Genomic DNA, 62,878 nt, shown 5'->3' with positions numbered 1-62,878 from the left:
TGGATTGCGATTTTAAATTCTAAAATAAAGAATTTCAGCGTGGTTACTCAGGGAGAAAGAGCACATTTAGTTTACAATAAGCAGAGTGTTATGGCTCGGGTCACATAAAAGGGAGTTCGAAAGAGAGCAGTTTATACTGGATGGGATTTTAAAAAGAATTAGTGATTTAATTTCAGTGGAAACAGAGCTAGGTTAACGCAGAAGAGCTGAAAATTGCCCTGCCGCTGGTGTCTATTTAAACCTAGGTTCCTCTAAGAAAAGTGTGAGTTTTTGCAATATCATCAAAAGGCTGGGTTTTTTAAATTCTGGAAGTTGGTGCCAGCTGTTAAAGCATTTGAACAACATTTTCCAATAAGACAGCTAACATACAGCTGGTCATGAGAAGCAAATGGAGCATTTGATTTAGTTTATTCTGTTAAAATACCTGTAGGATGGTGGGAAATCCTCACAGAGGAGTTCATGGCCTCCTCCCTTGCAGTTCCCAGAAGTAAAAGCCTGCCAGTCACACGCAGTTCCCATGGCATGCACTTTCAGATAAGGCCTGATCCCTTCTTTTCCAAAGGCTAGTCTTCCTCTTCAACCCATTCCCTCGCTACAATGGCCTTTTGCAAGTATGAACAAGCAGCCCACACTAAGGTCCAAGGCTGGGTGGAAGGGAAGAGCTACCGAACTGCAAATGGACTGTTACCTGCACAGATACTGAGGGGTCAGAGGACACTAAATTGCTGTTCATGGAAAAGACGTTATGTAGTGGAATGAAGGGGTGGAACCGAAAATAGGAAAACACGCTGTGTTCTCACAGGAGGAAGTGAGGAGGAAGTTGTTTCTTTGTACTTGTAACTTCTACAAAGGCAAAACACAGCATTGTTAACCCTGCAAGATTGATGGTTCTTAGCGTCGGGACACAAGAAGACCATGGGCTTAGACAAGCACATCGAGAAACACCTTAGTATAAACCAAAGATATCTATGGCAGGTTTCAGCAATAAAGAAAGCCACAGTTTAATACACATTTTGCAGTCAGCTGTTGAGGTATTTCCTCTGGAAATCCAAGCTCTTTTTAGCTCTAGATGACCTAGTTTGGATCAAGTTCAGAAAGCAGGAAAGGGCAGATTAGCAATCCTTCCCTTCAGAAAATTACTTTTCAAAGAGTTTTTCTCACCTCTTTTCTATTACTTATCATTCTTGTAAAACCATAGCTTCAAGACCCTTCACTGTTTTATCTTGGGACACACATTAAAGATTAATCTGTATTTCGAGCATCTGTTCTGTCTTGGTTTACTTTCCGTTGACTTGAAATATCTGAGTCAGAGGATGGTGACAGCTTTCATAAGTCTTCCAGGAAGGAGCCTCCTAGTTTTTAATAAGAAATAATTGCATTGTTACTATTTTTTAGAAACCCAAGCTCTCATTGAACATCCTAGCTTCAATTTATATTACTTTAAATGGGAGTGTTAGTCACTCTAGCCTGGTTTACAGCCCAGTGAGAACAAGTGACTACATCACACTGCTTACTCCAACCTGCCACCCTCACTTTTCTTCCCATCCTTCTATTTACAGCCAAAAATAGGTAACAGAGTTGCTGTTGCAGAGTTATTACACCTGAAAACAAACAGAAGGTTTGAATACATCCTCCACTGTGCCCTGCAGTGGGGAAGCTTTGAAGTGTTTACCTGTGCCATGTGAAGAAGTGGATCTGGGAAGTTACTGCCCTCCAATCAAAGAACATTGCAGGCCTCTCCCAGTGTCTGCTGGGGACAGATGTGTTTGTGCTCATCATCTCCATCTTTCAAGATAAACACAGACTTCAGACTGGCTGCAGTCATTAATAAGATACTTCTAAGTCCTTTAAATAAAGGATAAATATATTGTAGCTCAGATGCAAGCAAGCCACGATTTAAGCAGTTCTGAGTAGCACTTCTTAATCTTATCTTGTGTTTAAGAAGAGTGATTTAAAAGCCATCTCTCATGAGGGTTAGTTGCCAAATGATGGATGTTGTCTTAAGAAGATAGACCATGGTTACAAGCTAATTGTAATTTCTTGTAACTTCTTGTAATTTCTTGTAATTTCTCACAAACACTTAACATTAAATATAATTAAAATTGCAGTTATCTATATAAACCAGGGTGCTGTGAAGCTCACTGTTAACAAAATTACTATTTTTTGGATGTAAAATATACATGCAGCCAAATACGTAGGTGGTAAAAATTCCTTTACTTTGCCTGAAATAAGCTGATTTTCCCAACCATGGATCTAACCTATAGTTTGAAGGGCCAAGAAAATATATAGAATTGGCAGTTAAAATACTGGAAGTTTATATAAGATAGCAATTTTAATTTTATATGAATTTTTTTCCTTGCTCAGATTCCCCAGAGGTATTCTTTATAACGGCATGCAGCATGAATGTATTTTTAACATTTCAACCTTCCTCTGTGCAATTGTCTGTCTTCTAAAAATTAGCCTAAACCAGGACTTCAGCAGAAATATTTTGGTGTGCATTACGTATGCATTGCCAGACAACTTTTACAGGGATAGACTGGCCTGCATGAGCCAAGGTTTCTGTGCAAGCCGTGGGACTGGATGGATAGCTATGCAGAATATTGAAATTCAATGTGAACAAAGGCCATGCTTCAAAAATTCTGCACTTCATCTCCCTTGATAAATGCATTTGCTAGTAACACCCCCCGTGCACGGGACAGGGAAGCAAAACTTCATCACAATACAGAAATGAAGCCTAGGACACACAGAACCTCATCAAATGCAAAGAAAGCCAAAGAAAAGGATGCAATTTGCTTTTGTCTAACCTCACTTCAGGTACTGATGGACAAACCTTCATGGACCAACCAGGATGTAAGCTTCACCAAATTCAGCCCTTGAGATGTAAGTTGAAATCATTGACTCACAGAATATGCTGAGTTGGAAGGGACCCATCAGGATCATCGACTCCAACTCCTGTCCCTGTTTAGGACACCCCAAGAATCACACCATGTGCCTGAGAGTGTTGTCAAGATTCGCTATTTAGAACAAAGAAAACATTTGGAATCCTCTCTTTAAGATGCATCCATAAAAAAAAACTTCACAGAGTAGAAAATTTAATGATGTAGGTTGCCTAATTTGAAAAGAAACAGCACTGAATTAGGAGTAATTTTTGCTCCTTGGATGGATTTACAGATATGTTTTTTAAACAATGAGCTATGGTTTTTCAAAATGTACATAATGTTCACCTCCTGGTGGAACTAGACAATCGGTAATTAAAAGCACACGCTTCCAATTTGCAACTTCAGTTGTTCCCTAGGCATTATTACTTGATGCAACATTGACTATTATTAATCTATTTTACTTCAATTACACCGATCTTACATCAATTCGGATCATGTGTGTTACTGTGAATTAGAAATAGCTATTATACATATTTCTACCTTCTTAATGTTTATTAGAGCTTCCAACTGCTGGCTTTGCAAAGTTTTAAATGCAATCTCAATTAGATGAGGATATATGAAAAAATATACAAATGGAATTTATCAAGCGCCAGAAATACAAACAGCACATTTTTACACAGCTTGAAAATGACAGACACTGCCAGTCAAAGGATCTTTAAAAGATAACAAAATCCATGATTGGGATGCAAAATCACTTCTTCCCCCCATTTTTGCTAATGGTAATAACTGAATAACTCGTAGTATGTATACTCTGATTCAATTGTTATTTCTGAACAGTCCATCACCCTTCTGCTACTAATTAAGCTTATTTTCACAAGAAATTCTGTCAACAACTTTGGCACAACATGGTTAATTACCAAAATTTCCTTGTGGTCAGCCCAATACCACAACCACATCAATTGCAGTACTCTAGTTTCTTGAACTTTTTTTTTTTAAATAAAGATCAAAAATTGCCTGTTTAAGGTCCTTATTTGGTCACTCCTCAGGAAACTCAATGCGACTCTTGCCTGAATAAGGACTTCTACAACGGGCTTGTTACTACAAAAGCTTCAGCCTTTTACAAAGATAGCATATATTTGAGTAGCTCCATTAAGTCAGTGGACATGTGCACCTGGGACTTAGACTGCATATGCTGGCTGTAGATTTAAATGTAAATACAGTCAGTCCCTGATTAACAAAACTTCTTTAACCCACAGTTTTAGAGGTGCAGACAACAACATTTAGTGCAAATCTTAGTGGCAAAGGGATAAGTTTTAGGAAGTGATGATTTTCCTTCACTAGATAATGACACTGCAGAAGGGAAGGAAATGCACCATCAAGTGTTCAAAACCAGCCCGTGAACCAGAAGGAAAAAGAGGACGGAACTACTCTACAAGTTTATTGCCTGCTTCAGGGTCAGCATGACCAGAGGCCATGGAGGAAAGTATGCTGTCCCTCACCTCCCCTCTCAAAGGTTAGACTCAGAGCAAGCCATCCTCAGGCCCTGAAAGGTTTCATTTACTCAGCCTCACTGCAATACGCAGTCAGTGGAGAGCTGTGGCCTTCATACAAGCAAAGCTGTGCTTTTAGGCTCTCCAGCAGCTTCCCCCAGCTCACACTGTATCCATGAAACCTCCAGCATGGGGCTTGAAGAGTGCCTCAGTCCTTCCTTCTCCTGACAGCATCTCACACAATTGTAGAATGGGTCGGCTTGGGAGACTACTGGAAGTCATCTAGTCCAACCTCCCTTACTCAAGCAGGGTGTCCTAGAGCATGTCATTCAGGATTGTGTCCAGATGACTTCTGAATACCTCCAGAGAAGGACTCTGCAACCTCTCTGTGAAACCTGTGCCCACTTTTATGAGAAGGGAGGATACAGGCTCTTGTCCAGCTAAGCTACAGTGCCCTCAAAGAAAGAGTCACACTTTTTGTTGTGGTTGTCGGAACCACTTCCTCCTCTTTTCCCATCCTGGCCTCTACTGAGCTCGTGGATACTCTGCATTAGTGAGCTTTTCTGCATCCATGCTGTCATACAAGGACTTGCTTTCCAGGAGGCAAGAAACACCTCTTTTACAATTCCTTTTGCAGGAGTGGCCTTTTCCAGAGATAGGATTGAGACCAAGTTTTGCTTTTGTTCTCTTTATGTAGCTGGAGAAGCACCTTAAGAAAGTGAATATTAGAGATGTCTCTTCAAATCCTTAGTTCCCCCAGACATCAAGACAAATTCATACTGCAGATTGAAGGATGTCTATTCAAAACCAAATCTTTCCAGAGCTGCTTAGCCAGCCAAATTTCCACACTTAGAGACACTGCAGTCTCCTTTGTAAAGCCTAACTTGTTTTCCTCTCACTTGGTTTCTCAGTTTGGGGTTTTCTTTGCACTGTCCTTCTACATTAAAAAATTAGTCAGCTTTTGAGTTCTGCCAGCTGTTACATTTTGCCCTGTTGAAGTATCTTCACTTTCTAATATTTCCAGCACTTTTATCAAGGCAGCAAGTTTGACCTCCACATTCTTTAGCTGCTTGCAGGCATCCGGGGCTGGATCTAGGCTGTAGCCAGCTTGCTCTGCAGACACAATCCCCTTCTTGGCTTCAGGGTGGACCAGTTCCTGCTTCTACTCATTTTGTGTTAATCTGAAGAACAGGTATCTTTCTGTGTCTGTATCTATCTGTCTGTTAATTATCGCCCCAGCACCTGCAGCTAAAGGACAAAGTTGAGTTTAACCTTCCCTGATGCACCTTCATCCCTCCCATCCATTGCTGTGTTATCTCATTATGTAGCTGGAGACACTAATCCTGTTGCTGCCTTTAATCAGCCTCCAGTGTTGTTGCCAGAGTCTGTGCAGCCACTGGTCAAGATATCAGCAATCTCTCTGGGGATTCAATGGACTCACAATCTACCGTTGCACTTCCACAGAGGCTTCAGTACTTAAGCTATGCCCATATAATTTTTGGCCAGTTTCCCTCTTTATCCCCACATGACATGCCCAAGTGTGAAATACCGTCTCTTGCTTGTTCAGTTCACAGTTCACTTCAAAGTTCACTGACTTCAGTATCCAGATCCTTCCTCTCCTTTGGAAGAGGTTCTTTCTGTTTCCTTCCAGCTTAGAAGACCTTCTTCTCACTTGGGTGCTTCCACTTCAGCGTATTCCCACCTTGCCCCGGTTTGGAGAAGGACAATAAAACCAACCTCCATTTCTCTGTCCTCAAGTCTACACAGGCATTCTATCCTGCTGCACATGCTCCTGCACATGCTAGACAGTTCTTCCACAAAAATTAATAATTCTGGGCCTTCTTATTTCTCCTGTTAGCTGTTTCCTCAATTTCTTAAGCATCAGAGTATCGCACATAAATGTACAGGAATTAGCTGGCTTTACTGACTCTACTACCTTAAAAGGGAAAAAACACCGGTCATTTTTTTTCCCCAAGTCAGGATCCACCAGATCAGGCCTTTCCCAGGTAGCCATTAAAACATTTTCTTTTCCTTGAGGAAAGCATTGTCTTCAGCATTAGCCCCATCAGAATTACACGGCAATGAGATACTTATTTGATTTTCTTGATAGCTGTAAAAACTTGTCCACTTTTTTATTGCACATTCAGGAAAGAATTTTATTACAATTGCTGTATCCTGTGATCTCTGTCCAGGCTTCTTCCCTAAGCTGCTCATTAGTGTTGACTTTCATATCTTTCTAATGGAAGACATGATCAGGGACAACCTTTTTGACCACGATTTCCAGGACTTTGGTGATGGGGCGGCTACTGAATCACTGCAGCCCGCCAGGGAGAAATCTGCAGTGAAAATGATTCCTAGCAGTCAGCCCAAAACTGTTCTCAAAACAGATATATAAAAAAAGGGAAGGCACAAGAAAACTGGCTATATAATGTTAAGAGGAGGGGATGCAGGGGATACAGATAGATGCAAAACAAGTTTTATTTCTATGCTATCATATAAAGCTAAACATGCATTTTAGGTTTTGGCATATTTCACTTTCTTCGTTAAAATCAATGAAATATTACCTTGACAAATTCTTGGAGTCCAGGTGCCAGTAACAGTGTTACCTCATAAGAAGCTATGGTCAAGAAAACTATATAGGAAACCTGTAAATCTCATTTCTGTAAAAACATTTTTTTCCAATACTGCTTTCAGTGCTTCATACAGCATATGTTGTGCTAATCTTAGGGAGATAGGAGTTAATATAGTTAATATATTATAGTTAATATAACTATATATTAGTTATATATATTAATATATATATTAATAAATATATTAACTATATAGTTAATATATAGTTAATATAGCTTTTAATATAATTTCAGTGTTCACACACATTGTAACACATGTGGTTGTGATCGCTCTTACAAATAAATTAGTTGGACTTTGGGTCTCATCCATTCCTGCAGGATTTTATTCCTTCTAAACACATGTTGATCTGATTAAATGGGTGTTACTTCAGTAACTCAGCTTCAGATCTAGAGTTTCTTCATAGAGAATATTTCACGTTGAACCAGGCCCATGTGGTTAATGCATTTTTTTCCCCCCATTCCATTATGACATTTTCGTCTCAATAAGACAAGAAACTACATCAATTCCTGTAAACATGCAGAAGGGTTCTCGTTTACAATAAATGTTTATCATACATAAACATTTTCTGCTGGAGAAGTTCAGTCCTCTTCAGATTCAACCTGCCACTCATTGGGCTTAGTATGTTTCCCTCAGGACAGAAAGATTCTATGCAGGTCGTTTGCAAGTTCTGCAGTCCCTTTAGTGCATAAAGGTAAAGCAGTTCACTGACTCTGAAAATTAAATTAAGGCTGGATTTTAAATGCTGCCCAGTGATTTTAGCCCTCAGTTAAGCGCGAAGTGTTGGTCCCAATTTCTACCACTTCAAAAAATACACTCAGAGGTACAGGTTTAGAATTTCATTCTTGCTCTCCAAGACTGCTTTGGAAATGTTTAAGTTTGGACATTCGGGTTTTGTTTTCCTAGGTTGTTTTCATTTCCAATGAATGACTCTGTGAAGTTCTCACAGATGAGTATTTTTGAAGCTACTAACAATTGCTAGAATTTCTTTGGGACACTCTAGAGTGACAGCTCTGGAGCCACAACGTCTCAACTGCTTTCATCTTTTACTTCTGAACATTGTGCGCAATGATTAGAGTGCTCTTTAAAGACAATATTAATGATATTGATTGATATTGATATTAATTATATTGATTGATAATATTAATGATAAATGATTATACATGCTCCAGTATTCATGATAAATAAATCCCTGATAGCAGGAAGCTTATGCAATATTCCTCCCTGTGCAATTACAGTTTAGACATATAAGCACGTAAATAAGGTAATACTGTGCCCTGAACAGGTTCCTGTATATATGATCATATGTAGCAATGTGAGCTGTAGGATATTACAGCTGGGAACTCTCAGACTGCATGGATGGAGCTACTGGATTGTAGAACTAACTGGGAAATTCACTGAGGTTTTTCAGCCTTTAAAAACGGAAGATGGGTTTTCGAGCAAAGAATGAAAAAAATATCTGCTGTCTACAGAATAAAAAAAAAATTTTCTTACCCTAAACTCAAGTATAAAAAGGACTTTACCTTCTCCACCTTCTTTGTCCTTTCCTTCCATTGCCCTTGCTGCCAGTTTCAATGGGATTTAATAAAAAAAGAAAAGCTAAGAAGAGCTAGAAACAAATATGAGACAGCAAACAGGAAATGCATTAAGCAGCACAAACTTTTCTTTTTTTTTTTTTTTTTTGTGTCAACCACAAATCAGAGCTTTCAGAGAACAATTACCAATGTCTGTTATCAGTTCTGTCTGATTACCTTGTTCTTCATTAACTTGTTGCATGTGGACAAATAGAAACAGCAGTGATTGGTAGATGCAGTGTGACCCTGACTACACAAGAACAAATTACTTCCAGAGGAAAAAAAAGAAAAAGTTCTTTTTCTTACCAGAGTTTCCTTGGGTCATTTTTCAAAGAGAACTGAGCATCCTCTATGCATTAAGCATCTTAGCTACTTTTGCCTCAGTGCAGGTGTGTCCCTGAAGGCTACAGCTGGATTATAACCCTTCTTATATACTGAAAAATGGACTGCAACCTACCATAGAATGACAATAAGATGCAGGAATCCATCTTGATTTATGCTATTACGTTTTACATTGATGGATCTTTCATTCCCTCACTGTGTCAACCCACGGCAGTTTTTCACCCTGTACTCTCAGAAAATCTGGCCAGCTATTCTGTCAGGAAAAGTTCAAGTTTAGTTGATCCTAATTTGGGAAAACATGATGGGAAAAAAAATTACTTCTTAAGGGATCTTCCCACCCTGTTTTTCCATGTTAATATCCCTACAAAGGAAGAGAGCATAATATAAAATACACCTGCACACTGCCATATCACAAACACGCTGAGCTGCACAGACTGCCACAGAGGAGGTGGAGGAGGTGTCAAACCAACTACAGTGCCATGGCTGGACGCCCTGTTCTCACAGAAAAACATGTAGTAAAAAAAAAAAACAAACTACTATGCTGTAAGTGCTTGGAGGAGGACCAGCAGTCAGGAGTTTTGAGGTACCTCCTCCTTTCGCACAGTATTTGCCACCTTGGGAATGTCAAAGTAAATCTACTGCATGCTGTCACTGCTGCCAGAGCTTTATGCAAGCCTCTGCGTTTCAGGTCAAAATTTTCCAGCAGTACAGGAGTTACTGGCTCCCACAGCAACAGGAACTGATTCTGGAGGCTTGAATGACCCCATGCTGTACATAGATGCTCTTGCTGTTTTGATAGTTTACCTACCATGCACAAAAAGAGATGGAATTCACCTGTTTGGTATAGCAAGTAGTAGAAGTTAAACATACCTCTTTGCCACTTAGATTACAATTTTAGAGACCATCCTCACTGGCCAATTTCCTGGCATTGTGTCCAAGATTTCAGAACATGTGGTCTTGCATGCCTAAATCATTTGCTGAAGAAAACTGTGGTGAAGAATAAGTAAGGCTGGTTTTGTGAAAAACAGCAATAAAGCTCTAGTTTTAACCTGTGTCTTCAAATACCAATAGTAATATACGTTGCACTTAACTACGTGTTCCCTTACACACACCGAGTTCTCACAACTGCATGCAAATCTCACATACATTTATCTTACCTATGCTCTCCTGAGAATCTCAAAACCTGGTTCTTCCAGCCTTTTTTTTGTCCTGGGACTGATTTGCAGACAGCCAGTTTTTGCATTTGCATCTTTTTTTCCCCTGCGCTCCCTGGCACCTCTTGGGCGGATGGAATCTGCCGGCAGCCAAGCTTTGCCTTGCCGCTAGCATCCTGTAGGGTTTTGGCAGCAGCGGTGCAGAGCAGATGGCAGGCTTTTCTCCTTTCTTTAAGATGCACCAGCTGACTCGGATCTGTGGTATGGCCACGAAGCAGAGACTGAATGCAACACTGCATCCAGATAATGGTGCAGGAGAGAGAGAGGCTGTGGAGCAGCACACAATGCTACCCCACTTCTGGCACTACCACAAGTCACTGTCACTCACCTCTGAGTCAAGTTCCTCCCTGCTGTTCTGAATCAGAGGAGTGATTCTGTGATATCTGGGGAGACCAGCTACAGCCAAAGCAGAGTTGTGCTCAGTTGTACATAAACACAAAATAAAGGAGAAGCCCCACTCATGGATACGAAAAAATCAGCCCTTATCTTTCCTACAAAACCAGTTCGAGTTCATTTGGTAAACTGCTGGTAAACTTCATGTAGCCTTTCATACATTTATGGATCAAGAACTGTTCCTCTGCTGAGTAGCAGTTTCATCAGCTACAAGACTACAACTGATTTATACGGATCTGCGTTAGAAAACCTGGGCCTCACATACACATATTAAAGGGAAAATCTTTACAAACTTTTCTGTCAAACCAAACTAAGTGAAAAGCTTCCTTCTGCCATATAAAAATGGCATCCAAATCCTGCGTGTCTGTGGCTGCCTGACATCAATGATGGGTAAAACTGAGTCTCTTATAGCAAAGTTTGTGCTTTTTAAATTTTCACAAGCTTAATTAACTACTTACATCGTTAATGAGCTTTAAATAAATGGATGAATCCTCATCCATTGGTGTTATTGCAACTATTCAAATTATACATGGGTGAGAATATACTTGGAGCACACTGTTTTATCTGTTTTCTCGTCGACAAGACTGGTTTCTAAACCATCTAATCCATATTTATTCTGAGGAAAAATGTAGTACAAAAGCAAATATCAACAAGTGGACAGAGTGAATTATCTTTACAGAATAACTAATGTGATTTAGTGTCTATGCCAGTTCAGACCTCACCCTCCTGCCTTCTTCCCTACAAAATGAACTTCATTTGTCCCTGTCCCCAGCCTACACAAACATCCCTCACTAGTTAATTGCAGCACACAGAGCCGGACTCTGTGAAAGGATAAACAAGAGTGTACCTCCAGTGCCCTCAGCTCCATCACACCATTCCAGACCACTGCAAAAGCCTGGATTAGTTACACGGGAAGTTTGCTTTTTCAAGTCAGCAAATTGCTGAATTGCTGGGACATGCTGCAAATATGTCTTAATTACTGGCAGACATTCCTCCATCTTCACAGACCATTATATCGCTGGTTTAAACACAAACTGACTTAGAGCTTATCTACAAAAGGAAGCTACTTCTTAGTAACGAAGAAATTTAATTTACAGCTGAGGACTATTCTTCTGTGGACATATTCAGTACGTACAAAATAAACTACTGTTCATTCAAGCTTTAAGAGAATATATGCTTGGGATTTAATCCCGGAAGACTATACAGTTCCATGTAGATCAGACTTGTGAGACCTAGTCAAGACAAATAAGCTCAACATACTGAAATATGCCGTTTAAAAAAAAAAAAAAAGGTGATGAACAAAGCTAGAAGAAAACCATAACGTTCCTGCAAAGGTGTGTTTATTACCAATAGCAATCCATCCTTGATATGCCTCTGCAGCTTGCCAAACAGATGGCAGGTTAACTGCTTGAAAGTTAACTCTTAAGCAGCCTGGGCAAAGGCTCTTGCTAAATCACACACCGACAGGCACACCTGATGTGGATTCTGCTGTTAGTCAGACAGTTCTTAACAGAACTATTACCTTTTCAAAAGAAGCTTTCCTGATGCTTCATTTCCTCTTCCATGCTGTGCTGCAAAATCCTCTGTCCTTCTATCTTTCTCTTTCCTAAAACTCCTATCAGGAGTTCTTTGTCAACCAAACACTTCTTACCTGTCTGGCTCTTCTATTTTCAGCTTAACTGTTCCCATTAGCTCTCCTCTCTCTCTTCCTCCCCTCTCCTCCCCTACTCTCTCCCTCTGTCCAATTTGACATCCTCTCCTTTCTGCCTAAACACTGACTAAGGTAGGCAGTTAAATCTTCCTGAAGCAACACTGCAGAATAAGAGCTGTACTCAGTGGGAAGGGGATAATTTCAAGACATGGCAGCATGGTCTGAACATATCCCTCTTCTGGTTGTATCGGTTACAGGGAAGATTCTTACCCAGAGAAACACATACATTACTAAGACGTGGATATGTCAAATTAGCATGAACTTTGACTTCACTTTTTTGGTCACAGTGTAGACACCACAAGTGAAGAGGCTCGTTCCAATCCTAGCTAAGCTGCTGAGGTGGTCAACTTGAAATAGATAAAAAACACTTTAGTTACATTAATCCTATTTTTATATATATAAGGGCCTCAATTATTGCTTTTTAAAATAGAGATTTGGAATCATGAGGACAATGGTCTGACGGCTTCAAGTGTGTAGACTCAGATTTCATAAACATGTTGCGCACGGGGCTGCCTTTCTGAATGATCTGTATGCAATAAAGGATACAGCTTGAGCACCCCTGTCAACACTAGACTGTGACTAATACAAATTCTTAAAGAGTCTCATGCAGAGCCCCTGTGATTCTGGGATTTGCATGTGCACTTAGATGCAAGAAGACAGAGGAATTTGCCTGGCATAAATTAGAATGAACATAATCTGATTTCTTCTTCCAGGAAAGCTATGTACAGGTTGAGCCCCATGCATAGTGCAGATCCCTCAGCACTGTGTAAGAGAAGATGGGTTTTAGGTCTATCCTTTACAAAGACCCTCACTCCCCTACACCCTTACTACTCACAAACCCCTACACACTTTGCCCGGGCTAAACAAGGGAAATTATTAAAAATAATGTGAAGAGAAACTTGCAAATAACTTACATAAAGAAATGAAAGGACATTATCTCCCTTTTACTGGATCTGCACATAAAATTTTCAACCTTGCAAAAGGCCATTGCTTTTGAAGGTGGAGGAGGTGCCATTGAGAGTTTGTAGTTGTAGGTCCTTTTTTCCTTCTCCCAGGGATTTCATGTGTGCACTACAGTACTCAGAGCGCAGCAAAGGCTCCACCAGAGCAGACAAAGCTGAAGATGCTGCTGTTCTTGTGTGGGATGTTTTGCTTATTTTTGGCAGCCTTTTTTGTTGTTTTTCTGACAGTGCCCGAGCAGAAGTGTGTTGAGTGCTTCCTACAATAGGCAAAGACATGCAAAGCAAAGCAAATTAATTGCTTTTCTTTGGTGTATGTAGGGAGCAAAAAATGTCATGGAAAACATAACTGCCACCAAAAGTTTGGGCATCACTTAATTCAAGTGTCCCTAGGACATAAAACTGGACAGAATTTCTCTTTTAAAGTGTGTATGGCTACTACTGAAACAGAAATAAATCCTTCTGGCAGTGAAGAATCATCCAGATAACCACTATTACCCACATCCCCAGCCAGAAGTCAATATCCCTCTTTAGGTGGAGGAATTGGCAGGGAAAGCATCAGGCATGTTCAGTTGAGACAAGTTATACTGGTACCAAAACATCTCCACAACACTCTTCCCTTTTTTTCTTTTCAGGAAAAGGATTTTGCCCTACATTCTGCAGAGCTCCCGGTGACTCCAAGGGGGACACAGCTGTGAAGGCTGCTCCTGTACTTTACTGCAACACTTCTTAACATGTTAGAGGCCAATTCAGACAAGAATGCCAAAAATCACTCATGAAGAGAGAACCCCTGCATTGTTTATCAAATAGGATCACAAGTGTGTGTGCAGTTCAGCAGCCAAACACTGACTCCTTGCATCCATTTTCACGGGGTTCATATCTTAGTTATCATTAATATCAGGCCTGGAAAAATTTATATATTGCACCTTTCTTTTAATGGCACTAACATCAGCACATAAGACAATTCTCCTGGGCAAGTTCCACATCCTGCATTTGAATTATATCAAGCACCACATTTAAGATTTATATGTCATACAATGAAGTAAGGTAAAGGCAGAAAAAAATGTGTAGCCCCCTTCCTTGACAACTGAATAGAAAAAGGAGGAGGACACATTAAACCCACACATCTGAAAAATCCAAATGGTGCTTCTGTGGGACGAGCACTCTGCCTTCATTTCATCTATCCACTATTTCCTTTAGGAACAGCTGAACTAATACAATTCCTGGTAAGATATGACAAGCAGTGATGAGCACTGGTGTCAAGACGACTGAAATCAGGGAAACAAAGAGAAGGCTCAAGACTGCTTGATGAAGTTTATATTGTATTGCAGGCTCTGGGATGAATTCGAAGAGCAGCCAAATGATTCAGAGTTTTATTCAGTTCAACACTAAAATGTCCAATTTATACTTTTTAATGGCAATCAGAAGAAAGAAAATTACTAGGCATATCCCAAGCATTTCTAAGTCCTAGATAGCTTCATTTATTGTCTGTTTAATAATTAGTCTTCTCAATCTGCCAGGGTTGTAAAGCTAGGTCTCAGACCCAGGCAAAGGCTTGAAGTTATCACTAGCAGGTAACTACATATAAAAAGAGAACAGCACTTCTTTTCCACAGAAAGAGTTGTTATTTACATAGTGCCCAGTGCATGTTACAGGCTCTGAAGGAAAAGTTAAATAGCGAGTATATGATGTAAAGCAATAATCTTGCTTTTACTGTAATAAAAATGAATGTGTTTGCTTCCCTAAGTACAGGGCTCATCTCCACCATTTCTTTTGATACTGAACTACGTGTTTTTAAATTGCTATGCTGCAGAGATTTGTTTCGTTTTGTTTTCTTTCAGTATTAAACCTCTCAATTCCTCAGCCATAGAACAGGAAGAGATTATTGAGTTCAACACAGTTTTTGAAGTCAAAGGGAGTTACTTCTCCAATAGGAGGGCTTTTGTTCAAAGCACAAGGCTGTTTAGACAGCGTAGATCTGTAAGCTCTAAGGAACAGTTCGTGCCAGAGAATTTAGCTTGTTCATTGTGCTCATCAGTGTTTGTTACCATTTTGGCATGAAAAAAGAAAAGCTGCACAGTATTAATAGAATAATTATTTAAAAGGTACAACACTTTCATACCCAAGCTTCCGCGGTTCACTGTTATTTCAGACCTGTGCAGCTGACAAACCTCGAACAGTAGCTGGGCATGACTAAAAGACATTGTTTGAAAGCTCTGCTCTTTCAATCAAATGCCAATGCATGTATGTTTGCAGGCTCTCAGTCTGCAGCATCTGGGTGTACACTGTGAGACACAGTGAGCATTTAAACAAAATTTAAAGGGAGCTCAGCTGACGAAAAATATTCAGATTTCTTGCACATATAGAGAAATGTTCACCACTTAGTTTAATCATATGTTGGACGCCCATTTGAAAACAAAGAAACAGAGAACTCCATTTTTCTGAGGAGAGCTTATGTTACAACATAATTAACTACCACTTATGCTCTTTTTGATTTTTCATTATATTTTGCTTTATCATTTTACCTCCAGCCTGATGCAAAGGCATTTATCATTTCATTTATCACACATGATAATTCTCACAACACGTTTTATTGTTTGTACTCTCGTAATGGATAAGACTTCCATCTAGCACTGTATGAACACCAAATATGAAGACAGTTATTGCAGCATATTAGCATTTTTCACATACCTGAAGCACTGCATTTGCAATCTGTGAACCCCTCATAAAAAATTGTCTCTTTATTTCCATACCCAGCCTCATATATTTCATTAAATAATTTCAGAAATTTATGAATTTATTTATGAAATCACAATTACATGGCTGAAGTCTTAACCTAGGCCTAAAGAGGCTAATCAGGGTATTCCTGCTAATGGGGAAAAAACTCTGACCAAACAATTCCCACATTTAAGATAGAAGTGTGTCATCCTAGTTCCTAATGCTAAATTCCTAATTCCAAGAGGGAAGGTGAAAATGAACACTTAAGGATCCTCACTGCTGTGATTACTGTGCAGGACTTCAACATGAGATATAATTGGAGTTCTTGCCTTTGTAGGCCAGATAATGAATATTCCATTAAAAAGGGTTCCAATTACACTTGCAAGGAAACTGAATTGGAAGTCTGTGCTATTTTTAAAGACAATACAGTTTACAATAGAATTCCAGCTCAACTGGCTGAGTTTCCAAGCTGAGGAGACACGTCCAGTCTTGTCAGAAATATCGTAGGTGCATGAGCTTTCTACCCTGGGGTAGAAAGTATCCTTTCCAAGAACAGCTCTCTTACAGTTTAAGCTGTCCAAATTAGAAATGTAAAACCATCATAAAATACAGTAGGACAGGAATGCTGTTTGAAAATGCTGTGTGTCTATCTGCTTCTTAAAAATGATCACTGTGAGACAGATTAGGAGTTGCCCTTGCCTGAAGCACAACATTTTCCACTGCTGAGATTTCTGGCTGCAACTCTGAGTCACTGTTGAAATGACACAAGGAGGGACAAAGGTTTCTACAGTGAGGACAGATGACAAGGAAGAATGGAAAAGAAGCACAAAAAATGTAAGCACTCACAAGAACAGATCCAGAAGACAGTCCATGGAAAAGGCAGGATCTTTTGGAAGGGACTGCAATACCAGCTCTGCTATGCTACTCTTCAAAAGATTGTTTTATCTACACCAATTTAAGCTCATAATTCTGTCCTGCCAAGTATGCTAACACTTCTTTTAAAGTATAAAAACTGTTTGTTCACTGGTGTGCAGGGAAGTCCACAGCTAATACAAAATTCATGAGACAATAAAATCGTGTGAATAATTGTAAATAAGATACACTCATCATCCCACTAGGGAATGTTAAATGAAAAAAAGTTACTTTGGTAAACTTTGTATTCATGAGGAAGTCTGAAGATTCACTTTTATGCTGAATGGGCCCCCAGACGGTTCAGCAGTTAGTAAACAGCAATTGTGCAGTTTCTCTTAAATATCCCTGAAGAGAAGGAAAACAAATGCAGGTGGAAAATCTACATCAACAGCTGTGGGCAATGCAATGGGAGGGGGAAGGGAAAATAACTTCAAAGGCTGTAAAAGTGATAATATGGTTAGTTTCCTACCACCTCCCTCCATTTCCTACAGCAAATCTAAATATTTCCCCCTCAAATTATTTGTGCCTTTTTGCAGCATTGGGATGACCAGTAAACAACTTTATTTAGCAGCCTGGTATCAACAGAGTACTAGGAGGGAGAGACAGAGAGAGAAGCCTATCAATGCTTTAGAAGTGGAGAGAAGAAAACCTGTAAGGGGACAATGGGTGGGATTCCAGTGAAAAACATTAAAAAAAAAAACCAAAAACACAAGGGGGAGGGAAAACAATGGAAGCATTTAATTCCATAACAAATCACAAAGCTGCTTCTAAAAGTAAGGAGACATTCTTCCTAAATTTTTTATTGCCTAGTTTTACATTGCTGTCGTGGTTTGTTGTGAGTGTATGCCACAGCTTAAGTATCTAAATAGGAGCAATCTGTGCTCATGAAAGAATAAAAACATTTGTTCATCTCTTTTGCATCTGTTTAATGAGTGTTCAACTGTACTTACATTCCTCTCATGGAGCCATATACAAAAACTGTGGACATGTATCATATTACAAATTTTTAGTGTGTTAAATTTCTTTCAGTTTTGGCCTCTTCTAAACCAAAGGAGGACTTTTGTGTAGTGCTTTGAGAGCTTACCCTTTTGTTAAGACAGCTAAAAAGAAAAAAGTGATTACAGTGTCAGAAATATCTACGCTCATTCCTGAAACTGAGCTAGAAGTCCCCAGGGATAATCCAAGTCTTCAGTTCAGAGGCCACTTAGGGTCATCTTTACTACTCTTTACAGCACTGTCCTTGAAATGTAGGAACAGTGGCATTGTAACTACACACAACACTGAGGAACAAACTCCTCACCTGATTTTCCTGATGACCACAGAGTAAATTTATGGAATTAATACAAGAGACCAAATTGAGACTGGGTAAATTTTACATAGAGGGAGTATGTATTTAAGCCTCTCCAAGCACAGAATTCAACCCAGCTGCAGGATTCACATGTCACATCTACAACATACTTATTTTAGCTCTTTTAAAAATTGCTGTGCATGCCTGACCACTGTGGTTTTAACACTGTAGAGATACCCAGCTCTTACAGAGCGAGCAAAGATTTCAGTTTGCTGCTAGAAAAGACCTCAGAATTTTTTTTTTCCCCCACTGTTTTCTCCATTTAAGACTTCCAGCTCAGAAAGAATGGTTTCGTGTTGGCCTGGGCTTTTTGTAAGTCTCTTTTGAGCACTTACGGTTGATCCAAGATCAAAATTCTCAGCAGAAGTAAGCCTTTCATGCTAAAATCCATACAGTACTGGTCTAATCTTTGTGCCCAACAGAAGACTCATTCAGAGGCAGCGTCACCGCTGGGACCACTGAAAATTACCTCGCGCGGTAATTGTGGCGCAGGACCGGCTCGCGTTACAATTTTGCCAGCGGCGTTTAAAGGCAAGGCAGAAGTACGGTTTACACGTTCGGAGGCACAACACAAACACACCCACTTCCCTCCCCCCTTCCCCCGTTCCCCGCGGAGGGCTGTGACCGGCAGTAACCCCGCGCTCCGCCACCCTGGGCGAGCGCCGAAAACACGCGCGGCCCTCGCCAGCGCTCGGGATGAGCAAGCTCTGGAGCATCCACAGTGCGAGAGCCCTGCAAAGCACACATAACCCTTCGGCTGCGAAACAGGAGGGGGCGGCGGCGGCGGTGGTGGGAGGAGGGGAGGGGGAGCTGACAAACACAGCACGCAGCGGCTCCCGCTGCCCTCCCGGCACTGACACTTCCCGGAGGGGGGAAAAAGGCCGAGGTCCCGGGAGCGCTGTGCCTGAGGGAGCGGGCAGCGGGAGCGGGGCGGGATGACCGGCAGTAACCCCGCCGGCAGCGCCGCCGCCAAGTAGGTGAGGAGTAACTGGGAGTCATCGCCCTCGGGAAGGGCCGCGCGCAGCCGCGGGAAGCGCTTCCCCCGCCCCGCCCGGGCCGCGGGCACGGGGGGGCTGCCCGGGATGGGGGCAGGAAACGCGGGGAGGGGGGGAGAGTATAGACAGAACCGGGGGAGAGTATAGGCAGACAAGGGCGTGGGGGTGCCGGTAACGTGGCAGAAAGGAGCGAGTGCCCCCTGCATCTGTCCGTTTTTGCTCAGTCCGTATTGCTCAGAATGACATCCTGATGGTATCATTTAGCTCATCATGACATTCCATCAATCAAAATCCAGTTTTAATTACACACCATTCTGCTTTTTTTCTCTCAGAGCAAACGCAGAGGACATGCAACGACCTATTTAAATTAAAATGCATACTTTATAGAATTAAAAATAGGTTGGAAATCACTTTTAAATCAGCTTCGTCCACCGGGAAAAAAAGTTGGTACGTGCGTGTGCTGGCGAGAAGGAAGGGGGGGCCGCCCCCCTCTCCCCCGTTCCCTTTCCTGCCCCCAGCCACCCCCGAGCTCCTGGCGGGGGGGGTGCGGGGGGGTGAGGGGTACAGAGGGAAGCGCTGCTCTGCTTCCACCCACTGCCTACCAACGCCCCGCTCCCCGGGAGAGCCGCTCTCTGGTCCGGGCTGCACGATTGTTGGGTGCTGCCACGTCCCACACAGACACAAGTCGAGCTTTGGTCGCATGTGCTGCTGCCGTTCAAAACAAACCCAAACCCAGCCCCAGCCCCAGCCCCCGGGCTGCCGCGCACCGCACCGAGCCTGGCACCAGCTGCCGCCGCCTTACTTGCCAACAGCAAGGCTGTGTTCAGTAGCTTTAACAAATTATCGGTGTGGTAACAGATTTTCGTCTCGAAGGTGACGAAGACAAGAACAGAAATGGCTTCACTTTAGACTTACTTTTTAGGTGTTTATGATCTCCTTTAAGGAGGTTTGGGTAATTCACGCTGCTGCTGAGCCAGACAGGCTCTGACCGCAGTGTTAGTTTCCAGCGTGTGAAGAGTCATCAACCCTCATATACATGCATAGTGTGTCTACATATGATTATGTAGACAGCATAGATCAGCAGCATCTACAGGTGCTAGACTTTATGGTCCTAAGCAGCTTCCGGGTGGACTGTGGTTAAGGACCGAAAACCATCCTGGGCCGAGGGTTGCCCCGGGCCAGCTGCTGTGCCGCCGCAGGGCCAGCCAGCAGAGGTGTGACCGGTGCGACGCTCCATCTGCCCGCGGCAGGACCGGCGCGCTCCAGCTGGGAAGCTGCCTGTTTTATAAACAGCCGCACGAGGAACCTGGAGTCCCACGGGGAAGCCAATAAATCCCCAGCTTTCTTGCTTTCTTCTTTCGCGCAGCGCTGTAGGGGGGAATTTGTTCTGGAAAACGTTAGAAGGAGGGTGTTTAATGTCAAGAATGGCACGGCACAGATGCTGTAATAGAGAGGCTTGCAGCACTGCACAGTCTGTGTCACAGTCTGTGTTCATCTCCTCTGCCTCCTCTGGAATTTAATTCCTACAAACTGTGAATAACGTGCTGCAGCTATTGCAAGCTTCAAATTGTACTACAGTTTACAGAGCACAAAGAGCACTGCTGTTTAGTATTTCTCGAGGTTGAGTATATTGAGAGATAGGCGATGGTGATTATTACAACCAAAAAACCCTGCCAGAAAGTCTGCAGGTGCTTTACAGCTGTACATAAAGCTATATGAGTGAAAACCTTGGTGGGTTCTTCCTAGATCACCTCTTCCGCCTTTTGTAAACATAATGTAGAAGAGCTCCTATGGCAGATTTCACCTCAAAATGTGCATTTCTCTGAAAGTGAGACTATTGCCTGATTTAACTGTCTTAAACTGAGTAGGTGTGGTGACCGTAGGAAACATCATACCATTGCTCAATACAATGGGTTGCTAAACCTGTGTTTCAGTTACATCGATGCGAATTTCTTCTGTTTTCTCTTTTAAGTGTAGAGAGATTGTCTACATTTTTTTCCAAGACTGAAATGGCCATGTTTCTTCTAAAATGAAAGCTCCCTGTACACTTGGCTTTACTCTTTCCTAGGTCTACTGGTATTCTCCACAAATGCTTCACAAACAATTGTTCCAGATACTGCGTGGCCCAGTCCTAAGGAACATAAATAATATTAAAATAGTATTAAAAGTATTTAACCTCAGAGAACAAACTGCTCTCCCACGACCTGAACATGCTGAAACAAAACACAACTGCCCCAGAGAACAGCACAGAGAGGCCGCAAGTATATTTCAATAGAGAAGGAAAGATAAAGTTGGTATGAACCTTCAAAGTGTGCAGAGAAGAATGTATTATTTCAAAACCCCTCATGTTTGTCCAGGCAGTCGGACAATGGCATTCCTAAAACCTTACCATTTCTGTTTTACAGCACCTTCAGAAATACTAGATTTCTCACAGTACAATTTGAAAATAATTTCTGGCTTCAAGTGTTTACAATGCATTTTCCTAACACTGGAACAGGCCATGTTAAATTCAGTCCGAAGTGGTAAATGGCAGACATTTTAGCATTTCATTTCAGGATGCTGATTCAGTGTTGGTTTTACAAAAAAAGTTGGGCAGCCACTTCTCCAAGTGTCCACCTTGCTTTGCTTCCTAAATGCATGGTTAAATGTTTACTGAGGCCAGTGAGAGACAAGTTGATCTGGCCCAAGTTGCTGTTGAAAATCTCAGTTATTAGGAATTGAACTTCACCAGCTGGATATCAATAAAGTTGCTGCCTGACTTTACTGTTAGGATCTGTTATCCCTGACACACACAGAAAGCCTGGCCTGATCTCTCCCATTAAAATCAGACCCTCCATTAAGTACGTTTAGTTAAAGCAGAGCTTTGTTTTCAGGACCTTGAGATGGATCACACCTCACTGCAGCTGCTTAAGTGTTGTGCTGCTGATTTTGCCTTCTGTCAAACTTACCTCTTCCTGCTATGACTCCTCTCGCTCTTTTGGCTCTTAAAAGGCCCCTTGACTGTAAGGGTGATCTACACTCACATGCCTGTCCTCTGTGTTGACAACCGAGCCAGGAAGCCACAGAAGAATATTTGAAAAAGCACGAGAAAGGAAGGTAAGTGTGCAAGAGACTCACAAAATGGAAATGAAATTCAGGCTTCAGTTCACATCTGACAGCTTAAAAGTGCTAGATTTTAGGCCTAGATCCTCATCCCCTGTTGAACTCTGCTCACTGCATCATGGGAAGCGAGGGTACAGCTTTTCCACATCCCTCCAACTGTGCAGCTGTCTGTTGCTCAGTGGGGATTGAACTGCAATGGGAAATCTGTCAATTTCATTTCTCTGGAGCTTCTTAGTGCTGAGCTGTTAAACAAATCTGCCCTACATAATGTAAATGTATTCTGCAACACAGCACATTATTATTGATGAAGTCATATTGATGCTAGGCTGAAAATTTGCCTCTAATTTGCTCTGTGCATACAGGCTGCTTTCAAACATAAGGTGAATGACTTACTGTAACCCCAGATTGGTTTCAACAGCAAGTGATTAAGCCGTGACATCGAGACAAAGTAAATGAAGGAAGTGGTTTCACAGAACAGGCTGACACATGACAGGCACAGAACTAATTCTGTAGCAAAAGAGGGGTGAGTCATGGGTCTGCTACATGTGCTTTGGTTAAGTTCTCGCGGATCAGTATCTCTTGTACATATAAAAACATGAGAGAAGGAGCTAAGTTCTCACACTTTGTATGTAACAATACTACTATAGCAGCATCCACCTTCAAACATTTCTCCTCATTAAACTACCAGATGAAATTGAGCAACACTCTTACCTTAGGAGAGCTATACCCTTCCCCTCTACCGCTGTTTTCTCACTCCAGCTCTCTTTTGTTTAGGGAGCTGTATCTCCAAAGTCCTGACAAGTTTGCGGTGGCTCAGCAGGCCAACAATTTTCTTTAGCAGTCATCTGTCATATCCCAAAACTTACATGGATTCCTTGTCTTTTATGGTTTCAAAAAATGAGAGCCAGATTTCAAAACCACACCCTGGTCACCTCAGCAGAGCAGATTCACCATCGTTAGTTTTCAGATTTAACACACATCCCTTGAAACAAGAAAGATAGGTAATTCCATTCTGGAGAGATGCAAAACTGTCATCCTATTGTTTTGTTGTGAATAGATGGAGTCTGACTGATATAAATAGGTGAAGTCTGGTAATCACCTGCGCTTATGCTTCAGTCCACCCCTGGTCCATGCTTGCTGAGACAATCATCATGTTACAAGTGAATTCAATGTAGAAAGGGATTATGATACCTATTGACTAAATATCTCTCAAAGGTATCTGCTTGGCATCTGCTTTTTATTTTTTTTTTATTTTTTTAATGTACAATGTTCCTAGCACTGCAACTGTGTGGACACCTACCACGACACTTTAGGTGGGGAAGAGACTGGAATGCAAGTGACCAAACTGAAGTATGGGCAGTGTTAAGAAAAATTTCTCTATTACTCTGACTTTGTTTCTTCCAGATGCCTGCTCACTTGAGCATTACTCAGGAAACAAGGCAGAGAAGCAAGTCTCTACCTTTTCCCTGAAGTATTTGTGTGTTAATTGCAGCTGCTCTGTTAGATTATCTTCAGCTCTTACCAGAAAGTCCTGTCAGACAGTCACAAAGTGGGTTGTATTAAGGATCACTGCACACTAAGAATTCTCCAGTTCCCTGTCCTTCACATGCCTGCTGCACTAGAAGTAGCTGTACTTTAATGCTTCTCATTGACCTAATGTGCAAGTGTCTGCTCTGCTGGAACCACTCCTTGCGTTTTACATCTCTGATCTTTCCAAGTTCTTCCCAGAAGACTGGGAGCTCTCATTTGGACTGAGAGTGCTTGCTTTTACTGAATGGGCTTAGCCTTTCCTGATCCTTCCCTAGCAAAACCTCCAAATGCTAGCTGCTTTTAAAGAGATTGCCATTGAGCTTTTATTAGTTCTGGCTATAGCTACTGCTGGCTTGCTGTTGTTGCACAAGGCATACGCTACCCTTGTGCATATTTAGGCTATTTCTCTTTCTTAACACAGCTATCTTCTGTTCTCAGGTATCCTCTGTGCTCTGCTGTTAAAAAACTTCCTCCATTTCAGCCTAGAAGCAGCTGCACTTTGCTGGCTGATAAAGCAGCACGCTGCATTTGTGTCATGTCTCTGAACTCAAGTAACCCCGATGGAGAGCTCTTTCATTATTACCAGTGCTAGAAGAGGCCACACCGCAGAACCAGATCTTCCTCCCTTGAGTCACAGAGTTAGGGAAGTGCAGAATTCTGTTTTCAGCATTAAACAGCCACAAAAGGCAGCTGAATTGCAAGGTAATGTATGCTAGAGGGGGCAAGGGACAGCTGGGTTCTGAAACACACTGGCATCGTTTTGGAACTACAATCTAGCTGCTAGGTGCAAATGTAAGGAATTTTCCAGGGATGGAAGAGCCAAATTTTAAAAGCTGTTTCAGTGTTATGGAAAATCTCCCTAAGAGTCTGTAAGCCTTTTCTGTCTCCTGAACACTCTGGGCTTCCACTCAGAGGCACATGTGGTCCTCCAGCCTGCATATGGAGCTACGCTGGAGAATGTGTTCCAGTAGTTCTCCCTAGTGTATTAACAGTATTATCTCATGGTGCCCATCTTGAGAGCCCTTTCAGCACATTGTGATAGGACCATTCAAGGAGTTCTGCAGTGGGTGAACCAACAGGACTTTACTGGCACAACAGCTTCTAGATTTTCATTTGCTTGTAAAGGCTGTCAGCATCTTAGAGGGTCCACCTACAATGAAATCCAAAACTGGTTTAGCATCCCAGGGTTTTTGAAGTGCCTCCTCTGCAGTAGCAACACACCGGGTAGAAACAGGGGGGCTTTTAAATATGTCTGTTAACCTGATCTTACCTCAGGCAAAATTTTAGCCCTAGTTACTGACTGCATTTTCTAATAGCAATCCTGATAAAGTCAGAGACCTACCAAATCAAGGTAGCAGCTGTTTCCTCTAAAGTTTTTTTTCTCACTGTGTGATTTTCCAAACAAACCAGAAAGATAGCCTTTTGGAATCTAAACAGGATTTGTGGAGAGAACTGTTTAGAGAAAGCTGAGTTGCTTTGCTGGGCAGAGTGATTCTGAAGACTGAAGGCACCCTGCAGTCAGCTGCCTGATCCTCCTTTACGAAATAAAAGCTGTTTTCTCCAAGAAGTTCAAGAGTGCAACAGTCACAGGCACTGTGCCTTAAGTATTTTGAGGCTGAGGCTAAACTTTAGTTCAAAGACTCTGAACTCACAGTGGAAAGAGGAGTTGAATTCAAACAACCATGGCACACTGTCTCCAGAGGAGGAGGAGGCTGGTTTTACCTGCTAGACTCATATGTGGCATCCCACAGTCACTTGACCTATATCCTTGCCTTCACCTCAACCAAAAACTGTCCTTCAGGATTCCAAACCCCCTTTGCCTTATATGGTGCAAAGACAATACCCAGTTGTCCAAACAGCTGACTGCTTCCCCAAGCGCCTTTCCGAACTGGTGAATGGTGGAAGGTGAAGAGTCATAAAGCTTTGAATGTCAACCAAGGGTGGGCAGTGGTGGCATGTTGTTGCAACATGGCTATGAAGGACTCCTCCGTGCCCTTCATCTTGAGCTGCATTGGTACATCTGGTCATTGGTGCTGTTTTTTAAAATTAAATAAGCAGTTGAATCAGTGGTAGAGAATCAGGAGGCTGGAACAGGAGTAATGGTGCAGACATCTCTTATGCTGATGATCTCTTATCCCTGATGCTGAGTGGTTAGTATCTTTTTATTCCAAACACAAAGCAAATTTATTCCAAACTCAAAAAGCTGCTAGTAAAGATAAGGGAAGATTTGGCCCTTGCTGCAGTCCCTTACTACTTTTCTATTTCCCATATATGCATTCTGGGATTACTGCACACGATATAACCTTCCTTTCTCCAGTATAATCCTTTGCAGCTGCCAGCACAGAAGCATGCCAAAACAGGGGCAGGACTTCTAGCTACATATCAAGGTGGGCAGAAGAAGAGCCACTTAACCATAAACTCCAGAGTTCCCATGAGCAACGGGTTCCTGTGGATCTTTGTTTTTCTTCTGTTCTGCCCCATCATGTGCTTGGCTTATTTCACAAGTCTCAAGCATCTGAATAGGTTTGCCCAACACACACGTATAATTCTTGGAATGTCTGTGAATACTGAATAAAAAGAATAGATTATAATCATTTCCTTCTCCTGAATAAATGAGTCAGTCCCCTAAAGCAAATTCCAATCACTCTTCATGTCCAGTTGCATTTATCTAAATGTAATATCTGCAGCACTTACCATGGGCATAACATTGTTCAGGGAGTTCTGCTAAAAAAATCTTCCTCTATTAGTGTCAGCACCACTGACATGATGTATGTCTATCATGGCTCATTAATCATACATTAAAGACATGTGGGTGTGGTCAAGTTTAGTCCTGGTGCAGGTTCTGCTTCAGTGGGTTTGAATGTCACCTCCCGTTGGGATCGTTAATTCCAAAGGAAAGTAACACCTTAGGCTCTTCTGGAAGTTTCATTATCTTTCACATTTTGCCCTTCACTTCATGTAAGTTTCAATCATTCTCCCTCTTCCAGTTACAAACGTGTTTTCCCTGAAGTCACAGTTCCCGACATCGACCAGAGGGAGCACCAGAGAACAACTCGTGATGCTTTTGGCAGTCCAGATGTGTTGCTTCTGTAATAATAGGCTTGTGAACTCAGCTTCTCCACGTTTTCTGTCATTAATCCTCAGAAGTCATTTGCATCTCTCAGAGTTTTATTCACAGTCTCCTGAGTACTTGGGGGGCAGGTAGCATGAATGCCAAAGTTTAATTGCACAAATGGGTTATATTTACATGTTTGTTGGAGTCACATTTTCTGTTCTCTAACAGCAAACTTCTGTAATTAAGCAAGAAGAACACGTGTCTCAGATCTTACGTCTGAGTGGAAATAATGTTTTTTGGCAAGCACAGATTTCTGTTTATGGTATTATAACAGATTTCTAATTTTCTAAATGTATAGAGCATTGAAGTAAGTACATCCATGTCTGTCAGAAGTAACCCCACTAATATTCTGTGAGAACTGTTTGGACTACTTGTATCATCAAGCTTTTAATTTTCCATTGTGGTAAATAGGGGAATCATAGATTTTGCAAGTACTCACACTGTGAAAATCTAACTGTGAGAATGTTTCTGGGAAGTGATGAAAAAAAAACACCCCGTGAATGTGTTGAAAGTTACTTTTTCTTAGACCCTGAAGATACATTCCTGGAGTTCTCCTTTGCTCTTGCTATTCATCCACCTCCAGTATTTCAGGAGAAAAGATTTAGGGCTCTCTAGGGTAAGTCAATATGCAGAGCACGGAACTGCATGTCTTGGGAACCTGAAGGCTCCATGGATCCATCACTCAGGCTCCCGAAGGCTCCATCTCTTCAGTACCTTACCTTTCCTCACACATGTGTTTGCTGTCCAACCCATCCCCTCTTAGCAGGATTGGGGTTATGTTGTTACTCTGTGCAGCAGCTAGCACCATGAGGGTTTGTTTTAACAGGCCTCTCTGTATAAGCCCTCTTTAATGGGCTTATATACAAAGAATATATATAATTGTGCAGGCAGTTATTTCCCAAATTCCGTAGAAATGGTTTTGTTGTTGTTTTTGATCAGTGTCAGACTGGAAACACCATAAAGACTAACTTTATTTAGATGTTCCACAGAAACAGATGCCATTAAGACAGACCACAAGTATTAAAAGCCTCTCTGTACTACTTGCAACCCATAAAAGAAACAGTGACCCTCAGTCTTTTTCTAGCTGTGTATAAATACATTTTATAAAAATTAATAAATGGAATATTTAGGATCACAGACATATTTTCATTTTGGGGGGTATTTCTCATGCAGTGATTTAGCCACAAATCAACCACTAATTTTAATGGAAATCAAAGCACTAAATCTCTGCACAGTGCTTCAAAAATTCATGCACTAACATGTAGTACCTGGAAAACAGAATCCAGAATTTACTGGCAACTCCATGGACAACTGAGGAAACTCTGGTAGACAGAGCCAGTACCAAAAAGAAGTATACAGATATGTATTTACAGGCTTCCCAGGGCAGTGGCCGCAGCACCAAGCCTGGCAGAGTTCAAGAAGCATTTGGATGATACCCTCAGGCACATGGTGTGACTCTTGGGGTTGTCTGGTGCAGGGCTAAGGGCTGGACTCGATGATCCATGTGGGTCCCTTCCAACTCTGCATATTCTGTGATTCTGTGATTCTGATTTGTACCTTATGTGTTCCAGGAAGTCTTCCTTCCTAAGGCTTTATAGGAAAAAAGCTGTAATAGTGGAAATCAGGCTTCTGCCTCATGTGAGGGGTTATTGCTATAATTTTGAGCCAGTGTAAAATTTCCTCCTGAGTTGTCACAGCAGGCAATTCAGAGTTGCATTTGTCAGCCATCAACAGACTGAAGATCTGCTCCCTGTATCTAAGAAGTTTTTTTTGGATTTCCAGGGAGTGCACAGGGAGTCTCAGCATAGCTTTTCCTTGCCACATAGTTGAGGTCACCAACAGATGACTCCAGGCAGAATGTGTTAAATTCTGTTAGGCAGCCACACCTAAGCCATACTATGCTCAAAATCTTATGTGAAAAAAGTAAATGCACCTTGCATGTAAAGATAAGGATTTATGAATAGTATAAATGAAATCTTAATAAGCTAATTAAAAAAATCATTATCAGTCCAGGCACAATTATTACTATACAAAAACAAAAATAAGAATGCTATAAGGAGAGAATTCTCCAGAATAATAAAGCTTAAAATGTTGAACACACAGTTCTTAGCTTCCTTCCTTTTTCCTGGTGTTACACTTGTTCTCTGCTGCTCTTCTGGGTCCTAGTGCTGATGGTTTCCACTTAGCTGGAGGGGAATTGACAGAGTAAATCATCAGCATTCAAATTCCTTTACCGTGCTGATTTCTCTCTCCTAATCTCCCTCCTTCTCCCCCTGCATGTTTTCTCTAATGCCTTCACACCTTGCTCTTTCCTCACTGGTCTGCAACTCCATACTAAATCTGAGTTTACTTGTTTCATGTATATGGAATACTTGTCCTCTTTTCACTTGGCTACTCCTGCAAAGAGTTTTGCCTACGTCCAGGTCTGTGTTTCTTTAACAGGTCATTGGTGGGCTGGGACCTTCAGAACGAGCCTTTGTCTCTGAGCTCTTATCATTCCATGCCCATACCCCTCCACACTGTATCCTGTTTACTCCTTTCTCAAGGCCTCCTCTCTCACACCAGGCAGGCATGTTGTTGCTGTACACATCACTGTGTAAATTTTGTATCTTTCTTTGCACAGAACGAGTATTTCATAGTGCTACCAGTAGTGAAACCCAGAGAAAGAAAGCTTCAGGGTGATAATGATGAGCTGTGACAAGAAAATGGCTAGAAATCCATACTGACACTAGGAAAGTCTACAGTAATTTTGGTACAGGATTCCACGCTCACCGCTGAGGAGGGATTGGCACATGTAATCTAGAATCTCCTGGGCTGGAGTACAAGGATCATCGAGTCCAGCTTCTGACCCTGCATACGACAACCCCAAGAGTCACACCTTGTGCCTGAGAGCATTGTCCAAACGCTTCTTGAACTCTGTCAGGCTTGGTGCTGTGACTGCTTCCCTGGGGAGCCTGTTCCAGTGCCCAACCACCCTCTGGGTGAAGAACCTTTCCCTAACATCCAGCATAAACCAACCCTGGCACAGCTTCATGCCATGCTCGACCCCAGACTTCAAATCTGTAAACACTCAGCACATGAGCACTTTGTCATACTGCTCTGCAGAACGTCTGAAGCAACAATGTAGGTTGATGAGATTTTTGCACCTTCTTAGGAAAAAAATACCACAACCATCACAAAATTCAGCATCTTCCATAAAGGTGGTTTAGAATTAATATTCCTGCGTGAATTACTTTGCATATTTGTGAAGTTCTGATTTGGAGTGGTTCTTTTGATTTGCAGAGTGAATTCATATGAGGAAAACATGCTACAAATAGAGATAAAGTTTAGTTAGGAACATTTTTTTCCTTTTAAGCTTTACCTTTTACCTATTAGTCATTAATATTCTCCTTATTCTTTAACTTACGGCCTATGGAGATTTTGGTCTGTCTCTGAAAAGCAAACACACAGTCTGAATGCATGCCAAAATCTTAACAGCTGTCTTCTGTTTGACACAGATCAATACAAACACTGCCTCATTCTTTGCCTTTTCGGTTTTAGAAGTACTGCATATTCAAACTGCTTTTCTATCTCTAACTTAAAAATTGATATTGAATACAGCTATATGGCTTTATAAAAGTAATATTATCTGGAGACAATAAAGAATTTATCCACAAATAACTGGAGATTTTTAATAATGAAATACAGTAGAGAAGCTGATATATTCTGACAGAAATTTTTTGTTTTAATTCTTTCACCATAGTATTCCATTAAATTATTTGACCAGCTCTATTAAGAGACAATTATATAATGTCAGAAACAAGCAATTATTTTTAATCACTCTATTTATTGATATTACTGAGAACAGTAAGATTAGATCAATATTCTTTTTTTGTCAGAGATAGATCATTCTGCAAGGGATCCATGAGAGAATGATGGTTACTGAATTGAAAAATGAAATACATTCCCTCTGAAGACATACTATAATTGGGTCTCTTTACTCTTTTACAACTAAATCCAAGTTTTTAGCCTGTCTCGAACTCTTCACAGGCATGAGTCTGACTTGAGAGGGTCATTTTGGTAAAATGTGCAATTTTAATAATTTCTATACATGCCATTTTAAAAGTTGATTTGGTTTTACTCTGTGGTTTTGTTTTTTTTGTTTTTTTTTTTTAATTAGAAGGAGAAATCCTGGGTCCCCTCTAAGTCTTTAAGCAAGGTGTGACCTACCTAACTCCTTGAACAGTCTGCACATTCTAGGTGCAGTTCTTGCACCACAGATAGTAATATATTGCACAGATGGGGGCTGCTGGGTGTCCAGACCTGCACATGAAGGATGAAATGAGCCAAGAAGTGTCTCAGTGGGTCTTGAGTTGCCTTGAGATCCACAGGCTAAGCCGTCCTAACGCCATCTATAATCAGATGCTAGTGATCAGTATTATCTTCTGCCTGTGAACAACCCCGGAAAACCCTGTTTCCTTGATCTTCTGTGGTGTGTGGTGTGGTCCTTCTGCTTCTCCACCACATGGAGATGGGGGTGTCTCATATTGCCAGCAGGCTGGGTTCCCCTTGCTTTCAGCTTATATTAGTGTGAATGATTGCAATATTTTTCTGTCTACAAGTCATTCCCTGGAAAACTCTGTTCATTCAGTAACTGTTCCCTTGTTTCCTCTTTCCATACATATATCTGGAATAACTCTCTGCTGGTACAAATGCACACTGAATTACGCAGCTCTCTAGCCCACTGCTTGTCCTGATTCCTTGATATCTCTATTAAATAAGCATTACTTTATGTAATGCACTGAGATTTAGGGTTTGTTTTGTTTTGGTCTGGTGGTTTTTTTCTTTCTGTGATTGGTTGGCTTTGCTACTGGGTTTTTATTTTTGTTGTTTTTTTCCCCTTGAGATAGAAAACTAATTCTCTCTTATATAAGACTTTAGTGTAGTTTTGGAGGTAGTTCTCTCTGGTCAAAAGCCAGTCTGGATAAGGCAGCATCAGGTCTGCCATATATAATCCTTTAGTCATACCCCAGAAGGTTTTGCACCCTCAAAACACCTCTACATGCACTTATGCAAGAGCCTAAGGCATGCAACATAACCATTTCAGTTTCATGCTAGAAAAACATTATGCTGCCAGGCTGGAAAAGTGCTGACCACCATAGAAAACAGTATCTGCCTTACGCCCACAGGGCATTACAGCAATGTGATGTGGATATGATCCCACTGATCTGGAGTCCTCAGCAGCTGTGGACATAACTCCACATCGCACGAGCCGCAGGCCGGGAGGTGGACACAGCGAGCAAGGATGTACAGCCAATAACTCTTCCCATTATCAACTGACTCGACACTTCATCAGGCTTATCTGAGTGCTGAACTTGAGCAGTAACCTCAAATACTTTTGTAATAAAGTCAGTAGAACACTGAGCTATGTATTGTGCTGTAGAATCTGCTTGAAGAGGAAATGAAAGTCTCAGAGCACTTAAACTGTATCCTGGATGAGGCAATGTCAGGTCTTACCTCAATCCTATGGGGGAAAAAAGGGAACTTGGTCTCCAGTTTCACTCTGGGACTTGTTTGCTGAAACAAAGTTGAAACAAAGTTAAAACAGTAAGGCTCAAACTATATTTCTTCTATAGCAATTTTCTTTTGATATTGTATTTCTGTGCTTACCAAGTTGTTACACACTGAGATGAAGACTGCAGCTGCTGCTATCAAGGTTTTGATGTCTGTAATCTCCTAGTTCTGTTTGCTTTAAGTGAGTGTGGAATGACTTAGTGTATTGATCTGGTCAGAATATAGTTTATTCCAGTGACAAGTAAATAAAATGTAACTGGTCATTTGCCATTGTGCCAGTCTGTTCACATCAGAACTTTGAAGATCTCCAAGTCTGCATGTTAACAGAAGAACATAAGTGTGGTTGCACCAGTCAGGTAAGAGCTCTGTCTCCCTCAACATCTGGAGGGCAGTAGCAGGCACCTAAGTTTGAATATAAAAAGAGGGCAAGCATACAGTGTTATTTCCCTGGGATAAACTCTTCGACTCCAGTGGCCTAAAACTCACAGATGTCAGGGTCTCTTTACGTTTAGGGGAAAAAATAAAGGAGGATAAGCTGGTGCTGGAGTGGAGTTTAGTAGTTATAGAGGGTGTTAAAAAAAAGCATATTTACATGAAAGTGAAAGAGTATGTCAGGTCTGGTTTGAACTAAAGACCTGAGCTGTATAAAAGGTCTTTATCAGCTCCCTGATAACTTATTTGCAGAGCGGGAGGATGGTTTATTTATGGCTGCCTTCCAGGACTCTGGTTTGTGTGTCAGTGTACAGTAAGGTGTGTGAAGTATGTCTGAATGAAAGAGACAGTCTAGAGAAGCAGACCCTGCTCTGAGGTACAGGGTGACAGGATGAGACGTAACAGGCAAAAGCTGTTGAGAAACTCTGACATGGTGTTAAGAAAAATTTTCCCTATGAAGAACGGTGAACGGTCCCTGGAACGGGTCCAGAGACGTCTGCTGGGGATCTCAATTCTTCAAAACTTACCTGGGTAAGACCCTGAGCAACCTGATGTAGTTGACCAGCTTTGAGAGAGCAATGAGACCAGAGTTATCCAGAGATTCCTTTTAACCTCAGTTATTCTAGGAATCAATATTAGTGCAAGTCTGCAAAAACTTCATTGAGAAAATGTGGTTTCCTAGGAAAAGAAAAACACATTATTCACTCTATATCAGATCAGTTTCAATGAAAGCACCAAGAAGAAATATAATTGCAATCTCTCTGTGATTTATTTTTACTTCTTCAAAGGATAATTGGTGAAGTGGCGATTAACAATAGCATCAAAGACACACCCAGCAGGACTGTAGCTAATGATGTGCACTTTACTAGTGTTTTCGTTTTTTGTGATTTTCAATCATATTTGGTTCATGGGCTCTAAAGCCTTCTCTATCAGAAGAGTTGTAAATATTTACAGAAAACAAGTAAGAGTCACGTGAATCCTATTCTCTTTTTGACTACATATAATCTAGACCTCCTACAGTGTTCTTCATCCACATATCTCAAAGTATTTTATGAAGGAGACTGTAAACATTGTCTTTATTTTGTAAAAAGAAGCTCGAATACAGAAGGAAATGTTCAAGGTCACACTGAAAGTACTGGTAAAGGTAGGAGCTGGACTTTTCTAAGTCAGGGAGATCAAGTAGTAAGCTTTTTGTTTGATGATCACGCCAAAACCTGGGGAAATAATCACAGTGTTTCAATCCAAACCAGAAGATGTGATGGTAAGTTAGCAAATCAGTGCTGAAATGCAAAGTACAAGTTACAATATTTGCTGTTGTTTTTCTAAACAAAACATTTACTTGAACTCAACCCAGATTTTGAGCTGTTTTCCATTTTCTGTTTGGTGCCCATAATTATTTTTGCCAGGTGAGAGCAGCTCCAGTTCATAGTGTTACCTGGCCACAAATATCCCCAACATAGTACAAGTGAAACATCAGAGAGACAGATGCTAAAAGAGAAACCTGAACTTCTGTCTCTTTCAAAGGACAACCAGTAAAAATTGCTAGATATTAAAATGAGCTGATTAACAGCAGTATTTTCTTCTACCTAGAATAGTTACTGAGGAACAAAGAGAAAGTGGACTAGGTCTTGCATCTGTGCAACTTTTCTGGAAAGGCAGAAGAAAAGCAATGGGCCAGAAAAACACAGTGCACACAAAGAAGTTGTCTAAAGAAACCATAATGAAAACTGCACCTCTACAATAGATGTGAGATGTCAACAACCATCCAACTGTGTCATATATTAACTTTTAGGTACAGCTACAACTATGAGAGGTATCAGACAATGTCCATTGATTCAGTGTCTTGTCTCAGAGACTAGCCAAAGACAAGGGTTTAGAAGAAAATACAAGAATAGGACAATCACATAGAAATATTTTTGCTGATATACTGCCATCTTTCAGTGGTTTGATGTTTAAGGATAAACTGTATCCTCACCTTTGTGTTTATTAGTCCATAAAGGATTTCCATTAATTAATCTAATAGAATTTAAAATAATTGCTGTCAGTACTTGGGAGTGATGCAGCGTGACCATCATGTTTCATGTGCAAATACACACTGCACTGGCAAACAGTCATATTGTTGTCCCAAATATGGGTTCTTTCACACTGTGTGCTAGGAGCTGGTCCACACCAGAGTCTGGATATCTGTTTCATCTCTGTGCAGAGATGGGTGCCGGGTGGTAAATCCACAAAGCTGGCACACCTTCAGTATGCCAGGAGCTCAGTTTTATACACTTTGGACAATAAAAGATTGGCATTTTCCATATACATAACAACTTGAAGTTATAGTCATTGGCTTTTCATTCTCTTGTCTCATTTTACTGCACATGTTCTGTAAGGAAGTGGCTTATGTGAGTGAGAGGCAATCATAGCCTGTGGTGGGTATTTCACTGTGTTAGTGACTAAGGCTAACACAAAGTTCACTTCTTTGGCTTTGTGATTTGATTTATAGTGTCCTCTTGTTCTTACTTCTCAGGTCATGGCTCTTGGTTCCTGAAGGTCTGGTAATTCCCTCGGTTTTCATAAGCTTTTTTATTTATCCTGTAATGTGTTTTAGTCAGTTTTTAACCTTTTCGTGGTGCTTTAGTTTGACAAAATGGAGGAGGGCTAACACTACTCCATTTTCAAACAAATTGCTCATGTTTTTAACTGAGCAACTTTGGACAATGTTTTATTGGCAGGGAGAAGCAGGAAGGAGGGAAGACTTCAACCAGACACACCATTAAGTTTAAAGGCTACTGACCCAAGTACTGTATTTAAAGACACTGAAGGTTGCATAAACATATCTGATTTGTGTGTTTAAGTCTCAATACATAAACATAGCGAAAATACAAAGTCCTTTTCAAAAACTTTGTGTGTAGGAGAGGTTTCCAGAGCTGATGATCCCATGTAGCCTCTCATGCCACTAGCCTCTTTGGGAAATGTACATAATCAAATGGACATCAGATTTTTGCTTTTTGTTCTTTATATATATGAAGGATACAGAATGGTAAAGCTAAGAAACTGAAAAAAAAAAAAAAAAAGAAAAACTTAAGCTCTCACTGCAGGACTTTTTTTAAAACTGGAATAATTTCTAGCCAATCATGAAATTAATTTTCTCTTCTTCAGCGTTAGTAATGTTGTCAACTCTTCATTTTCCAGGAAAACACAAAAAACTATGTGTTCAGTGAAATATACCCCAGTGAGTTTGCCTTTTGTTCTCAGGAAGAACTTTAAGCAAGAGAACTGATATTTTGAACAACATATTCATTATAATGAAAGGACTCGGGATCCTGAAAGAGTAGGACAACAACAGAACCAGGCTTTCAGTCAATTGTTTTGTTGTAAACAGTATGACTCAGGGCATGAGCCACAACAGAAGCCGACAATCCTACATCCCTCTTGGCTACTGGGCTGAACTTTCAGTGCTTAGTAAAGGATGGAGCTTTACCAATGTGGTATTTGGAGAATGACTTAGCACTGTCTGTAACTGTTTCAGGTCTTGCAAAAATCCCATCTCGCAAATAAAATGACCAGCAGTGATATTTGTTTCTTGTCTACCTGCTGATCAACAAGCAGGTCTGGGTCAGCCTTGCCTTGAACGTAAACATCCACTTGCCATTGAATAATTTGCATTCAAAAACCAAGTGTCAAGGGCTTTGTCTAGGCTTGCAGGACATATACGTTATTAAAGCTTTGTTTAAAACAGAAGTGTGACTTTCCCCAGTTGTGCATGAGAGGTGGGATTTGTGTGGTCAGAGCTGTGTACCTGTGATGGTCCCTGCTTACCATGGTTAAATAGGGCTACCATCTGGCTGGGGTTGGCTGTGGGCATGTTCTGATTTTTGCTAACACTGCAAGCTGTAAGCACATAAAAACCTGCAGTTCTGAAGCAGTTTGAACTTACAAACCAACAGGGAAATCATGTCTCTTTCAAAGCAAAGGAGAAGGGTGGAGACCCATTGGCACTTCTGGTATTCCTCCACGGCTCAACCTGAGTTACAACTTGGCAGATCTCGGTCAGGTATCTTGTGGAATAATTTCTATCTGCAGATGTGGCTCTAGAAGAAAATTGCCCACAACACTCCACACTCACCTTGCACCAGCTAAAGATGTCTTCACAGAAGTTTTCTTCTGAGAACCATCCCATTTCTGCTTGCAGCCAGTGGTAACGTGTAGGTTGACTTTACTGCTGCTTGTGGTCACTTTCCTTCTAGCCTTAGTCAGAGTTTGTCTGCTCCATCTATATTTGGGGCTTGCTGCTGGGGTAGGTTTCTCTTTTTATCGTGAGCCAAGTTCATATAGGCTGCATGGCTGCCTGTGCCAGCACAAGAGAGAACTGCAGGAGTGTGCAGTCAGCAGTAGGAAGGGGAGAGACAGGAAGGGGAAGTTATATTACATATATTATATTTATTATATTATATTATTACCAACCCTTCTAGAACTTTCCTACTTGCCCCTAGTCTTGGTTATCTTAAATCTGTGTTCTCAGCAGGTTTTGCTGCTTTAATGAGAAAGAGACTTTTATTTTCTAAAAATTAACTAATTTTTAATCCTTCTCAAGGCTTCCCCTGCCTGGGAATTTCAGACTTTCTTAATAGCTTCTAACAAGGCCCTTCAAAAAAGCTGTTTAGAAAACTTCACTTCTTTATCATGAATGGTTTGTTTCATCCCCTAGCCTATGTAGCTTGGCCTTACACCACTGAAGTCAGAGGACTCTAGAGGCAACCTATCAGAGGAGAATCTGCTCTACTACTCTTTCTAAGGAATTTACTTCAGAAGTCTGATTTATACCCCTGTTATACTGTTCACATCACAATGCTGTGTAATCCCATCTCTAATGGTGTCCTTCAGAGAGTTTTTCTCGGATGAACAGTATAACTCTCTGGCCAAGCAGCTGTTCTGAATGATAAAGAGTATAAGTATACCTATACCAGTAGAGGTATTTTATTCTTTGGTTCTGTAGAACCAAAGTCCAAAGTCATCCAGTCCTGGCAAACACTCACCAATTCCTGCAGTTTTTGCATCACAGTTCTTTTTAATGTCTCTCCCTGTGACAGTGCCCCATCATCAGACAAACATCAGCATATCTTTTCCCTTGTGAGGACCACAGTAAAATACTCATTTTCCTACTGCCTTTTGATGTTCTCCCTCGACAGAAAATGCATATTTGTTCTGGGTTATATTTATTTTTCCTTAGAGGATACAATAAGGAAATAACAAACAATATCCAGGGAAAGAGTCCCTCTCCCTATTTCGACACTGTGAGGACAATGCCAAGGAGATGGGGAACTACAGCCCTTGCTATGGATACACAACAGATGCCAACAGTTCAGATTATCAATTAGTGTCACTTATAATCAGGCAGTCCCCATTGATTCCCAATCAGATCAGAGCCTTACTATGCAAGGTACTGGCAAATAATTAACAAATAAGAGAAGCAGATGCTTACATGGATTTATTAATATCTAGAGAGCTGATGTAATTTCTGGTATTTCCTGTTTCCAACTGGACTATAAACAATGTCAAACATTTGCATCTTCAAAGTTTTAATTGCTCTCCATAGGAATACCAATGAGATCTGTGCTATACCTGTTATTATCCATGTTTATGAGGAGCAGGAGGCAGGAATGGTGAGTTGTACAAACATTGATGAGGAGTTCCCGGCATTTACCTGTAAAAGAGGCCATTAGCTCTTCTCTCACCTTATGCCTTCTCTCTGCTACATCATCTGTTCCACCTGAACTAGGAAATGAATGAAGGATGTAATCATATTTTGAGGGTGTAAATATCCATTCACATGTGGGCTAAAGAGATATCATCCACTTAAAATTTATCTGGAATGTCACTGCCACCAAACACTGTCAAGATGCCCTTCCCTCTCCTTATATTCTTGCCCCACACCTCTGTCAGCACAACTTGCTGCGTGGGCACAGTGACGGCTCCATGAGGAGGCTGCGCGCAGGCTGAGCCCTGTGTGCTCGTTCTACTTGAAGATATTTTATATACCCACAAATGCCAAGGACTCCCAAGAGGTTTAGTTCCAGGAGCAGGAGCAGAGTACTGACCAAAGAGGCTGCAGGCAGGTGTGCAGAGCTGTGGGGAAAGGACAGGTGAGTTTCAACAGCGCTCAAGCCCAGAGCACAGTGCTGAGTTTACCAGAACGAATAAAAGCATGGATGTGGAGCCCTGGAAAGACAATGAAATCCCAGGCTGAAGCTGAAAGTGTGCCCAAAATTGAAGCATCCCGCTCTAGAGTAGAAAACCCTGTTTGCCCATCTTTTTGTCTGTGTGTCCTGGTGGTGTCCTATGGGAAACAGAGTTCCAACAGCCTTCTGCTGCAGAACAGTTAAAACCTCTGAACCCATAGTCCAATTACAGTCAAATTTGACAGAGAAAGCTGTCACAAAGATAGAAAATTCCTTCATGTTTTAGGAAAATGAGAGAATGGCAGAGTGACTCTAAGAGAGTTATCAACATGCTCACTAGTGGAAAAACAGTAAAGGATGGAGATGGGACAGAGATGATACTGCTTCTCTATCCACTGGAGATCTCTAGTCAGAGCTGTACTTAAAGCAACCAGAAAAAACTAATTCTGTAATCTGTTTACTGATGTCCAGTAAGGAGTGAGTTGACAAAATAGCTTTGATACAGCAAAAAACAAATCAAGCAACTAACTATGAGATGCAAATCTAAAGAAATCAGGATTTACGAATTCAGCTACTTCTGGAACTCATTCTTTTGATTCAAAAAATAGGATATAAAAGGGTCATCATCACATGTTCACATTTTTATATCTATTTAGAAAACCAACTCAATTCAATGTAAACAAGCGTAAGCAGTTTACCCATCCTTGTTCACCTTTCAAGTCCCAAGACTAACAAACATTAAAGTTAATGGAATGCCTTGGATTTCAGCACTTTTCAATCTCTTGTTTCCTAAGGACACCTATGGGCATTTTTTGAAGTGTTTGACACTTAGATGAACATAACAAGGGCTCTACTGTGCCCCTTGCATGGAGTCATGGAAAGAAAAGGGCTAAGATATAATGTTATAACATGACTCCAGAGTCTCTGATAAACTTAAACAGATAGTTAAGGAGCCAGTAATGTTCAGCCTTGCTGTTTCCATTTCCATTCCCATCTAACGTAATTTCTCAGGGTACCACACATCTCTAAGTTACTGCCAGAACTGTGCTGGATCTCAGTTACTTCCAGAAGTTTTTAAAAGGATCTAGATCGTGATCTGGAATATGTTTTTTCCATTCAGATAAGTCAACATGCAGTCTTGCTATGGATTCTCTGATTTGTTAGCACTTTTATACCTTACAAGTGCAAAACTCAACAATATCTTTCACTTTCCACATTACTGTGATTTGAATTTCATTTTATGTTTAGCAAGGGGACTCAGGAGGTGTCTGTTCTGTTTCTGGTCTGCTTTTCCCTATTTGAATCCAAAAATGGAGAGAAAGAAAGAGCATCTCCAAATTCTCAGCATCTTAATGAGTTAGATTTTTAAAATAAATCTCTTCCAAATCAATATTGTAAATATATAAACGGAAGTTAAAACAAATTCAGCAAATATTTTTCAAACTCTCTGTGTCTTAAGAGAAACCCATACAGAATTGTCCAAGATAGTTGTATTTCTCTGCCCCAGAAGAGACACAACAAATAGTTGTATTTCTCTGCAACAGAATCCTTTGCATGGGCCTTTCCCTGACATTGTATTCCCTGTCTCCATGCAGATCATCTGAGGCAGCCAGGGAAGAGGAATGCTACTTGTCTGCATCTTTACAATGGTCCAGAGATGTGATGCAATGCTGGTAAGGTGACTGTATCACCAGCTCAGTCTTTTTGGAGGATATTATCTCTTTGGGTTAAATGTTTCCAACTGACCTGTCCAGAGTGCTGTGGATAAATAGTACTACCCTGTTTTCTGATTATTATGCATCATTTAATGAGAAAAAGTAGGTGGGATTTGTGAGTTAACAAATATTTTTAATCTGTCTATTTCTCTGATGTTTTAGCCATCCTACAGTTCTGGCAGCATGAGGTAAAAAAAATGTGAAGGATAATTCTGATCTTAATTCAACTTTCCTTGTTTTAAGTCTGATTTCCTAATAAAGTCCAGCTAGTACTAAACCACTGGTTATTAATCTGCTTATTTCCATGAGGGTTAGCAGCGGGTCTGTCAGCTCTCTGGGAGAAGATATTGACTTGGGAAACTTGCGGGTATATCCTTGAGATAAGAAAACTATGTACACAGCCCTAATGAAAGAAAAGGCACACGGTAAAGACAAAGAGAGACTTGTATTTTGCTCTGAACTAGTCTGTTAGCGTATTTTTCATTGACTGCCACAACAACATATTTCTACTGGGATGGATCTCTAAAGATGAGCTGATTGACTTGTGGCCCAAGTCCCTAAACATAAAGGCTGTGAGAGTGGTCTAGTTGGCAAGGAGAATAGTGCCATCTGCCCATATGTTCGCACTGCTTTCTCAAAAAGCAAATTGACTTGGTATTTACACATCCACAGTGAGGAAGGAGGGGAGGGTGTTGATTCATTTTGCACTGGAGGTCTGGAGCATCACTGGGGGCTATGGAACAGGTATATAAGTCAGAGGTAGTAAAGATCAAGGGTAAGGCCTTGAATGGCTGGTATTTCCAGACCCTCAGACTTACTGCCTCAGAAACAGGAAACTGTAGCATCAACAAGCAAATTTTCCTGCCTCTTGTTAAATCTGAAGAAAGTAAATAGGGAGATTGCAGACAAGAAGTAATACTGAGCAGTATTCCTGACTCCCTCAAGTGCAGAGTCAGCTCCTCTTCTTTAAGAGAATTGTGCTATCTGCCTAGAAGATGTTTATACTGTTTTTGCATTTTGAAACTCAAATGCCAAGCAGCTGGATCTTTGCTATCTCTTACTTTTCCTAGTTTGTTGGTGAGCTTTCCTCAAGCCAGTAACATGTCAGGCAGGATGCAGCCACAAGGAAGCTGGAGGAGAGGGACAGAGCTTTATCAGAAAGCTAACTTCTGTTCTTTTTGGTTTCAGACTGAGCAGGGGTTGGAAGCTTTGTTCTGTGCAGAGATAGCAACACTGACAAACTGAAAACACCTCATGATAATGATCTCCTTCGCAACCTCTTTCAGTTTTTTATTTTCTAGCAGAGGCATAAGGGGTATAAAAATATAACTTGTCCTGTGCACATCTAAGTAGTACAAAAAAGTCCACCAGGAGGAGAAGCTCTACAGTCCTGAACAGCCTCATATAGCTACTCAATAAAGCATGTTCTCTAGTCTCCGAGCAACCTGAAAAAGTAAAAACCATTGAGCTAGAAACTGCCATCCAAGAGCTGCCAAACTTCATTTGCCAAAGCATCAGCAGTGACCTGAACTACAGAGAGAAGTAGTGAAGAAATTTGTAGAGGACCAGATAGCTTACAAGGAGGCTTTACAGTCACTGTAATGCAGGAGTTCAGACACAAAATTTATTTTGGTTTCCTTATTTGACCCTTTAACTTGGCTGCCTTTGGTAAAATACTGTAGTCGGGATTTTCAGGTCACTGAACTCTTCCTTGAGTTCCTTCCTGGGATTTACACAGGTTGATATACTGTGTTCATAAAAAAGCTTAATGCTGGAGAGAATTTTTATTCCAGGCCAATGCTGGTGTTAACCTGTTGCCATGAGTTTGATTTGGTATCACTTTAACCTTAAATAAGTATTATCAAAAGGAGAATAACTTTTCTTGACTTTACAGTTAATCATTTGCATAAAATTGATCCTAGGTTTCCTTTTTTAACAGAAGCAATGTGAGTCAAGGCACTTGTAGAGGACATCAGTGATTTCATGTAAAAGCCTCACTAGCGCCCTTGATTAGTCTCGGGATCTTGCCCTTCTAAAAAATGTCAGTTGTGTCATTAATGTCTATAATTAAGGGGGACTATAACTCCAAACAAATGATTTAGTATCCAAAACCAACAAATGTAAAATACACTTCAGCTCCCTGTGATCACACCATCAGCAAAGGGTGGGAGAAAAAGACATGTTCTCCCTAGGCAAATGAAAACCTTCAAAGGCAGTAAGAACCTGTCAACCTGCTATGCTCAAGTGGTAACAGAATTTGAGCTGTCAGGAAGCACTAAATACTTCCTTAAGAAATGGTTTTCCACAGTAGGCATAATACCATTGAAAACACAGAATATTCGACATTAAAAAAACAACCAACCAACCCAGGACACTACTGTTCAGTACAATGCATACTGAATTCCATGCCTGCCATCACACTCTTCTGCTTTTGTTTGTGATTCTATTCCACTACACAGTGGAATATAAAAGGAACTATAAAAGGAAGACTCTCTGTTGAAGCGTGATGACATCTTTCAGTGACATCGCTTAATCATAGAGTAACAAAATAACTAAGGTTAGAAGGGACCTCAGGAACTCTTGAGTCCGTGTCCCTTTCAGAGCTGGGTCAACCAAGAAAACAAACCAGAATAGATGGCACTGGGTGGGTAAAGTGGCCCAAGTCACTCTTGAGTTAATCTGCTTTAAAGTAAACAACAGTACAAACATTACACTAGAGTGACAGGTAGTAATTAGGCAGAAGACTGCAACAGCAGCATGCAGCAAGAGCTGCACCAGTCTTTTAGCAGCAGGCTACATGTGGAAAGCCTTAGGAAGTGGAAGTGGGAGAATAAGGAAGTATTTGCCTTTGCTTGATGGAAAGCAGCAGAGTTTGCTGAGTTGCTTGGTGTGGCCTGTGGAACAACACGTGGTGGCCCTGGTAAAACAGGACCACTCAGCAGTGAAATCTGCTGAGCTTTATTTGCTGAAGTGGTAAATTACAGAAAAGAGGAAAGGTTTGTGCCATTCCTGCCCCAGATTAGGTCAGTAAGAAACAGTCATTGAAGAAAGTCACGCTGCCAGTGACTTTCCTCAAACACCATCTATGGGATACACACTTTTCATCCATCTGAGAAGTTAAATTCAAGGCAATGTCTAAATTCTTATTTTCTCATGATCTCTTCTCAAAAATAGGTGTACAAAAAATAGCAAGGTCAGTGTAGGACAGGGCAACTTGGAGAAGCAAAGTAAAGCCCAAGGAAGGTATCTTCTAAAGAAACAAATGTGTATAAAAACTGTAGATGAAGATATATGGGTGAGTCATGTTGATGGTTTTGTGGATGCCATAGTTTCATCATTATCTTCTCTACCACCATTAATCATGCTCCACCCCTCCACAAAAATTAGTAATGAAACCAGTAAAGGACCAAAGAAACTATTCAAGTATACACTAACTGAACATCTGAGTCAAAAGTCACATATTTGACATCAACTTTGGTAAACTGTTACTTCCCATTAGGTTGGATTTGGTGTTGTTTATTCCCATGAACACTCATCATATATTGTTTGTATTAGAATAGATTCAAGAAGAGGAGAGAAACCATGTCAGAATCCCAATCTCTGTGATTATTCTAATCAAAAACAGCAGAGAAATTTTCAGAGTAGAGAGCAACAGAATTTTTGTGTACAACCTTGCAAACTGGATTTGATTAGAATCAGAAACCTTTAATTTCTTCCAAACAGCTCTTGTGAACCCAAATAATATGTGAACCTAAACGAATAAATGTTTTGGGTAAGACCTCTGCTGCCTTCTATAAACCCATGGAAATGGTGCCTGTGACTTTACGAAACCATCCTGTGGCCTCTGTGTTGACAACCCATGTTTTATAATAACCAGGGAATGGCTGTTTCACGTGACAGGATAAACAGCCAGATAATCCTGTGAGACAGAACACCTTCCATCTCACTTGGAAGGCATCCCCTAGATGCAGATAACAGCTATTTATCCTACAGTGTGCTCCTGTTCATTTGGCAGCAAAAGCTCTGTGATAGTTGAGCAATCCATGCTTTCTGCAGGCCTTTGGTGAACCCTAATAACCCTTTGGCCTGCCACTACTCACTTGTCATGGACTATAAAGGCAGGTTAAAAAATTCTCTTGTGGGCTGGCACTGCCTAGAGCCACAATTTTGCAAACAGTTGTTTATCTGGGTGTCTTCCATTGCACTAGAATAACCCCAGGACTGGGACAAAAACACCCATTGATAAATGCCCTCCCAGAGAGGCCACATACACAACAATAGCATATGTTCTGCATTTAACTGTGATTTTGCAAACATGCATTGGTAGTAAACACATCAGCTAAGCAATAACTGTAGATGGATGCACAGGCAATGCGGGAGTCTTTGTCAAAGAAAGAACATCTACTGAAAATTGTACCTACTAACCTAGTGCTTACTGGCAGCTAATTACCACAACTTCCAGGGGATGCTAGGACGTGTTAAATCAGTGATTTCTGTTTGTGTTTTTAATTGCCATTATTCAAATGCAATTTACATTAAATAGTATCTGTGTCTTTTTTGGTCAAATATGCAAACTGCACACAGTAAGAGGCAACAGGCACCAACACTGTAACTCAGATTTCACTCCAACACCTCTAGCAGTTAGACAACATACCATTGATACAATTACAGTAAGCAATGGCTCAACAAGATCTACTGTTGAGGTCAGAGCACCAAGCAGCTGAAAGGCTTGTACTAGTGTGACCCTTGCTTAAAAAATTTAATAAAGTATGCATGTGTATATATCTGTTTAGTTAACTGCACCTTTGAACAGAGAAATATCATGTTACATGATTAAAATGTTAAAGACAGCCTGAAAGGAATCCCCATGAAGGTCATGGGATCATGGGGTGATCTCTTATCCCAGACTGGAAGATCTCTAGGCTAATGCCCTACTCAAAGCAGGGTCGGCCATGAGATCAGCCCAGGGTGCTCAGTGCTTTGTACAGTTACATTCTGAAATTCCCCAAGGATGGAGATGACACAACTTCTCAGAGCAGCTTGCCCCACTGCCTGGCTGTCCTCATGGTGGTGCCATTTCTCATTACATTAATCTGGATGTCTCCTGTTTCAGATTATCCTTGTTTCTTGCCCTCCTGCCTTACATTTCTGTCATCTCTCTCAAGTTGCAAAAGTCAACCACCAGGACTCTGACATTAAGCCTTTATCAGTTTGTAGTCTCCCTATTTTTCCAATGAAAGTACAGATCTCTGTGTGGTAAATTTAGGCTTTCTGAACAGGTAGTGATTTTCTGTAGTCTCCTGACAAGTTGTTGAGGACCATCAGCTGGAAAACACTGTCAAGATACATTCCCAGCTAAAGGAGAGAATGAGTTGTCAAGTTTTGGCACAGAAGACTGGGAAGCAGAATGGCAGAGCACTGGTCTAATTGGAAAGATGATCCTTAGCAGCAGATAAGCTGGCAGTGGAGAAACCAATGAAGTGAATTTATTAAGCTGGAGAGGAAAAGGTATAATAGAGAGAACATAATCTCTACTCACTAATGAGAAAGAGCTGGCACCCAAACTGCTGTAAATCAGTTGAGCTCCAGTTCTTTCAGTGGAGATATACGCTTCTTACATCACCTTAGGATTAGGCTTGAAGTATCTTAAGCCCTAAGGAGCTATTCCTTGTCTCATTCTGTGTATCATCTTCCATGTGCGAGCACATTATACACCAGCAGGTGCTTGTTATGTCTATACAGTGCTGTACTGTGTGGTAATTTATTGTTCACTGACACGTCAGAAATTTTTTAATGATGTGCCTCTGCTGTTCTGAAATAGGGTGAACTCTGAATATTAAGTTTTATTTACATTTAACATTCATTTAGATCATGTAGCAAATCCAACATTCTCATAGCATGGCTCAAACTCTTTTTGACACATTTCTTCTGTTTGAACAAATAATCATTATTCATTTTTACTTATTTGGCACAAGTCAAAGGTGGAAAAGTCATTACAAGGACAAACAGTTCTGACAAGAAGTCTGTAGGATGCTAGAAGGATCAGGCAGTCTGCTTGTGACACTGTTCAGTGAGATCGAATGAAGGCTACATTAAACAGCTCTTATTTGTCCGTAGAATGGAAGGAAAATGTGGAGGCATCATGTTAAGTTTAAAATAAGAGCTATCCTAGGATGTGGCAGTGCATATTTACATTCTAAGTCTAGCTGAATTTGCAGTCTGATGCAATTCTGGTATCAGTCACTAAGTCAGAATTCATTCCATGATACCTGTCTAGATCTTTAATTACAACTCCTGTCTAGGCAGGTGCTTAAGTACACATTAAACTCTCACTTCAACAGGATCACTCACATGCTTCCAAGTTAAGACACATGCTTTACTGAGTCTTGCTTAATTATGGCAAAACTTGACTAATTTCTAAGTCAAACTAAGTAAAAATTCTCACAGATTAAAAGAAATTCAGACTGGCCCCTCAAACTAGGTGCAATATCCCATGCCAGGGTAGATAAGGCACAAGCATTAAACAGAAGCATGGCACAACATGATTCACATAGTACTGGTTTTTAATGAGGTTGTTAGGTAGATCCTTCACTGGTGTCTGACACAGCACCATTGAAGTTACCAACTGTGGAAAAAAAGGGCTGGCTACTCATGAAGAGTTTAGGGATATAGTTAGGTCATGTAGAAAGAAAACTAGAGGACAAAGGCACAACTTGAACTCAATCTAGCCACTTCTGCTAAGGATAACAAGAAATGCTTCTAAAAATACATCAACAGTAAAAGGAGGAGCAAGGAAAACCTCCATGCTTTGTTGGACATGGAGGGGAACACAGTCATCAAAGATGAGGAAAAGGCTGAGGTATTTAACACCTTCTTTGGCTCAGTTTTCAACAGTAACAGGCTGTCCTCAGGACAACTGGCCTCGGGAGCTGGTAGACAGAGACAGGAAGCTGAAAAGCCCCCCTGTAATCCAGGAGGGAACAGTCAGTGACCTGCTGAGCCACTTGGATCCTCACAAGTCTATGGAACCAGATGGATCCACTCCAGGGTGATGAGGGAGCTGGTGGAAGAGCTCGCCAAGCCACTCTCCATCATTTACCAACAGCCTTGGCTCACTGTGGAGGTCCCAGGTGATTGGAAGTTGGTGAATGTCACACTCACCCACAAAAAGGGCTGCAAGGAGGACCTGGGAAACTCCAGGCCCGTCAGCCTGACCTCAAGGTTGACAAGGTTATGGAGCAGATCATCCTCAGTGCAATCACACAGCACCTGCAGGATGGACAAGGGATCAGACCCAGCCAGCACGGGTATAGGAGGGGCAGGTCCTGTCTGCCTGTCTGACCAACCTGATCTCCTTTTATGATCAGGTGACCCACCTGGTGGATGAGGGGAAGGCTGTGGATGTGTCTACCTGGACGTCAGCAAAGCCTTTGACACCGTCTCCCACAGCACACTCCTGGAAAAGCTGCAGCCCATGGCTTGGACAGGGGCACCCTGTGCTGGGTCAGGAACTGGCTGGAGGGCCAGGCCCAGAGTGGTGGGGATGGAGCTGCATCCAGTTGGGATCTGATCACTAGTGGTGTCCCCAGGGATCAGTGTTGGGCCCAGTCTTGTTTAACATATTTATTGATGATCTGGATGAAGGGATTGAGTCCATCATCAGCAAATTTGCAGATGACACCAAGCTGGGGGGGAGTGTTGATCTACTGGAAGGCAGGAGGGCTCTGCAGAGGGAACTGGACAGGCTGGAGAGTTGGGCTGATTCCAACGGGATGAGGTTCAACAAGGTCAAGTACCGGGTCCTGCACTTTGGCCACAACAACCCCCGGCAGCCCCACGGGCTGGGGACAGAGTGGTTGGAGAGCAGCCAGGCAGGAAGGGAGCTGGGAATCTGGATTGACAGGAAGCTGAACACGAGCCAGCAGTGTGCCCAGGTGGCCAAGAAGGCCAATGGATCCTGGCCTGGATCAGGAACAGTGTGGCCAACAGGTCCAGGGAAGTGATTCTTCCCCTGGACTCAGCACTGGTGAGGCCACCCCTGGAGTGCTGTGTCCAGTTCTGGGCCCCTCACTTCAGGAAGGACATGGAGGGGCTGGAGCAGGTCCAGAGAAGAGCAACAAGGCTGGGGAAGGGACTTGAACACAAGTGCTGTGAGGAGAGGCTGAGGGAGCTGGGGCTGTTCAGCCTGGAGAAGAGGAGGCTCAGGGGAGACCTCCTCACTCTCTACAACTCCCTGACAGGAGGGGGGAGCCAGGGGGGGGTTGGGCTTTTTTCCCAGAAACCAGCAGTAGGACAAGAGGACATGGTGTTAAGCTCTGCCAGGGGAGGTTTAGGTTGGATATTAGGAAGAAATTCTTTCCAGAGAGGGTAATCAGCCACTGGAATGGGCTGCCCAGGGAAGTGGTGGATTCTCTGTCCCTGGAGGTGTTTAAGATGAGGCTGGATGTGATATCAGTGCCATGGTCTGTGTTGGATCAAGGGTTGGACTTGATGATCTTGGAGGTCTCTTCCAACCCACTTGATTCTATGATTCTATGAAAACAATGCAATTGTTCAGATTTACTGGCAGAACAGTAGGATGGCAAAGTGAGGTGTGCAGAGGCTTCACTACCCCAGCTCTTATCTCTGCCACCTCATGCCAATAAGGTACAATTGCAGTACAGTCTTCAGCACAATAAATCCTATTCACAGATTCTCTGCATAGCAAACGGCAAAGGAGAACTACATTTACTGTTGTGCTAGTGCTCCTGGTGTAACCTTTCCTCATTCATCCGTTCAACAACTAATCCATCTGCTGGACACCAAATGAGATCCAAGTTTCTTAGCGAAGTCTCAGTTAATACTCATGCAGTCAAGGTACGCAATTTAATTCTGTATGATCTGGCTAAACCAAACTGGATTTTTTTTCCATTGAGTTCAGCGGATTATCTCCATTCCAGATTTCAGGTTTCCAGTTCCTCTTGTTGAGATGCCTTGGTCTATTAAATAAAAAATACACCTTTGTTTATGAATATAAAAGGTGGAAAGACAGTAATTCCATTGCACCAAGTTGTTTCTGCTCAAACTTCCCAAGCAAGCACGGTCCAGGTTCAGAAAAACTTTAGTTCTATTAAAAACTGAAGCTGTATTTTTTTTTAAATCTAGATCAAAACCATTTAGCTTTAATTCTGATTCACTTTAGATTTAGCTATAACTAGTCATAACATTACAATATTCAGGAGCATTAGAGTACTGGCTTTATCTGAAGTATTCCAGTTCTACTGTGATTAGGTTTGGTATGTGAAATGTTGGGGGGGGTTTTTTTTAGGAAAATAGTACTGAAAAGAAATAAAAATGCTTAGAGAAAATATTTAGAGAAAAGTATTAGAATGTTGCTGTAAGTGACAAACCTGTGCCACATCTTATAAACTCTGTCACTCCAACACTAAAAAATACAACAGTTACAGGGCCTTGAGATATATGCGAAACTTAGCTGGTGAGAAATGCAAAAAATATATCTGTTTATACAAAGAATAAAAAAGGAAAAGCAAAGTTCATGCTAAAGCTATATGAAGTGATAACAGATACATAGATAATATACTTTAGCCACCCTGCTCTTTTCTCAGCTGTCATAAACAGTGGTCGCTACTGACTGCAAGGAGTACAAAGGAAGGAACGGAAAAATGTGCCTCTAAAGTGCAGCTGGAGGTTGGTGCTTACATTCATGAAACATTTATGACAACAAGGGCTCAAAATCTCCCCAAAGACCATACACCGACAAATCAGCAGAGAGTTGCACGTATTTCAGATTAAAAGCTGTAACCAACAGGAGTTAGGCTGTGAAGAGGAAGGCAAGCTCCTGTTAACTCTCCTCTGTATGGACCTCTGCATGCATTTTCATTACTGACCATTAAAAAGAGGAATTGCCCAAGAGAGGTAGTGAAGACTCCTGAGTCACTCAAGAAACAACACCATTTCAACTTTTCTTCTCCTTAGTCCTCCTGCTGTTATGTGGTGTTCATGTTCCTTCCCTCAGCCTAAATGAACACAGAATCTCCATAGTTTTCACACCAAACAGAAAACTAAATTGCATGGAATAGTTATTTTTAGGAAAGTGTAAATACACACATGGTTAAACACAAATAAGAAAAAGGAATGACCCTTATCTCCAACAAAGGGTGAAACAAATAGCCCATTTTTCTCCTCTTTTCCACTCCCAATGGATGATTTGTTGCAGAACGAATACACAGTCTGCTTTGCAGATTCTGATCAGGCAGAAGCAGTCTTTAGGTATAGGAGAAAACACAGAGCAACAGAGTTCAGTGTTCTATCTACATGAACTCTGACTTAGAGACAGTATTAGGGCTCATATAAATTTTGAACACGTCTGAATTGCACCACAAAGGAGCCTGATATGGAAGAGGAGATTCTGCATAGAAGTGAACTTTGTTTCTGAAGATGTAGCTCTGTGGGCCTGATAACTCAGAAACTGCAGCCATGCAACCTTGGCAAACCTTTGTTCATCTGCTGCCTATCTGGCTTGTGAGGTGGTTGTGCCTTTGACTACTTTTCAGGCCTACAAAGCTTTCACACAATTTATTATCCTTAAAAGATATCATGGTTTCAGGCATCAAAAGATGCTTATTTTGGTCCTCCTGTTGCCAACTGGTTTATCAAGACTCACCAAAACTTCAAGCTTTTCATATTGTTTTCCTGACATGTGGTATCCAAGGAAGCAGAGGATTTATAGCTTCAGATGTTACTGGTTGGAGTAAAATATAGCAGTGTCAGTTGTTCTTTACTAAATCCTACTTTACTTCACTGATTTTGTGTCTGTGCATGCTATTCCCCATCTGACCTGCTTCATGACCTGCTTCCACTGCCTGTGAAGCAATTAGGTGAATGGAGCTTGCAGGCTGGCATGGTACAGTCCTCTTCACATTTGCAGTCACTGGCCTCAATAAATGTCTTCTCTCTAAACTGCTTTTGTTAAATAACTTGATAAACTAGCAAAGTCAAACAAAAAGCACATCTCCAACGTGGTACTCTACCTATTGATGAAGACATGAGATCTGACATCTGCAAAAAATACTCTCTCTGAAAGTAGATGAAAACTTAATTAAAACCTTCTGCAGGGAAGAATTTACTGCATGGTTGTTAATTCAAGGCTTATGGTATTCTTAAAATACTTTTTTTAATTGGGTTGTGAAGTACTAAGAAAACTTGTCATTGTACCTATGACCTAAAGACTCAATCTGCTTTTGTATTTTCCTGCACAATTAGGCAAAAGCTCCCAGGCCTAACTCAGAGCTGGTATTTTTCCTCTAGCCTGAAAGGATGGTTTGTTTCAAAATGGCACCAAGAAAAAAAGGCCATCAGCATTTCAAATCATCTCTTCGGCACAGGAATACACTACTGATTTCTTTCTCTCTGCCTGAGCCACATGAGCTACCTGTCCCTTTCTGCCACACCTAATTCTTACCATGCAACTTTCTGTGTTGGGCTCTGGAGCAGAGCTCGCTAGGTACCAGCTCCAGAACGGGGCTTGGCTCTAAATGAACACAAGAGAGCTCACTGGAGAGACAGGGGCTGGGGTAGTACATGGGAGACTTTCTTTGCTTGACTGCAGGTCACAGCAGCAAGTTCCAAACGTGACCTGCAGAGGGGGAATGGAAAAAAGGGAAGGGACAGGGTTAACTGCACATACCATCAGGAAAAACCTGCAGAAGGGCTAGGCAGCTATTGGGAGTCAAGGGGATGACTTTGAGGAGTGAGCATCCACTAAATCTGAGCTTGAAGGCAACCTAAAGTTGTTTGAATGCAACCACAAGTGCAATTGCCAATACCAGTGGGGGAGGCTTGGTATCACTTCAGGACTTGCTGTCATGGATGACTTGGCCATCTGAGAGTTTAAAGGTGGCAGTATCCAGGTATTCAAGCTTGAAATGGAAATGCGTCTGCTCAAGAGCAGGAAACAGAGCCACATGTCTCAGGCTCAAGCAGCCCACCTGATCACATTCAGGTGCCCAGTTTTAACTTTAAACACACAAACAGTGCCACTTGCCTGAGAGAGCACCAACAATCCACTGAGCTGTTGTTGTGGTGGTCAATAAAAATACACTAACAGCCAAGTTCAGAGCAAAATGCATGTCTCTCTTTATTTTTACCGTGTGCCTTTTTATATCCCTTGTTAGTAGCAAGCAGCAACTTTTTTTAGGTAAGCAAGCAACAGTGTTTTAATTTGCTATTATTTATTGCTGATATATTTGGCAAGGCTCAAGGCTATATTGAGGTTCTCACAGGACTGAATCTAAGCACTCCACAGCTGTCTTTTCTTTCATTAGGGCTGTGTACATAGTTTTCTTATCTCGAGGATATACCCGCAAGTTTCCCAAGTCAATATCTTCTCCCAGAGAGCTGACAGACCTGCTGTTAACCCTCACACTGAGCAACAGCTGGAAAGCTGTACCACGGCAATGCTCATCTCCCTGAAGGGTGACAAGAGGAAAAAGTTAAGCATTTCTGTCTTTGGGAATTAAATTACAGTCTTGTTGTGTGTAAAGACCATCAGCACATTGGGGAAGCTGCAGCTCCTGGTGAAGGAGCTGCCCAGCAGGCTTCCAAATGACAGCTGTAGCTGCAAAGAGAGGAGCTCCAGCTTAGCAAGAGAACAGAATGTCTTCAGCCACTTTGGGAAGCTACAACATCTTGCTGTATCTACACATACAGGAGAAAAATCTCCAAGTGGTGTAAATCTGCATGGCATCCATAGCTACAAAAGATTAATGCAAGTTTATATAAAAGGAGGAGTAATCTCAGTTTTGACAGACACCCATAAAGGTCTCAGGGCAGTAATGATCAGGTTGTCCTATTTGTATGAGTACAACCGTAGTGGTACTTTGGCCAAGATGTTGCCCCTATGGCTGCTGCTAGGGCAACTACTAGTAACAGAAATAACTAATTCTCACAAAGCTTTACCACTCTGTTTGCACTATAAAACCTACACCATGTCTTACAGAGCAAGGAGTACTGGCAAATCTATTAATGCTTCAGCCACAAGATGATGTCTTGGTACAGTTATTTGGCTTTTACTTGATATAAGTTTTCTTCTGCTTTACATGAGATGGTAGCTGTAGCTTAGGTGGCCTCAATCAAGTTTTACGCTCCCTGAAAATCTGAATTAATTTTGAAAATGAAGAAAGATAAGCCAGCCTCTCTTTTACATGTTTATAATTTAGCACATGTTAATTATCTCTTCAAATACGGGTATGTTTATGTGACTTTCATACCTTTTTTTCCTTAATTCATACCCAGCTCAGATCTCTGATCTATTTAAGAGGTTTATCCCAGTGCAAGAAAGGTTCAGACACGAAATAGTAAATAGAGGGAGAAGGGAGAACAATAGAATTGGACCTTGAGAAGGGAATCATACAGTAACACAGAAGTCAAACTGTGGAACAGGTTTTGAGTTTTTTTGCTGGCACCAGTCTAGTAGTTTTTGTGATATCCTAGTCAAAGTCTCAGCATACCCAGTTCTACACCATAAAAAGCACTCAAAATGCAGAAATGCAGTGCCATGTACAGAAACTTCTGCTATTTCAGGTCCTTTTTCTTCCCAAACAGCAACAGTATTAGTAGACTGTTTTCTGTAATAAATAATCTGAAATAAAAAAATCCCTTCTGGAATTACCCAGCTCTGACTAGACTGAAGTGATCTGTTTTATCTCTGTCATCTGATATTACACATTGCAGCATGGCATGGCATAACACATCAAACAGTATTTAGAGTCATAGAACCACAGAGTCACAGAATGGTTTGGCTTGAGAGGGACCTTAAAGACCATCCAGTTCCAACCCCCTTGCCATGAGCAGGGACATCTTCCACTAGTCCAGGTTGCTCAGGTCCCTGTCCTATCTGGCCCTGAATGCTTCCAGGGATGTGGCATCCACAGCTTCTCTGGGCAACCTGTTTCAGTGTCTCACTACCCTCACAGTAAAGAATTTCTCCCTAATATCCAACTTAAACCCACAATCTTGCAGTTTAAATCCACTCAGATGCTCTCCGACCTGACCTTTTTCTACCGTGGGTGGTTCTTCATTCTCATAGTCCCTGTCTTTGCCTTCTGTGACTTGGGTGGCTTGGCTGGAGCACTTGCCACTGCAGACCAATGCAAAAAAGATGGAGTATTTCAGCCTCTTCCATGTCCTAGGTAACCAGCTCTCCCATTCTTTCTGGAGAAGGCCCACGTTTGCCCTAGTCTTCCTCCTATCACCAGCATACCTACAGAAGCTTTTCTTTTGTCCTTTGAGATCCCTGGCCAGATTTAATTCTATCAGGGCTTCAGATTTCCTAACCTGATGCTTGGCTGCTTGGACAATGTTTCTGTATTCTTCAGAGTTTCTCTGTCTTTGATTCCACTCTCTGTAGGTAAAAAAATGTCAAAAAATTAAATGAGATGTTCTTAAGTCATTTAACCCCCCCAACATTTTGTGTCTTTCTCCCAGTAGCATTGGTTGAACTGCAACCTAGCTGGCTTTGTTGAACGGAAACAAAATTGCCATCAGAAATTCCGCTAAGAAATTCCTATTCTGCTTTGTCTTCTACTTCTGCTAGTAATTATCAAACATGCAAACAGGTGACAAATAGCTTTGATACGGCCTGAAACTGGAACAAAAGCATTTTATGCCCTGTTCATCCAGGTGTGAAGGACAGCACAAGGTACACATGGAAGGGCTAGTGAGCAAGGCCTCCAGTGACCTAATGGTGCTTGGGAGGGACCAAGGGGCAGTACACTGTTATTGCAATGTGCCTCCACTAGAGCTGCTGTCAACTGAAATGGCACAGTGCTAGAAAACAGAAATTAGAAACATGCTGAGGTATTGGGGTTTGACCCTCTGTTTGCAAGTCTGATTTAACAGAATTCAATGTTTTTACCCTATCTGGTTAGGTTGCATTCATGTTGTTAAGGCGGGCAAAGGAAGTTATGTTGCTCTGATTCTTTCTGGGTCACTTCTTAGCTGGTACTAATACTTGTTAGCCTTGATACCTAAGGGCAAATTTGGGCCTAGTTCTCCAAGAAGTATTGTCAGTATCGTGGACTGCACTTATGAAAAGAAGTGAGTTCATTTTGTCATAGATAAAGCTTGCAATATTACAGAAGACAAAGTGTTTGTGCAGATGCCTTGACCTGGGATATTTTCTGTGCATCTTTCATTATCATCCTGTTTTCCAAAGAGAATTAGCAGTCAAGCCTGTAGAATTGATGTTCAGCTTTAATTGCTAGTACTTATCTTTTGCCTTATCATAACAAACATTCCCATATATTTTAGTGTTGAATTAGTTCAAGTTTTTCCTCATCTGTCGTTAATTCAAATCCTTTGTTACTATAGTCACTTTCTTTCTTTTTCTCTTTCATCACCTGTCACTTTCACACTCACTCTGTGTCAGTCTTTACTCTACCTCATAAATGCAGAAAAAAGACCCCAAACCAACCCCCTCCATAGCAGGGAAGAACACATTTTGGATGTGTTTGGATGTTCTATATATTCCCACCTTATCTTCCAATATCTGTTTCTATGGTGACTGTAATGAGTACACACACAAATCAAGCAACCTCGCTTTTTTAACATCAGTTTTTTCACTTTTCTGTTTTCTGGAGGCCATAAATTTTAATGTCTATGCATCCAAGAGACCCATAACAATGTCAGGTCACAGCACAGGATCAGGAGAGATGAAGAACTATCTCAGCTCTTTTACTTACTGCAGTCCTTGCTGTATCAGAAGCTGAGCCTCAGAGATTGAGAGCAGTGCTCTTTGGTATTCAGTATCTGACTAGGATTTGAGTATTCCTACACATCAAAATGTTTCAGACCCAAACTCTGACACTAATTTCCTCTGTTTTCTTGGGAAATCATCAAATCTGTCCATGCTTTTGTAAAGGGAAGTAACAATTCTTGCCTGTCCACTGCAGGATCTTTGAGATGGCAATCAGTTTTTATTACTAGTCTCTACAATGCCAAACTCAACAGAACACTTATCTAGATCTGCAGGAATTACTGTATTACAGACACTGGGAATAATTAGGAATAGGCAGTAATACTGTTTTGTGTCATGGGTCATCTCAAGTACAACTTTTGTTGTCACAATGAAGGATCATCTTGGGATTAGATGTCAAAAGCTGTAAGCATAGTTAGAAAATGGCTTCACCTAAATTCACAGTAAGGTATTTATTTTCTGAAAACATTAAGAACAAATAAAAGACCTGGGACATACTAGAGAGTGAGTTTATAGTTCATCCTATGCTCTGGCTGTGTAGGTATGAAAGAGACATACCTACACAAAATGGAAATTAAACCAGACAAGACTGGGGGTGTTGATTTACCATGTTAGTAGTTCTGCTGTGACCAGCTGTGTGAAACAACCTAGCAGCTGCTCAGCTACACTGACCAGGTAAGCATGTGAGCCTTAAACAGACACATAGTGTGGAGACTGGCTATGTAGAATGACTGTTGAGACAGAGAGGAAATTCCTCACTTAATCCCTCACAGCACTCATCACATCATTAACCAACATTTATCTACATCTTCTAGCAGCTGTCTTTCTTTTAAAAAAATTTCAAATTAAAAAAAAAAAAGCCAACAAACAAGCAGTCCAAAATACAACAGTGGATATTTCATGAAGAGTGGGGACACTTTCCATGTTGAGGATCTAGTTCTGCAAGCTCTACTCAGCTTGTTCATTATGTAGATTACATGAAGTCACAGTAGCAGATTGTGCAAGTGTTGGTCAAGTTAATAAACTGGCAGCAACCTCCTCCCATCAATTTTGCATCCTATGCAGCTAAATCTAACATACAGATCTCTGAAAGTCCAGCTAACTGGAAAGAGCAGATGCCTCATATTGAAGAAAACTAAGGCAGACTGAATAGGAAGCACTTTGAATAATTCACCATTCACCATTTTCTTCCTTAGGGAGTTATGTGGCCTGTATTATACAAGCACCATGCAGTTTGCCTCTTCCAGCAAAGCAGTGGCCTGCAACTGTGCCGAATTTATCTGTTTATCCATCAAATATCAAGAAACAAATTATTTGCCAGAATCGCACAGTAAAGCTGGTACTTAACTAACTGAATCCTTTCTCTTCCTAACTGTGACAAGGTGCTCCTTTGAGGTGCTCTCCCCTTTTGGAAGACTGACAGTTGTACAGGTTGTTTCCTTACTCAAAAGGCCATTCCCTCAGGACTAGCAAGAAGCCGCACCTATCCTGTCAGATCCAGGCTGAACTACACTGACCTGGCACTTGTGACTGCCGAGTCTGAATAGCATCAACTGTTATGCCTCAGAACAGAACAGATGCCCCTCAAAACAGTCACAGCTGGTTTCATACACAACAGGCCATCTGCTCATGCAACACAGATGGCTGAGAACAGAGCAGCTCTGGGCTTTGCTCTTTTCCCTGGCTCCAGGTCAAAATAAAATGAGGGGTTTGATCTTCATGTTGTAAGAGACGTGACCTCTCTCTGACTGAGGAAGGCTTCTGCAACATGTGTCACAGTCAGCACGAACAGGCAGAGCAGCTTCAGAACACTCCGGGGACTGTTCCAGCTACTGGGACACCCCTCCTCTAAGCACATGCACAGATACAGAAACAAAGAGCTTCTGGGGACCCTCATGTGCTCAGATGTAAGAAGAAAGAAATATTTTTATGATTACGCTTTACGAAATTGTGACACGCTCATACACCACAGCAGTATCTAAGAAGAGATTTAAAAAAAAAAAAAAAAGCAAGCTGCGTAAATAATGGAAAAAATATGGCTTGAAGAAGAGTACAGGCCTACAAATCTAGGACTTGCAGCCTCTAGATTCTCATACCTCTCCTCCAACTCATCTGGAATGCATTTAGCTGACTGTCGCAGTGGTTTATATTCTGAGGCTCCTATTCAGCAAAATAGAGTTTGAGAAAGATTGAAATCTGGTTTCAAGTACCTGGATAATCCATCTGAAGTAAAAAAGATAACTTATATATCTAAAATGAAGCATATGCTTAAATGTCCTGCTGAATAGGATTAAGGTAATCAAGAAATTTTCTACAGTTGAAAGATTTGCCACTGATGTACATTCATTGTGTTCCTGAAACACCCAGGAACACGTGAATTTTACTTCCAGCCTTACAGGAAGACAGAAACTACAGTGATGTAGAAAATGGATATGTCATAGAATCATAGAATGGCTTGGGTTGGAAGAGATTTGGTCACAGGAACTCCTGCGCAGCCCAAACTCACCCCAGAACCCTCTTTCAGTCACCTCTGGTGCTGCCTCAGGAACAGGGAGGGTAGACACACTGAAATCAGAATCATGTTTCTGATTCAGGCTGTAAATAGCAAGCAGCTCACAGATTATTGCTCATCTTTACATGAACCCTATTTGCTAAAAGAATTACTTCAGTCTGTTCTGTTGTCATTTCACTTACATGGGTAGAACAACATAACTTACCAAGAATTCATGTCTTCATCTTATGCTTTAAAAAAATGCATCCACAGACTGGAGTTGAGTAAACTTGAAATTCACTCCCTGACTTTGCTTTCCTAGTCCTCAGCATGAGGCAAGGTTATGAGCTGCAGATTGAGAGTTTGCCAGTACTTTCAAAAGAATATGCTCTCCTTTTCCATTCGGGCGAATCTGGCGACTGGATTGTTTATTCTCAGCACCCTTCATGTTCTGCACATCTTCACAAGTGTCCTCAGCGTACTCTCAGTGAATTTTAATTTTCCACAGATCACTGTCAGCTTCTGACCTCAGCTGTAGTGAACCAAACATTGTCAATTCAAAGCCAGACTGATAAGTAGGAAGTGTTCTGCAGAGCACACACACAGAGAACACCATTCTGCCTATGAACCTTTTTCTAGAGCTAGAGAAGCCCACTTGGAAAAGCCAAAAATTGCGTGTTCTACTGGCTTTTACTCAGTCAAGACCAGAAGCTCCTTGAGAAATGGGTGATAAAATCTTCAACCTAGTAGTCTAGAAGGTATCTGCTTCCTTTTGATACCGTACTTGAACACATGTATCTATACCACTCCTTAGGAGGTGATCATGGGTTCTGGAAATTGAGAATTTTCTTTGGAATACAGGCATTTTGAAGCTTTAAAATCACTTGCATCACTTCATGCTTTGACTGATCCTGACTCTCATTTCCTTGTCTGTTTCTGAGAAGCTGGTATAAATCCTTCCACTCTAAAGCCATCCTCACATTATCAGAGCAGAAGGTCACACAACTCACACAGTGAGACAGACTAGTAAGTAATCTCACTCTCTAATGGACATCAAAGATCTCATGACTCATTCTGTACTTATCACACACAGCATTCTTATTGGTGTTGCTTTATTCTTTCATGAAAAAAATTAATAGAATGTGAAACAGGCAAAGAAAGCAAAATCAAAACTACAAGTCAAAAAACAGTGACTAAGCCCAAAGCTGCTTAGTTTTTTTGCTATAGAGCTTGTCTGGATTTGCCCCACATAATCAAGGTCAGGGTTTAGACAAATGGGAGAGTGACTAGGAGAAGAACCAGTACATTGAGAAGGAAAAAAAAAAACATACCTGTGAATTCTAGCCCAACTTCTAAGTGACTGTGTGGTTGTTTCCTGTACACAGATGAAGTGCTACATTCAACTTACAGATGCACACGTTCTGTGAAATACTCTCCTGTGAAAATCTCTGATTGAATGGAATTGTCATTGTAACAAGTATCCAGTGAACAAGGAGAAGGATGAATGAAATCTCCAAATGCAAGTCCCTTTGCTTTGAGCCTTTAACTGCTCCTGTTTATGTTTGCTAAAACACAAGACCTTCTAAAACCGGGCTGTTATGCTGTACCTGCCAGCCAGCATTACATGTGTGAATCTTGTCAGATAAAGTTTGTCCAGTGCAAAAAGTTCCCTGTATAGATAAACTGCTGGCTTTCAGTGGCATTCCTCACTGTAGTCTAACAATATTTTATAGAGACTTCCCATAATCAGGAATTTTCTCTTTCTTAAAAATAAAACTGAAAGTAGGTCTGGGATGTTTATTTTTCACAAATAAGGTCTCAAAAAGTTTTCCTTTGCTGTCTCCTTGAGTTAACGTGTATTATTTTGAATAAAAAGTTCTTTGGGAAGTGAATGGAGGTTCTTAACATGGTACTATTGGGAAACATTATGGTCCTATGAGAAACGCAAGGACAAGACTATCAACTGAGTCTGCAATATAAGATGAAACTTGTTCTATCTCAGATCAGTGACCTAAACAAAAGCAGTGAGATGTAATGCCCCGATGCTTTTCAATTCTATTCTTCAAAGAAGAGACAGTCCCTATTGCTCCTTCTCTGCTGGACCAAGCTATATGTTTGCTATGGTAAGAGACAACAGTTGTTGTTTCTGTTGTGCTCTCACTGTCTTCATTCAGTTCTCTGGTCCTGAACATAGAGCTGACTTCTGCTCTGTGAGGGTGTTTCTTAAAGACTCTTTCTTCCAAAACTTCAGAGTACTTAATGTGCTTAATTGTTTGCTCCAGCTGAATATTTGATGAAATCTCAAAATGTTGAATGTGAAAAGAAGTTCACACTCATCTATAATATGGTGGGATGAGAGAAAAACATGAACACATACTGTGCACACAGTAACGTTTGACTGATTACTGACAAATTGGCTTGGCAGAAACCCACAGTCATGCACGTGGGAGGGAAGATGCTCAATTCAGGCAAGGACTCACACCACCCTAATTGGGGCTGGCAAACAATACTGGACAAACTGTGAGGCATTCAGTGGCAGACACATGTTTCCCCAATAAACTGGCAATGCCACTAAAAAAATACAAGTTGCTTAGTTCATTTGCACAGGGCCACCTTCTGAGAATGACCTTCTGCCCCGCCTGCTCTCCATTCGAGTCTACGGTTGGAAAGCCAAACCCTTTCTTTCCAAACACTGCTACCATTAAGTGGTGCAGAGAAATTGGCATTCAGAGCAGCCAAGAATCCATCAGATAGCTTGCACCTCTGAATTCTGCCAAAGAGAAACTATTTGAGGCAAAAGCATGTTGACTCAGTGGGCAACTGGACATAACTGGCACTAGCAGAAGCTTGCAAGTGCTCGTCAAAGTTGTTATGAGTTAGAGTTTTATGTCTACAGCCAAGAATGAGCATAAATTAAAGCTTGTAATAACTGGCATTTTCAGGTTGTTGAAGTGGTTACAGTGTGGTGCTATTACATGCAAATCCAGATGTTTGAGAGTCATAAGGTACAATGAGATTAGTTTTTTTTAAGGATACATCTCATGGATAATCCTACTAAATCCATAAAGACAATAGTTGGTACTCTCAAAGACTGTGGTAGAAACAGGTAGAAACAAATAGAAATAGACGGAAAAGAGAAACATGGACTCAGCCATCCCAGGGATGGACATGTTCCCTTTGGCCATTTGGAAGAAACGTTGCTCTCCTACTAACTATTCAACCAGTAAGTATCTCCATCAAGTAATTGGTCAGTCAGAGCCACATGTGGCTTTGGTAGAGCAACTGGAGGTGGATTATAACTGAAATGCCTGGATGGATACTCTAATCCACTCTGAACAACTAAGGTGTTAGTTGCTGCATTCTGTTCCTGGAATGGAATGACTAAAGCAAAACTTACAAAAGAGTCGTGAAGGCGCTGGGCAGAACACAGGAGGCCTTCAGCTGTGTTACACCACATCAATCTATGGAGAGATCTATGAACAAGAAGAGCGAAGCTGTCAGCCATGCCTCAAGGGAAAAAAAAAATAACTTTTTTTTTCTTTTTGTTGTTCTACTCCTGCTGTCTGAATTCACAAAACTGATCAACAGCTCTGGAGCAATTCTAATTTTCTGTTGTATGCTCATCTGATCTTGGCCACTCAAAGCTAACTGTTGCCCATATTCCATCCGTTGAATTCATGGGGCATAAGTAATTAATTTGCTATCTACCTTGCAGATGAGAAGCCAGAATTATACACTCAAAAGCCAGTCTGATTTTAGCTTTTAGTACTGCAATCCCAAGTCAAGGCAAATGTCTCTACTATATCCCTGTGAATGGTTTGCACTCCTTCCTTTGCAATGCAGTTCTTTATATCTT

At 41.3% G+C, this 62,878-nt stretch overlaps 1 long non-coding RNA gene across 2 annotated transcripts; it reads right to left on the bottom strand.

The window, feature by feature from the left end:
* Window positions 1–19,414: 19,414 nt before the first annotated feature.
* On the bottom strand, window positions 19,415–62,497 carry LOC113984416. Of its 2 annotated transcripts, none has more exons than XR_003539500.2 (6): window positions 62,420–62,497; window positions 38,506–38,587; window positions 37,010–37,252; window positions 33,423–33,573; window positions 32,407–32,466; window positions 19,415–20,550 (listed from the first exon to the last, which is right to left on the bottom strand). It is a non-coding gene; the product is annotated as an uncharacterized LOC113984416 (long non-coding RNA). The 2 variants fall into 2 exon arrangements; XR_005565219.1 differs by lacking the exon at window positions 19,415–20,550 and adding an exon at window positions 29,892–30,217.
* Window positions 62,498–62,878: the final 381 nt, after the last annotated feature.

This window comes from Pipra filicauda, unplaced genomic scaffold (assembly GCF_003945595.2).
Source record: "Pipra filicauda isolate LSUMZ 115617 unplaced genomic scaffold, ASM394559v2 scaffold441_size551697_pilon, whole genome shotgun sequence".
NCBI lineage: Eukaryota > Metazoa > Chordata > Aves > Passeriformes > Pipridae > Pipra > Pipra filicauda.
This window is presented reverse-complemented; position numbering and strand designations above follow the sequence as displayed.